This window comes from Chenopodium album, chromosome 13 (assembly GCF_948465745.1).
Source record: "Chenopodium album chromosome 13, dcCheAlbu1.1, whole genome shotgun sequence".
In the NCBI taxonomy this organism is placed as follows: domain Eukaryota; kingdom Viridiplantae; phylum Streptophyta; class Magnoliopsida; order Caryophyllales; family Amaranthaceae; genus Chenopodium; species Chenopodium album.
This window is the reverse complement of record NC_137846.1, coordinates 48,196,927-48,269,015: the sequence shown is the minus strand read 5'-3', so window position 1 is coordinate 48,269,015 and position 72,089 is coordinate 48,196,927. Positions and strand designations below refer to the sequence as shown.

General features: G+C 33.3%; 3 protein-coding genes across 18 annotated transcripts; 1 reads left to right on the top strand and 2 right to left on the bottom strand.

The window, feature by feature from the left end:
• Window positions 1-36,950: 36,950 nt before the first annotated feature.
• Window positions 36,951-45,777, bottom strand: LOC145574860 (3-deoxy-manno-octulosonate cytidylyltransferase, mitochondrial-like). The gene is made up of 8 exons (XM_081632724.1): window positions 45,349-45,777; window positions 39,990-40,035; window positions 39,779-39,865; window positions 39,528-39,652; window positions 37,998-38,137; window positions 37,858-37,909; window positions 37,632-37,742; window positions 36,951-37,225 (listed from the first exon to the last, which is right to left on the bottom strand). The coding sequence occupies exons 1-8, from the start codon at window positions 45,577-45,579 to the stop codon at window positions 37,133-37,135; spliced, it is 885 nt and encodes a 294-aa protein (XP_081488850.1). The 5' UTR covers window positions 45,580-45,777; the 3' UTR covers window positions 36,951-37,132.
• An 11,847-nt stretch (window positions 45,778-57,624) lies between these two features.
• On the bottom strand, window positions 57,625-66,833 carry LOC145574857 (uncharacterized). Its single transcript, XM_081632717.1, has 9 exons — window positions 66,252-66,833; window positions 63,523-63,709; window positions 63,215-63,348; window positions 62,886-62,998; window positions 59,153-59,408; window positions 58,900-59,052; window positions 58,129-58,208; window positions 57,994-58,043; window positions 57,625-57,894 (listed from the first exon to the last, which is right to left on the bottom strand). The coding sequence occupies exons 1-9, from the start codon at window positions 66,507-66,509 to the stop codon at window positions 57,689-57,691; spliced, it is 1,437 nt and encodes a 478-aa protein (XP_081488843.1). The 5' UTR covers window positions 66,510-66,833; the 3' UTR covers window positions 57,625-57,688.
• On the top strand, window positions 60,121-71,797 carry LOC145574858 (uncharacterized). Of its 16 annotated transcripts, none has more exons than XR_014098205.1 (10): window positions 60,121-60,173; window positions 64,624-64,667; window positions 64,998-65,089; window positions 67,023-68,397; window positions 68,679-68,807; window positions 68,890-69,183; window positions 69,842-69,918; window positions 70,785-70,855; window positions 70,991-71,197; window positions 71,324-71,797. XR_014098205.1 is itself a non-coding variant. In XM_081632718.1 (10 exons), the coding sequence occupies exons 7-9, from the start codon at window positions 69,074-69,076 to the stop codon at window positions 71,154-71,156; spliced, it is 348 nt and encodes a 115-aa protein (XP_081488844.1). In that variant the 5' UTR covers window positions 60,121-60,173; window positions 64,624-64,667; window positions 64,998-65,089; window positions 67,023-67,173; window positions 67,317-68,397; window positions 68,679-68,807; window positions 68,890-69,073; the 3' UTR covers window positions 71,157-71,197; window positions 71,324-71,797. The 16 variants fall into 16 exon arrangements, 6 of the variants coding, with proteins under 6 accessions (XP_081488844.1, XP_081488848.1, XP_081488849.1 ...); XM_081632718.1 differs by lacking the exon at window positions 70,785-70,855 and having other exon boundaries at window positions 67,023-67,173; window positions 67,317-68,397; window positions 69,847-69,918; XM_081632722.1 differs by having other exon boundaries at window positions 69,847-69,918; window positions 70,795-70,855.
• The last annotated feature ends 292 nt before the right edge of the window (window positions 71,798-72,089 follow it).

Below are 72,089 nucleotides of genomic sequence, written 5' to 3'. Positions count from 1 at the left end.
TTCGGTCATCCTAACTTCGCTTATTGTGTCATTTCCTCTTTTCCTTCCAATTTTCAACATCTACATATTCTTTGTTTTCCTTGCTACAACTACGAGTAAAATTTTACGCTACAATACAAATAATTTACAACGTTAATTTTTACTAAAAAGACAACTTATTTTTTAAAATAAAAGGCACCAATGATTAAAAAAAAAAAACTAATTTGTCTTTTCCTTCAAAAAAAAAAATAATTTGTCTTCTATAAATACAAATGACGCTCAATATTGCAATATTTTACACAATTTCAAATTTTCCTAAACAAACTTTTATATAAAGGTGGTATACAGTGAATTTTGTACGTCAAATGAAAATATACCACAAAATAAACACAAGTTAACCTGATAAAAAATAAAATTTACCTATTTTTCTAATAAAGTTGCCCTACGAAGTTCCTCTTAAAATATAAAAGTAATTATATTACACTATGTAATACTTATTTATTAAAAATCACTTCTTAATAATGATGTCCAACAAATGGGTTAGGCTTGGCCAGGTCGGGTTGAGGACTAGGTTAGGTCAACTAACCCCAATTCGTATTCGACCAACAAGTGATCTAGCTGGGGCGGGTTCTATTGGATCTATCGGATAAAATTTGGCCGAAATCGCACCCGAAATGCTTGGGTTGAGGACTGATTGTGCGTTTCTCTCGTACCGTGATGGGCTCGTGTAGGGTCTGACTATTTTTGTGCCGACCCAATCCATGCCCATCTCTAATACTTCCATTTTTACAAGTAAAGGACGATTATCTTCTTTTTTTTTTAAGAAAGAAAGGTAAATTAGTTTGTATAGTAAATCGGAATATTTTTACATGCAATCTCTATAAATGACAGCTGGTACAACAACACACTTCATTTTAAACCAATTAGAAAAAATTAAAATGAATTTATTCTTTTAATAAATTCCCAAAACCACCTATTTCCTCCCTTTTATGAGAGGGTTGTGCACTTGCGCTTGTGTCGCAAGCTGGTACAATGTGACACTTGACAAGGATTACATTATACTCCGTATTTTACTTGACAACTTGTAAATCAAAAATTATAAATATAAATAATAATAAATTTATCAATATACTTTCTCTGTTTTTAAATTAAAAAATCCAACATTAGAGTTTTATGCTTTTCAATGTATTATTTTAAACTTTAATTCATTCAATTAATAATATCTCACTTGACTTATATATTTTTTCTTGTATAAAAATTATAGGAGATTGTTACATGATAGTGTATGAATAATGTAAACCCCCAATTATTACGATTATTAGAGAAGGGTTGAAGTACATAGTATTTCTTCTTTTCGAGGTGTATAAATTATATACAATCGAGGCATCTCTATTTTGCATTTGAAAAATGATATACAAAGTCCTAAGGGCTACATATAAGAACCTAACATTAATTACACCGATCCACACATATTTTTGCCATAAATTTCCAAATTTATACCATTTTAGGAAATTCATTTAATATTTATACGTAACCCTTATGAATACATATATCATTACCCTTTGTATTTGATATGTCCATTTTATATAGTATTTTACCCCCGTCCCTTGGTCATAATTAGTAGTGTTTTTGGCTTCTTAGAGCCACTTTTGTTACTAATATGCATTTTCTAGTGTTTTCGTAGTTTTGGTTGAGTTTTGTAGGGAACTGCACCTTTGGAGCATTTTCCCGGGATTTTGCGAAGCAACTACGAGCATTGGAGGAACATGACCGTCGTTGAAGCCCAAGGCCGGCTAGATCCATCGAGCCGGTGATTAAGGGCTCGGTATTTGGAATACCGAGGTTTGGATCGAGTATTAAAGACCCGAAGAGGAGATCCGGATTGGGCCGAGGAGTCGAGCCCAATCGGAAGTCCAAAACCTTGAGGAGCCACAAGGGCCCGATCGGGCAAGCATAGCCCCGATCGGGCAAGGCAAGGCATCATAGGGCCAACGTACTAGGCACGCCCGATGGTGCGATGCTTAGCACGATCGGGCGAGGTGCGCAGCAAAGGGCTACGAGCAAAAGGCGCGCCCGATCGGGCGGCCCTTAGCCCGATCGGGCGCGTGTTTCTGGAGAAGCTTGTTAGACGAGCACTTAGTTTCTATTTAGGAGTTTTGATTAGAAGTTGTTTAAGTACGTTTTTAGGATAATTATTTTGATTACTCTTTCTTTTCACTTTCTCTCTTTACTTAATATTTTCTCTCTCTAGACTTTTCTCTCTACCTTACTCTTGATCTTGACTACTTTGTAATTTCGCCGTCTTGGTACGATTTCTATTTCAATTAATTTCAGTAATTTCTTCCTTTTAATTCCTTATGGCTTACTTTATTATTATGCATGTTTTAGATTTAACTATGTGTGAGTAGTTTAATTCTAGGGTTTATGGGGATCCATAATTAATATGAAGGAATAATTTGTTATTATTGATTATTAATATTGCATGATAATTTCTTATTGAATTGTTTTGATTCTTTGCAATTAGATTATGAATCGAGCAGATGTAATTTGATTGTGAATGTTTAGCAATATTGAATTGATGAATCGAGCAGATGTTAATTTAATATTAAAGGCTATTTTCAATAGGAACTTAGATCTAGTAAATTGCGAGAGCCTGTTAGATCTATGTTGGTTAATAAATTGCGAGAGCCTGTTAATCATGTTATTTGTGCAATGTTAATTATTAATTGTTATGTTTTATCCCGGATTATTAATTATTGGTGAACCTGTGACCCTAGGCCTTTTTATTATTGATTTTCTCCCTAAACTTAATCTCCGTAGTATAGTTTCACATTACAAACAACAAATTGGTTACTTTAATAATTTAGATTATATTAATTAACTAGGAGTAGAAAGACCAGTTTCCCTGTGGATTCGACCCTACTTCCCTATCTACTTTAGTTAGAGGATTTAGGTAATACTTTTGATTAGGTGATACGACTTTAGCCTGTCAAATTTTGGCGCCGTTGCCGGGGAAACGGTTTTATTTTTATTTCTAATTGTTTTTGTAGTCTAGATTATTTTTCTTTTGCCTCAAAGGACATTAGTTCTTTGAGGTAGTTCTACTATCTGTCTTTTTAGTTCTTTGTTTATGCCCAGGTGTTCCAGATCAGGTTACATTCCATTCGATCCTGAGATCGAGCGCTCGTATCATAGACAGAAGAATTTTTATAGGCAGATCTTGGCAGGTTCTAGGAGTAACGATATTCCTAGAAATCCATTACCTAATTCTAGTGATTCGGAGCACTCTTCTGATTCAGAACTAGAGATGGGTACACCACCACCACTTCCACCTCGCAAGCTTAGCGATTATTCGTAGCCATCCCTGACGGATTTTCCACACCTTTCTCCTACACCTGATCTCGAGGGAGTCCAATTTGAGATCAAGCCCCAATTTATAACGATGATAGAAAGAAAGCAGTTCAGTGGAGCTAAGGGTGAAGATCCTAATCTTCACATTGCGGATTTCTGTCAATATTGCAACACTATTAGGCAGAATGGGGTAACGCAGGATCAAATCAGGGAGATTCTTTTTCCCTTTTCTTTATGTGGAAAAGCTAAATTATGGTTTAATGGTTTGAATAGAGCTGTACTTGGTATTACTAACTGGGAGACACTTGCTTTAAATTTTTATAATAAATATTACCCTGCAGAGAAAACAACTTTATTGAGGAGTGCCATTCAGAATTTTGCCCAGGAGCAAGATGAAGCATTATATGAGGCTTGGGAAGGATTCAAGGATCTGCAGAGGGAGTGTCCCCACCACAACTTGGCAAAGTGGCAGCTAATTCAAGCTTTTTACAATGGATTAGGAAATGCATCTAGGACAATTTTAGACTCCGCAGCTAGCGGTAGATTTATGAATTTAAATGTTCATGATGCAGGTCAGGTTATTGAAGATATGGCGATCCATAATTCCCAATATGGGAATACTAGAGGTTATGCTAATAAGGGCAAGCATCATGTTGATTCAGTAATCCTTATGCAAGCTCAGCTTACTTCTATTTGCCAGAAATTAGATAGCCTTACTACTAACAATCCTAATTCTATTGCTAATGTTTCTGCTGTTTCTAATAACGCTAATGATGCTTTCTGTGAAAATTGTGGAAGTGTAGGTCATTATGAGCAAGATTGCAGGAGTTCGATGGAGCAAGTTAATGCTTTCCAAACTTATAAACAAAATAACCCATACTCCAATTCCTACAATCCTGGCTACCGGAACCATCCCTACCTATCTTACTGTAGCACTAATGTTCAAAATCCTCCACCTCCACAACAACCACAACAAGCACCCCCTCCACAGCAAAAATATTACCACCCTCATGCTAACCAGAAACCCCCATCACAAGTCCCTACTACATCTTCTGACCCTACTTTATCAGAAATTAGGGCAATGCTGACTAGTATGCAAAAACATATGGAGAGTAGAGACCAACAGATTGACTCTATTATACCCATAATAAAGTCATGGACACCCAAATTGCCCAATTGTCCTCTACCCTTCAATCTCGTCAGCAGGGAGCTCTACCAGCGCAGGGAATTCAACCTACGGATCATGCAAATGCAATTACCCTAAGGAGTGGTTCACACTACGATGGGCCCCAAATGCCCAAAGAGGATGAACCTGATTTAATTAATATTGCTAATCCTGATTCCGTTGTACCAAATGCCCCTGCAGGGCTCCAGGGTAAAATTATTGATACTAATATTTCTGATGATTCATTGCAGGGTACAACCTCAGGGAAGGATGCAGCCCAGGAGAAGAGTAGGGAAGCACCACCAGTTATCAAGCTACCTTTCCCCAACCGTCACTTGAAGACTAAGTTGGATAAGCAGTTTGGTAAGTTTTTGGAGGTAGTAAAAAATTTGCAGGTAACAGTTCCTTTCACAGAACTTATTACTCAGGTTCCTGCATATGCTAAATTCATGAAAGACATATTGACTAGGAAAAGGGCCTTTAATGAAGTAGAAACTGTAGCATTCACTGAGGAATGTAGTGCACTATTACAAAATAAATCCCCTCCTAAATTAAAGGATCCCGGTAGTTTTTCTATCCCTTGTCATATTGGAAATGTTTTCATTGATAAAGCATTATGTGATCTAGGTGCTTCTGTTAGTGTGATTCCATCGTCTGTATGTGCTAAATTAAATATGGCCTATATGGGTGATTTAAAAGTTACTAATATAACTTTGCAAATGGCAGATCGTTTTGTTAAATACCCCTTAGGTACTTTAGAGGATGTACCTGTTAGAGTTGGTAAATTTTTTATCCCTGTTGATTTTTTTGTTTTAGACATGGCTGAGGACACGCAAATTCCCATTATATTAGGTAGACCTTTTCTCCATACTGCAGGAGCCATTATTGATGTCAAAAATGGTAAACTAACCCTTTCTGTTGGCGATGATAATATCACTTTTAACTTAGGGAAAGTTTTAAAAGGTCCTATGCTTGAAGAAAATTGTTATCTAATTGATGTGCTTGATGTAATGGATGATATTTGTGAGGAGAGCTTACCACATGTTCTTGCAAGGGACCCCTTGGAGGAAATTCTTTGTGGAAATTTGTCTGCAGGTGACATGAGCATATGGAGCAAGGAGGTGGATGACATAGAAAGAGCTCTTGCCACCGAGAAATTTGATGCTAATGATTGTATGAAGGTAGTAAATTTGGTTCAGGTCTCAAAACCTACAGAGGTGAAGAAACCTGAACTAAAACCCCTCCCTTCTCATTTAAAATATGTTTTCCTTGATGAGCAGGAATTGTACCCTGTAATCATTAGTACTGCACTGGATGAGCCACAAACTTCCCAACTTCTAGAGGTTCTAAGAACCCACAAAAGGGCAATAGGGTACAGTATTGATGATCTCAAGGGTATAAGCCCTGATTTTTTTATGCACAGGATACACTTAGAGGACAACTACAAACCCTGTATTCAACCCCAGAGGAGGTTGAATCCTAATATGCAAGAGGTAGTTAAGAAAGAGGTTATGAAATTACTTGATGCAGGTATTATATATCCTATTTCTGACTCCAAATGGGTAAGTCCTGTACAGGTGGTTCCTAAGAAGGGTGGGATGACTGTTGTTAAAAATGATAAAAACGAATTAATTCCCACTAGAACTGTTACAGGGTGGCGTATGTGCATTGATTATCGTAGATTAAATATCGCCACTAAAAAGGACCACTTCCCTCTCCCCTTTATTGATCAAATGCTTGAGAGGTTAGCAAATCATAAGTTCTTTTGCTATTTGGATGGGTATTCGGGATTTTTCCAAATCCCGATCCACCCTGACGATTAGGAAAAGACTACATTTACATGCCCTTATGGCACTTTTGCATATCGTAGAATGCCTTTTGGTTTATGTAATGCACCTGCTACCTTCCAACGTTGCATGATGAGTATCTTTTCTGAGTTCATAGAGTCTATCATGGAAGTCTTTATGGATGATTTTAGTGTTTATGGTTCTTCATTTGATGCATGCTTAACTAACCTTGCTAAAATCTTGAAAAGATGTGAAGAATGCAATTTGGTTTTAAATTGGGAGAAGTGTCACTATATGGTGACAGAGGGAGTAGTCCTTGGTCACATTGTATCTGATAAGGGCATACAGGTAGACAAAGCTAAGATTTCAGTGATTGAGCAATTACCTCCCCCAGTTACTGTTAAGGGAGTTAGGAGTTTCTTGGGTCATGCGAGGTTTTATCGCCGTTTTATCAAAGATTTTTCTAAAATTGCTAAACCACTAACTCAACTTTTGCTTAAGGATGCCCCTTTTGTTTTTACTGACGAGTGTCTTGAGGCTTTTGACAGGATTAAGCAGGCTTTGATATCGGCACCCATCATATGTGCACCCGATTGGAACCTTCCATTCGAGATTATGTGTGATGCAAGTGACTTTGCTCTAGGAGCCGTGCTTGGACAAAGGAAGGATAAAGTTTTGCATGCTATTTATTATGCAAGCAAAACTTTAGATGAGACCCAAGTCAACTATGCCACCACGGAAAAGGAGTTTCTTGCTGTTATATATGCTTTAGAAAAATTTAGATCATATCTTGTTGGTTCTAAAGTCATTGTTTTTACTGACCATGCAGCTTTGAAATATCTAATAGCTAAGGCGGAATCCAAGCCAAGGCTACTCCGGTGGGTTCTTTTGCTCCAAGATTTCAATATCGAGATAAAGGATAAAAAGGGAGCAGAGAACGTAGTGGCAGACCACTTGTCACGTATCAGGTATGATGAGGGTAAGGATTCTCTTCCTATAGATGATTCGTTCCCTGATGACAACCTGTATGCAGTAGTAGAGAATCACCCTTGGTATGCGGATTTTGCTAATTATTTAGTGGGTGGTACTCTACCTCCTGACTTGTCCTACCAACAGAAAAAGAAATTCCTTGCTGATAATAAACATTATTTTTGGGATGATCCTTTTTTGTTTCGTGAGTGTACAGATGGATTATTTCGCAGGTGTGTTCCCGAATGGGAGGTTCACGGCGTTCTTACAAGTTGCCACACTTCACCCTATGGTGGACATCATGGCCCCACTAAAACGGTGGCTAAGATTAACGAGTCAGGCTTCTTTTGGCCTACCATGTTTAAACATGCTAACACTTTTGTGCAGGCTTGTGACTCTTGCCAGAGGACTGGCAAAATTTCGCGGAGGCATGAGATGCCCCAAACTGGGATTCTTGAAGTTAAAATATTTGATGTTTGGGGTATCGATTATATGGGGCCGTTCCCACCTTCCAATGGGAATTGCTACATACTTGTAGCCGTAGATTATGTGTCCAAGTGGGTAGAAGCCATAGCCTCACCAACCAATGATTCTAAGGTAGTCATCAAGTTATTTAAGAAGATCATATTTCCCAGGTTTGGTGTTCCACGAGCTATTATTAGTGATGGGGGTACCCACTTCCACGAGAGACAATTGGACAACTTACTTAGGAAGTATGGTGTGTATCATAGAACCGGGCTTAGTTTCCATCCCCAAACTAGTGGTCAAGTTAAGGTCTCTAATAGGGAAATCAAGGCGATCTTAGAGAAGGTAGTAGCCAAGTCTAGGAAGGATTGGAGTATGAAGCTTGATGACACACTTTGGGCATACCGAACAGCATTTAAGACACCGATTGGTACTTCACCTTATAGACTAGTTTATGGTAAGGCATGTCATCTTCCCGTAGAGTTGGAGTACAAAGCTTTTTGGGTAATCAAAGAGCTTAATATGGATTCTAAGGCCGCGGGTAAGAAGAGACTTCTCCAACTCAATGAGTTGGATGAGTTTAGATTGTCAGCATATGACAGTGCACGCATCTACAAGGAGAAGACCAAGAAGTGGCATGACAAGAGGATCCTACCAAAAGAGTTTGCACCGGGTAATAAGGTTCTTCTCTTTAACTCTAGATTAAAGACTTTTCCAGGAAAGTTGAAGTCTAGATGGTCCGGTCCCTTCACTGTCACAAAGGTGAACAAGTTTGGTTCGGTAGAGTTGGCGAATGATAAAGGCGAAGAGTTCAAGGTCAACGGCTAAAGGTTGAAAGTGTATCATGAAGGTACTACTATTAGAGATGTGGAGGAGACTCTCCTAACTCCACTCCCAAAATGAGCTCAAAGGTGGTAAGAGGGTCGTGCGGGACCTAGATAAACCAGCGCTTTGCGGGAGGCAACCCGTATTTCTTGCTTTCTAGACTAGTTTCCTTTTCTCTTATTTTTATTTTTATTTTAGAGAGGTGAGAAGAGTGGTAATTTTACCATTTACAAGTGTTGTTGTACAGGTATGAATTTAACAGGTAAAAGAGTTAGAAAAATTTGAAGAAGAATAGAATTCGGAGAACTCAGGGCTAGGTACGGGCCCGATCGGGCGAGGCTCGCCCGATCGGGCGCGCAAGTGAGGAAAAAATCGGGGAAAAATTCGCCCGAACGGGCGAATCAACCCGATCGGGCGCGCAAGCAGAGCTGATTTCGGGGATAATTTCGCCCGATCGGGCGACGCTTGCCCGATCGGGTGTATTTTTATGGAAAATCGAGTGAAGGAAAAGAAATGTCGGGCGAGAATTTTGGCGAAAATAAAGTTCGCGTTCGCGCCCGATCGGGCGCGCAACTGCTATTTTAAAACAACTGAAGATTCGCCCGATCGGGCGCGCCTGTAGCCGTCCCCCCCTTATTTTCCTTTCCTCTTCTTTCTTTCCTCACTTTCTCCTTATTTCATCTTCTTCATCTTACTTTCTCTCTCTAAAACCTCCATTTTCAAACCTTCAACTCCTACTTTAATCTTAGATCTTCTCCAATTCTTCCATCCAAACTCAAAAATTCTTACATTTTCCAACTCATCTCATCTTCCTCTACAATCTACACTAAATTTTCAACACTTTCTCTCAATTTTCACTCAAACCCTAAGAGAGAGAAAGCTTCAATTCCTACTAATTTTCAAAGAAAATGGCATCAAAGAGGTCTAGAATGCAAAGGGGTGAAGGATCGAGGCAACAAGCATCAAGTATTGACCCGGAGCTTCAAATTCCGGGGTGGGAGAGGGTGGTCATCACCACCCAAGAGCAAAAGCTAAGGATGCTCAACCTCATCGCGCGGCAGGTAATTCCTACCCGTTTTATTCATCATCCCACACTATCTAGACTAGGAATTGACAAGCATGTTGAAAAATTGTTTAAGGGAATAGGCATGAGTGGTTTGTTCAAATTACATTATGATACATATGATTATTTGACCTTAGAATTTATTTCTAGTTTTAATGTCATAAAATCAAATGCTTTAATCTCTCATGTTCAATTTCGTTTGCTTAATAATGATATTAGATTGTCTTTGAAAGAATTTGGGAAATTGTTTGATTTGAAATCGGATAGACCGATTGAACTGCCCCAAGACAACATCACCTTTGTCTATCATGCTTTAACGGGGAACCCCAATTTAAACCTCCAACATGCCAAGGGCACTTGGATTCAACATCCCGTGCCAAAACTTTGGTAACGGTTTGTTGGCCTCACCATCTTTGGGAGGCATGAACCCGCGAATGTGAGGAGGGATGAGCTAGAATTATTAGGGTCTTACATGATCCCTAGGAGTGACAAGTTGAACATAGTTCATAGGATGACCCAACATTTCCAACGGGTGGCCAATGCGGCCGAGTCGGGTAGGTCTAGGGTCCCAATTTACTTTGGTGGGTTAGTAACCCACATAGCGGTCAAACACCTAGGTTGGACCCCTAGCGGCGATGGTAAGGTGGCCGGCCCAACCCTTATGGATGGACCCTATTTAAGAGGGCTAAATTGGATAAATGTGATAGGGGGCGAGACTTGGTGGGTTATTCATAGGGAGTCGGGTAGACGGGAGAATGCTTTCACTTTGCCTAACCCGGCCATAACCAAATTTGAGAAGGGTCTTCCCTCCTACACCTTCGAGACAGGAGACCAAGGAGAGGCCCAACCACACCACCAAGCACCTCCTTCACCACCACAACATTTCCACCAACCATCACCCCAACACTACACACATAACATTCCCACTTCCTCAACCAACTACAATATCGACCCTAACGCCCCATATGACTTTTCGGCTTTTAGAAGCCAATTGGACCGGATAGAGAGTGGGCAAGGGAGGATAGAGGGTATGGTTAGGAACTTGGACACTAGGGTAGGATCCCTAGATACTAGAGTTGGGGTTGTGGAGAGGAACCTAGGGTGGGGTTTATAACCCATGTATGATGATTATGCCCGTCGGGGGGCTATTCCCCCCGAATCACTAGTTCCCGATTGGTTCCAACCTCCCCAAGGGGGGTACACGGACCCAAGTGCCTACGGTACCTATGTGGAATATTCATCGGTCCATGGATATGGGACCGATGCTCCTTTTGGTGGGCTTGGGGGGAATGTGGACCCTAACTATTTTGCAGGTGGTTCGGGTTATGCTGGTGGTTCGAGCCATGGAGGGGCCGGCCCTAGCCATGGTGGGAGCGGCTATTCGAGGATGGATGAGGATGAGGAGTAGGTTACACTCCCAAGTCAATGAGGGCATTGCTTGATTTGGCTTGGGGGGGTAATCTTTCGCTTGGTAACTCTCTTTCCCTTCTCTCTTTTCACTTGCTTTCTAGTGTAGTTTTTATTTGCTTTTTAGATTAGTTTTATTGCTTTCCTCATATGAAAAACACAAAAAAATTAAAAAAACAAAAAAAATAAAAAAAAAATACGAACCAATGAATTGTAAATCATGCTTCCCTGTGCCCCATACTTGAGAAAAATTGTTTTGATTCTTGGTTTTTGATTTTGAGCATTGTGGATTAGTTGATCATGATTTGAAGTTTAATTACTTGGATTCCTAAACATGCGTCAATTTTGTCCAACTACATGTGAATATAGTGCTTGACTAGTTGATTTGGTTAGGAATGTGTGATTAGTTCCTGGTATGTCAATGAATTTGAGTATTGGTTTGCAACTATGAGTAGTGTTTCATGACTCAATATTATGCACATGTGGAGGACGAAGGCATTTATTCTTTAGGTAGCCTTCACATGATTTTAGATACATTTGTTCCCTTCTTGCTACCCATGTTGTTGCTTGTGCCCTTTTTATTGTTTATTAGCCACATTACAAGCCATATTTGCCCCATTGGTTACTAGTCCCAAGCTTGGCTTGGGGGAGCTATTAGTGAGTGAGGTGAGAGAGTTTGTAGTGTGCACATTATTTGCACAATTTGGGTGGGTTTGAGAAGTTATTTGTTCTTGATCATATTTTTGTTTTGATGAGTTTTATTGTGTATATATTCGAGAAAAAAAAAAGTGTGATGAAAAAAAAAAAAAGAAGTTCAAAAAAAAAAGTGAGAAATATGTTGAAAAAAAAAGAAAGTGAACTTCTAATAAAAAAAAATGGAAAAAAGAGCAAAAAGAAAAAAAATGTTTAATGTTCAAATTTCTAAGTGAAGGTTGATCAAAAGAAAGAAAATAAAGTTGAGTTTCAATGAAAATATTTCAAGTATAATAGTAAAGTTTGTTTATTCACTCAAGTTCTACATTGTTATATTTTTATGAGTGAATTAGTAAATGTTGGGATTGTTTTTATTATTTGGAGTTATATTTGGTGGATTTGTGTTGGAGTTAGTCTTGTTGGAGATGTTTATGATCATTATATTTGATCATGGGTTTATTAGGATTTGGCTCCCTTTTTGCAAAGCTTTTCTCTCACATATTCCCAAATTTATCCTACCCTTTCACCCTAGCCTTACATTACAAGCTTAAAAGACCTTTTGACCTTGTGCATAGAGTTGTGTAAATGTGAAAGTGTTGTTTATCAATGCAAGTTATGACTTGACATATTCCGAGTCGACTATTACGTTGAGTGTATGTCTTTTTAAACACACGAGTGTGTGAGTTTGGGAGGGCATTGTTCACATTAAAGGGGTTGGGACGGAGAGCGATCGAGTACATCTTTTACTCGCCACATATATGAGAGTTGAGTGTGTGAGCACTAGTCTTGAATTCTATATGCTCTTGTGGTTTGCTCTACTTGACAATTGTTGGGGAGGAAGGGTGATTAGATGAATAAGATTGGTTGATTTTGAAGCATGTTCACTTGATTTGCCTTGAATCGTTTGTGCTTGATTTTTATATTGGGGTGAGGCATGTTTTATTGTTCATTGAGGAGCTCTTTGCTTAGGGACAAGCAAAGGTTTGGCTTGGGGGAGTTTGATATGTCCAGGCCATTTTATATAGTATTTTACCCCCGTCCCTTGGTCATAATTAGTAGTGTTTTTGGCTCCTTAGAGCCACTTTTGTTACTAATATGCATTTTCTAGTGTTTTCGTAGTTTTGGTTGAGTTTTGTAGGGAATTGCACCTTTGGAGCATTTTCCCGGGATTTTGCGAAGCAACTACGAGCATTGGAGGAACATGACCGTCGTTGAAGCCCAAGGCCGGCTAGATCCATCGAGTCGGTGATTAAGGGCTCGGTATTTGGAATACCGAGGTTTGGACCGAGTATTCAAGACCCGAAGAGGAGATCCGGATTGGGCCGAGGAGTCGAGCCCAATTGGAAGTCCAAAACCTTGAGGAGCCACAAGGGCCCGATCGGGCAAGCATAGCCCCGATCGAGCAAGGCAAGGCATCATAGGGCCAACGTACTAGGCGCGCCCGATCGTGCGATGCTTAGCACGATCGGGCGAGGTGCGCAGCAAAGGGCTACGAGCAAAAGGCGCGCCCGATCGGGCGGCCCTTAGCCCGATCGGGCGCGTGTTTCTGGAGAAGCTTGTTAGACGAGCACTTAGTTTCTATTTAGGAGTTTTGATTAGAAGTTGTTTAAGTACGTTTTTAGAATAATTATTTTGATTACTCTTTCTTTTCACTTTCTCTCTCTACTTAATATTTTCTCTCTCTAGACTTTTCTCTCTACCTTACTCTTGATCTTGACTACTTTGTAATTTCGCCGTCTTGGTACGATTTCTATTTCAATTAATTTCAGTAATTTCTTCCTTTTAATTCCTTATGGCTTACTTTATTATTATGCATGTTTTAGATTTAACTATGTGTGAGTAGTTTAATTCTAGGGTTTATGGGGATCCATAATTAATATGAAGGAATAATTTGTTATTATTGATTATTAATATTGCATGATAATTTCTTATTGAATTGTTTTAATTCTTTGCAATTAGATTATGAATCAAGCAGATGTAATTTGATTGTGAATGTTTAGCAATATTGAATTGATGAATCGAGCAGATGTTAATTTAATATTAAAGGCTATTTTCAATAGGAACTTAGATCTAGTAAATTGCGAGAGCCTGTTAGATCTATGTTGGTTAATAAATTGCGAGAGCCTGTTAATCATGTTATTTGTGCAATGTTAATTATTAATTGTTATGTTTTATCCCGGATTATTAATTATTGGTGAACCTGTGACCCTAGGCCTTTTTATTATTGATTTTCTCCCTAAACTTAATCTCCGTAGTATAGTTTCACATTACAAACAACAAATTGGTTACTTTAATAATTTAGATTATATTAATTAACTAGGAGTAGAAAGACCAGTTTTCCGGTGGATTCGACCCTACTTCCCTATCTACTTTAGTTAGAGGATTTAGGTAATACTTTTGATTAGGTGATACGACTTTAGCCTGTCAGTATTTATGTTTAATTAGTCTGATTTGATGGATAAAGGGAGAAAAATTGATGGAAAATATTAAAACAAATCAAAATATTAATTGGTTTAAAACTTTTTATGACACCACATGTCATCTTGGTTACAATAAATTGTGGGTCCGGGGTAGAATTTACCTATTTTCATACTCTAAAAAAATCTTTATTTTCAAACAAAATAAAAAGTTTTCAATGGAGAACTGAAAAACATTAATGGAAAAGTTAAAAAACTTAAATGGGTAAATCGAACACAGTGAAGGTTTTCAATGGAGAAATACATAACCTTCCCTATAAGGGTTAAGCATACCCTTCTTTCCCCCTTTTCTATTAGGGTTTTAGTTTAATTCAGCGGCAAAGTCGTTAAAATATAGTGGTGATAGCATGAAGAAGATGGAAGATGGAGATGGAGGAAAGCATGAAGAAGGTGAAGATGGAGGATGGAGGTAAGCGTGAAGAAGATAGAGGATGGAAATGGAGGATAAAGGTAAGCGTGAAGATGGAGGATGATAAAAAAATCTGGAAAAAGAAAAAAAGGACAAAAACATAGAACAAAAAAATATTAAAAAATTCATACTTTCTTCCTATTTACAATAATGCCATTTTAAAAAACAAAAAACGTATTCTCTATTTGAGATAATGGGGCTCCCTCGTTTATTCTATAGGTTAGAGTTGAGATTTTCCACTATTCATAAGTCATCATTGACTTAATTTTTTTACCAATATATAATAAATAAAGAGAAATTCACAATGGTAGCCATGTACTATTGCTTATTTTCAACGGTAGCCAATTTTATTTTATTTTTTTCGATTCTCAAGGTAGCCTTCAAATTTTTAGAATTTTCAACCGTAACCTTATTTATGTTTTTCCGTTAAATTTTTGTTAAATCTAACCTTATTTAAAACCAAGGTGAACTTTTTTTAAAAAAAATAAATAAAAAATAAATAAAATATAAAAACAAAATAAATAAAAAATAAAACAACCCTCCACACCAACCCTCTCCCACCTCCTCCATCGTTGGCGCACGGCTAACCTCCACCGGCGACTCTACCCGAGACTTGACTCATCCTCTTCCCCCACCCTGATACATACCCACCTTTTCCTCACCCCCTTTGATTTCAAGCTCAAGCTAAGGCAACAATGGCGATATTCATGACCGAAGTAACCACCGAAATCGTCTCACGCTTACCCGTTAAATCACTTCTATGCTTCCAATGCGTGTGCAAATTGTAGAATTCCTTAATCAATTCCCCCCGATTTCATCAAACTTCAACTCAATCAAGCCCTAATTTCCAACTCCGAATCGATCGCTAAAGACGAAGATGCCCTTATTTGGGTTGCTATCCAACGACTTCCATTGTTTAGAAGATCAACTTTTGCTGATTATTCATCAAGACGATGACTGTGGTCGTGTGCGAGCTTCTACCATTAATGTCACCAAGTTTGATCGAAATCATCGCGAGTGCATTTGGGGGTAGGTGAAGGGAGATGGGTTTGAAAGGAGGAAGGGGATAGATGTCGGGGAGAATTGTTAGTGGGTGGGGGTTGGTTGGTGCCGGTGGGATAGAACGGAGGAAAGAGTTAGGGATGGCAGCCATGAAAGGAGGAAGAAGATGAAAAAGAATGTGGATGGGTGGCAGCCATGAAGATGAAGGGAAGGAAAGAGAAAATGTTTAACCGTAGTTAAATTTAACAATTATTTTTCTTAACTGTAATTAATGTTGGATTAAAAAGAGTAAAACCAAGTTTTTTTGAGGTTGATTAGTTTGCTCCAAAAGGAGGTTGTGGCCTACAATGTTTGTCCACAAGTAGGTTGTGGAGTAGACTTTTATATCTACTTTATAAGGTAAAATCAGCCACTCCACAAGTAGGTTGTGGCCAACAACGATTGCCCACAAATGGGTTGTGGAGTAGACTTTTCATGTCTACATACATTCAACTTTTGGCATTCTTCCTTTATCTCTTAGATTCTCTTGAAAACCCCCATTCGGTTGGATGTTTATTGTGATTTAATCATCCTTTGATGTCTAGATTCATCCTCTTGCTCTTCATCTTTTATTATACATTTTCATGATTGAAAAAAAAAACCCAATTATCAAACACTTTAAGCTACACACATTCCTCTTTTTGGGCATAAGTTTATACGACTCCAACCTCTCATCCAAAAGTGCCTTTGTATGAGAGTGGTGTATTAACCATACGGAACGTGCCGATGAATACAATTGAGCACCACGATGGCGCCGGAATTTCGTTTTCAAGTCAGTGATTTGCATCACGACACACCATATTTGTTCCATTGTTTACAAGATCAACTTTTCGATCTTATTGTTCTCTTATTTTTTGTAGCCTTGAAAATACTTCTTATATTACAACGGTTAACTTAGGGTTCGTCTGGCATTTTTTTTTTGGTTTTTTATTTTTTAAAAGTATATAATATATGTCCCATAATGAATAAAAAAATTGTTTAAACTTGTTATAATCATGATATTTTTGAAAACTGACATCAGAAAAGTGGAAATACCTTTTTCTTGTTTCATGTTTTTGGTTTTTGCTTTTCAAAAAGACAGGAAACTGAAAACCAAAAATGATGCCAAACAAGCCCTTAACAATTATTTAACGATTTTTTTAGTAAATGAGGCTACGATTGAAACTTTTACAAAGTTAAAGGCTACCATTGAGAATCGAAAAAAAAAATAGCTACCATTAGAAATAAGCAATAGTACGTGGCTACCATTGAGAATTTCTCATATATAATGTTGTTGGATTTGTCATAATGTCTATTTTTAAAAATTAAATTTTTCATAATTTTTACCAACCTCTAATTAAAGATATAGATGGTTAAAGTTGTGTCTCGACAAATGTGCAAATTCAACTATAATTTTAAAAAAAAAAAGGAGTAACTTTTTGTATTCATTGTTTAAATGGATAACCATTTTGGGCCTCATTTCTCAATTGGGTCACCATGCCCAATATGCAGGCAGATCAGTCCAAAAGCATTAGTTAAGTCTTAAGTCCATCAAAGGAGCCCATGCGCTCAAGGCTTGACACGTGTCCTAATTAAGGAGCCCATGCGCTCAGGGCTTACCTGAATTGTGATCAATTGCATCCAAACTAAGAGAACTAGCTGCCAAGTACAACATTGTTGTACTATTGGCCTATTGGTCAATGAGATAAGTGGTATAGTGGCTTCATGTAGCACAATCATAAGCGATTTACCCCTAATTAATTCTTGTCCTCATATGAAGTCTTCATGCGGGGAGGGAAGGAATACATACAAGGACGCCTGTGGGATATATTGGTCGTTGTTGAAATACAATAAACAAACAAATACGTACCTATCAAAAAATTTACTTAGAAAATATCAAAAAACATTTACGTAGAGGGATGATTACGTATAGACTTGGTAAAAATTGGTGATAAACTAGCTCAATACATATTAAAAAAAAAAAAAAAATCCAAATTACAATATTCTAAAATGCTAGTACTGCTGGTTAAACAACTAACAATACTTTTTATATTGAGTGGGAAAAAATCCAAAGCAGTTCATTGACAAATATATTCTTCTCTTCAATTGTTTTAAAACTCTTAAGCAAAAGGACAGCAAGCAAAGCAAACCACACCAATCACACCGAGTCAATCTGAAATTCTGTGATGATACTTGTAAAACTATGATAAATTCTTTTCACGCATGAATCTTTCTATCTTTTCTACATCTTCAGGAACATCGACTCCATTAGCTTCATGCTCAACCTTTATAACCTGATGATTAGAGATAGCAAAGAATTAATAGGTTTAAAAAGCAGCATGCAGCAATAGAAAGGGTGATAACACGATGACCCATCAAACACTGTCATATATTTTTATTAATCTTGACTGTACATGTTTGAGAGATGCACACCAGAAAATATTTAAAATGAAACACAACTCCTTTGAACAAATAGAATTATGGTTCATGTTCACGGTAACATGTTTGAATTAAAAGCTAAATCAGTTATTACTTTGTATTTTCATGATGCGGAGCCACGTGCCCACGCCAGCTTATGAATAAATATGCATTAGAAACTGACAGTAGGAATGGATTTTGAACATGATCCCCCTCCCTCAACAAACCTCCCACCCACCCACCAACACACACACACACACACACACAAACCTTCAGTTTATAGCCACACGCACAATAAGCAGTGTTATAAGGGTTACTTGATCATTGTTTTTGGAGTTACTCAAACAGTATTATAGGGGGTTACATTGTTCTTTTTAAGCGGTCATATGGTGTGACCAGCTCACACGCACAAGATGCAATGTTTTCTTATATGGCGATTGAATATATTAACTTTAAACCAATTGTAATTTTAATTTAAGATTTTTTACATTTTTTATGAAGCACATTCGTTGGACATTTTGATGGAGTTTCTAATATTTTTAATTTAAACCAAACACTATAGTTATCTTTCGTTGTTACATTTATATATTACATGTCACTTGAAGTTAAAATCTCAATTCTTATTCGTTAATTTTGCTTATTAATAATAATAATTATTATTATTATAATTATTACTATTATTATTATTATTATAGCAATATTATGATATTAATAATATTATATAATAATATGACTAATGTAACAATTACAAAATAATCCAAAAACAATAAATATGATATTAAAAATATATATAATAATATTAATATTTAAAAAATAATAGTTATAAACAATAAATAAGTATAATAATAAATTAATAATAAAATCATAAGAAAAATAAACAAAAGTAATATAATTTTATTAAAAATATAAAGTAATATACTAATAACATTATTATTAATAGTAAAATAAATATTAATAATATTAATTAAAAATAATAATATAATATTAATATTAATATTATAATTATAATTATAATTTTTAAATAATAACAATAATAAATTACAATAATCATTAAGTTAATATTAAAAATACTAATAAAATAAAATAATAATAATAATAATAGTAAAATAATAATAATAATAATAATAATAATATTAATAATAATATTAATATTAATAATATAAAATATTAAAGAATGATGATAATATAGTAATGATAAATAATGTAATAAATTTCATATCATCATAGTGCTATATATAACAATAATAATTATCAAAATAAATAATACCAATAAAATAAATATTAATAATATAATATCAATAAATAAATCACAATAATCATAAATTAATTATAGAGATAAGCTAGACTGAAATGAAATGGATTGAATGTATCTAAATTGGTTTGAATTGAATTGAACTAAACTAATCTGAAAGGAACTGAACTAAATCGAACTAACTAAATTCCAAAAGAACAAAGGCAATAATATGGGAAAAATTAAGAAATTATGATTATAAGACACATTCTTTCTCTTTTTTTCTATCTATATAGTAGGGACCAATTTATCAAGTAGTTTGTACCAAAAAGACTTTCTGCTTGATATTATGGCTATAAGAGAGCACATGAAAAGAACAAGGATGGCTGCCCATAATGACTTTTTGGTGTATCACAGTGTAGATTCCGGTCAAAAACGCCATCAAGGTTCCATAAAAAGACTGCACGAGTACTAGCACACTGCGGTCAATTAGTACCTGTGACTCAGGTTGATCCGAGACAATAGACCATACAAGGCAGAATAAGGCTAACATTGCACAGCACATAGCATATGTGTCTGCCAGTATGAACACTATAAAGTAAGCCTTTGTTGCTAGAATAGCTTCTCCGGTATCTTAGTTAAAGCCTCCAGGGATTGTAAATTTCCAATTCTCGAATGCACTGAGTATTCAGCGGTACGAAATTTCAGAGAGCCTCAGCAACACGGCTGCATATCTGTTGCACTACTCGATCCATTCCAGCTTCAATAGCAAAGAAGAGTCGCGATTGCCAGACTGTCATGCTCTATGTAAGTCCAAGAGTCTTTAGAAATGAACAGAATTGCTAGATATTCATCTCTATTACGAAATGACATGTCAAGGGGTGTGATTCCATCTTTGTTCTAACATCGCCAAAGCGGGGGATCATTTGGTGTACATTTATTCACAAGATAAGATGCAAACTCTTGGTAACCATGGTTTACAGCAACATGTAGAGGCATGTCACCTTCTTTGTTTACTGAACGACTTAAATTCTCCAAGGCATTTATGTCAACCTCTTCTAGTAATAGAAGTATCCATGACTTGCCTATGCGTACCCAGTTATCGAGAAACGAGAATCTGTATTGATCAGTTTTGTGCATAAGTTCTGAGTGCTTCTTGTACATCGTTCCCCAAACTTCTTCTGTGATAACAAATTATAAGCAAGTTCTGAGTGCTTCTTGTACATCATTCCATAAACTTCTTTTATAGCAATAGATTATAAGTATTCATCAAATACTATAAAATTCTATATATATAACCTCCATAATAAGTGTTTGCTAATACCAAACTATAATCTGGAAAAGATAAAACAGTGAGCAGACAATTCCTTACTACCTCTTCAAACAGAACACCGTCGACATTATAAGAACAATCGGATTTCAAGATCTTTGAAACAAAGTCATTCAATCCATTGCGCACAACTATGTAGAGAGGATCCCATCCATGCTTGTCAACCATGGTACAAAGCGATTCCATATCCATTGACAAAATTTCCAAAGCAAATTCCTCTTTATTATACGCGAGGGCTATGTGCAAGGGAGTTGCACCAAGCAATTGACAAGCTAACCATGGTTTTCCGCCTGGAGGATCTTCAGTAATAAGATCATCACTGTCAGATTTATAAACACTGAGCATCAGCTGGATGATTTCAAGGCAGCCACAACAAGCTGCTAAATGAAGAGGGTTGCTACTTTCACTCGTCTCTTGTTGGGAGAGGAGAAGTTGAACATCGCGTTTGGGTAACCTCATAATTGCTTCTCTTATGAAAGGAAGAGGGTAGGATGATCCAGATCGATTTAACACAAGGTGGAATATGTTACCACCTTGGTAACATAGATCGGGAGGCACCCAGGACAGGAAGTATTCAGTTGGTTTAGAGTCAAAAGTCTTTCGTAAGAAGTCTACGTTTCCTAATTTTGCTGCTTCTTTTAACTCTGGGTCCATTTTTACGGAGTAGTAGACTACAAATTTTTGCCTACACCCCCTATGTAGGTAGCATTACCTGCACCCCTTTTCATCATAATGACATTATCTTATAATTTTTCGATTTTGAATCATATGTAAAATGTTCATTTTGATATATATAAATGTTCATTTTTGTAGATATAAATGTTCAGTTTTATATCATTAAATGTTCTGTTAATACGGCGATACTATATATTTATTGTTTCTTAAGCATAACTTTTTTATCTTTTCAAATGTATATATGTACACAAGCTCAATTTATTAATTAAAAGTAGAAACTTTTATAAAAAAAATCAAAAGTGAAAATCTTAAACTTCAAAAATGTACATATCATATACTTAGTATATATGTGTCTTACAAAATAAATTGAACATCGCTTGTTTTACTCCAAGTCAAATTCTGACTCTTTTCTGATCTTTTTCGGACGTTTTTTTTCTCTATAAATAAGGACGATTTTCCCCGTTTTCAATTCACTCAGAATAATCTCTCTCTTTCTCTAAGCTAAAGCATATTCTCTCTATTCTTTCTCTAAGCCTAGCATTTACAAATACACATTTTTGTAATTATTTATTTGATTCAGTAACAAATACTCATTCACAATATTTGAATACACCTAGTCAAACTCGAAGTTTTCTTAGACCTCGACGTGAAAGGTTGATAGTTTTAAGGGTTTGATCCCAAATCCATATTTCAATTCTTTGATTAGATTTATTGTTTGATTTAATATTATATTGAAGTTACTAACGTGTGTATTCTTTTAATAGAAAGAGGTGCGAGGCATCAAAGTAAGTAATTTGATTACTTAATTATTCTTTTAGTAGAGAAATCATGCTTAGAATATTTTATTAATTCCTAGTATCATGTTAAGATGGTTTTATTGTTTCCTAGTATCATGTTAGGATGTCTTATTGATTTCAAGTATCATTATAGGGATAAAGCATTGATTTTTATTATTTAGTGACATGCTAGGATTTGTTATTAATCATGTTAGTATCATGCCTAGAATCTTGCTAATATTATTTTGCTTTGATGAGAATATTATGATGATGATTGTGTGTCAATAATTATGTTGCTTGATATTATTATTGTTATTGCTTGATCACGCCCTTTCTTACAGGATTAAGGGAATTTGTACTTGAAATCACGCTTAATAAGATAATTAATAATTTGAATTAGGCTAATATGATTTTAATTCAAGTGATCGCCAATAATAGATTTATTTGTGCATTAATAATCAACCAACATAGATTAAACAAGTTTAGGATTAATATATTGATTGAATGTTAATTGGAAAGCGCACATGAATATGAGAAGATCAAAGTAAAGGCCTATTTAGGGCAGGTTGAATCTCTTTTAGATTGGATTTATACCATCATCCCCGAATATCCAGTCATGGTTCAGGACCACTATGGAGTTAGCAATCTCTGTGATCGTGAATGGGGTGTAACCTTCACCTCCTGAACGGTTTACAAGTTCCTAAAACTTTTTGGCGACTCTTTTGCTCTAGCTTCCTTCCCTTTGGACGCCACCATGCATAAGTGTATGATCACAGTGGGGCTCAAGTTTAGGTGACTTGAAATATTCCCTACAGCCACCGTGGTGTGGCCAGCCAAAGTCAGCCACGATGGCCGTACACCGTGACAGTTTACGCTGCAAAGAAGCAACGCAAGCTAGTAGTAGTAGTGTCGCGAAAAACCCTTACACAGTGTTGTTGTTGCTACTACTACTGCCCGAGCCTCCTGCCCCTCCCTCCTTGACCACCAGCTGCAGCAGCCGCCATGGATGTGCCACCCAGTCGCGGCTGTCGCACAAAATTCCTTTTTTAAAAAAATTTAAATTAAAATAAAACCTTTTTGTTAAAATTAAATTAACTTAATGTGGTCCAATTAATTTTAAAATTAAATCATATTCAATCTTAAAATTAGGGTTCTTCATGAAATTAATCCCCAATTCAATTTAACTCTTAAATTAAATAATTTGATCATGAAAATTCACAATTTAACATGAAATCAAATAGAATAATTCATGAATCACATAGCAATCAAATTAAATAAAAACCAAAACATAAAAATCAAAATGTAGGGGTATAGGGTTTCGAAATTTTCAAAATTATGGTTATGGGGTTCGAAATTTTCAAAACATTTTAGGGTAAAAATTCGTAGCTTTCAATGGCTAATTTGAGCAAATTAAACAACTTTTTAATCATTTCATATGTTAAATCACATTTAAAATAATAATTGACCCATGATTAAATTATTCTCTCTCCTAATTGAATTAAAATTGTGGACATTCAAAGAATTAATATTCAATATGCGTACATGCAAAGGCTATTTGATACCACTGTAGGACTTTAGATACTATAAGCGGAATTGCATGAATCATATTCATAAGCTTCTAAACACCAAGATCAATGCATAACACATAAAGAACAAATAATAACTTTGAAGCGTGAATCCACGTGCAATCAAGCAAGAACTAAGAGAGATAAAGAACCTCAAGCGTGATTCCTCTATTTGGTCCACAGGCACAGATTAAACCTCCACTAATGCTAGCTAGTCGTAATTGAACCTTTCAATTAACCTTCTACGGAGAAGAGAGGAGCGAATCGACCAAGTCCACCACCACGAGCACCACACACCACCTAGAGGTGGCCGGCCGTACCAAGGGGTGAGAGGGGAGGGCGTTCGTGAGAGAGAGCTTAGGGTTTTAGGAATTGGTTGCTTGTTTCACAATTTATTGACTTGTGAATTGTGACTTAATTCAACTGATTGTCATGGACTTTATTTATAAATCATATCTAAAATAAGAGTCCATGTCAAACCCAAATTCCTAACTCTAATCTAACTACTCTAGCCTAACACCAATCATGATCTGTTGCATCCTCATAAGGCCCATTAATGGGCCTCTAACTTGTTTAACACAATCAAGTAGTATTATGTGCACCATGGTGCACCTAGAAATAGGTGCACCACTCCTATACTTTTGAACATTTTACAAAAATATGAACATCTAGTAAAAAAAATATGAACACGTCACAAAAACTGAACATAAACATGCAATTTTTATGTTCATATTTTATAAAGAAATGTTCATTTTGTATACAGTAAATATTCGGTTTATATTACAAAACTATTGAATTATTACGAGTTAGACAAACTTCTTTCAAAATTTGTTTGACTTGCAATAATTCAAAATTTGTGATTGTTCATATTTTTTTACTAAATGTTCAAAATTTGTTATTGTTCATATTTTTTTACATATTTTTTTACAAAATGTTCAAAAGTATAGGTGTGGTGCATTGCGATTGTTCAGATTTTTTTTACTAAATGTTCAAAATTTGCGATGTTCAGATTTTTTTACTAAATGTTCAAAATTCGCGATTGTTCAGATTTTTTTACTAACTGTTCACAAGTATAGGTGTGATGCATTGCGATTGTTCAGATTTTTTAACTAAATGTTCAAAATTTGCGATGTTCAGATATTTTTACTACATGTTCAAAATTTGCAATTGTTCAGATTTTTTTACTATATGTTCAAAAGTATAGGCGTGGTGCACCTATTTCTAGGTGCACCATGGTGCATCTTAAAATTTGCGTAACACAATACCCTTGTTGTGTGACCTTATAAGATCCATTCTATTGGGCTTTGGTCTATTTGACTAACTGTAGGGAATATTTCAAGCATCCCAAACTTGAACCCCACTGTGATCATACACTTAAGCACGATGGCATCCAAAGGGAAGGAAACTAGAGTAAAAGAGTCGCCAACAAGTTTTAGGAACTTGTAAACCGTTCACAGGGTGAAGGTTACACCCCTTCACGATCCTAGAAATCGCTAACTCCATAATGATCTGGAACCATGACTGGATCTTCGGGGATGAAGGTACGAACCAAACCTAAAAGAGATTGAACCCGCTCTAAAATAGGCCTTTACTTTATTCTTCTCATATTCATGTTCGCTTTCTGACTAACCTGTTTAATCTATGTTGGTTGAATATTAATGCACAAATAAAACTATTATTGGTAATCACTTGAATAAAAATCATATTAGCCTAAAATAAATTATTAATTATCTTATTAAGCGTGATTTCAAGTACAAATTCCCTTTAAACCTGCATAAAAGGCGTGATCAAGCAGTAACAATATATATATCAACACAACAAATCATGATCATAATCATAATAAAGCATAATATTAATAGCAAGGTCCTGGCGTGATACTAACATGATTAATAACAAATCGTAGCATGTCACTAAATATTAAAGATCAAAGATTTATCTCTAAAATGAAACTAACATGATAGAAAGAATAGGAAGTAATCTAATCATGATACTAGAAAGCAATAAAAACATCCTAACATGATACTAGGAATTAAGAACATCTTAACATGATACTATGAATTAATAAAATCTAAGCATGCTTTCTAAAAGAATAGGAAGTAATTAAGCTAATTACTTACTTTGATGCCTCGTACCTCTTTCTAATAACAAAATACACACATTAGTAAACTTCAATAAAATAATTATTCAAACAATTAAATTAAATAATTGAAATAGAGATTTGGGATCAAACCCTCAGAAAGTATCAATTATTCACGTCGAGGGCGAAGGAAACTTCGAGCTTGGTTAGGTGTGTCTAGAACTTGTGAATGCGGAATTGTGTTTGTAAAAAAGGCTAGGCTAGAAAGCATGAGGGAGAAAGAATAAGCTATTGCTTAGGAGAGAGAAGAGAAAGAATTGGTGATTGTTGATGATTGAAAACAGGGAATAAAGATCCTATTTATAGAGAAAATAGTCCGGAAACGATCAGAAAAAGATCGAATTCAATTCGGAGTAAAACAACTTCTATCGCGACGCGACAGCTTTGTCACGGTGCGACATAGCTGTTGTTTCGCGATGGTATTAAAAGATAAAACACGTTGTACGAAGTCCTTTTCCTAATATAATTAAGCAATTAGACTCCGTAATTATCATAATTAAAATCAAATTTATTATTTAAAAATACTTGTTTTATTCCAAATAAAATTCTTTATTATCTAAAAATATAATTATTAATCCTAATTCCACTAGAACTTAAGAGAACCTTCTAGATTATTTTAGAAAAATAAATTCAATCTTAACGATTCTAGGAATGATAATTAATGGGCCCTCCACTTGATCATTGGGTCGTATATAAAACTCATTTCAGGCCCAACTTAGTATTTTGGCCATAACTTCCTCATAATTCATCGGAATTGGGCTTATAATATATCGTTGGAAAGCTCTTTTCAAGCCCAATCCAACTACACTATTATTGGACCCTTAAATTGGACCAAACTAAATTGGACTGGACATTTCATAAATAAATTACATTTTTTAAAACAAAAAGAAAGATATTTTATTAAAACAACCGCATCATAAGACTTTTCACACTTTCACTTTGTTCGATAATCAATGATGTGAAAGGTATTCATCACTGGGTTTGGATTTTGGGGAGACACAATTAGGTGTCTACACTAGCCCAAAGATCATTTATCATATCTAGCAACAGACAATGACGACCCAAAAGAATGAATTTATTATCTCCATAATAGTGATCCTTAATATATCTAGTATTTGCACTTGTCGAAGACATAATTCTTTCAGAAACCTGTTTTATTCTTATTCGGATTCTGACTCTTTTAAGATCCTTCGACCCTCTTTTTTTCCCTATAAATAATTAAATAGAGGTCGTTTCACCTCATTTTCAATCATCAACAAGCTTGATCACCAACAATCATCATCTAATCCCCTCTCTAATTCTTTCTCTCTCTCTTGATTCTTTTCTTAGCCTAGCCTAAACACATCCCACGCATTCAAACACACCAACCTTGATACTTTTTCCCAATCAAACACCATACCTCCTTCAAGAGCCTTGAATACTCCAAGTCCTTCTCAAAGTTGTCTTCGACCTCGAAGTGAAAGGTTGATAATTCTGAGAGTTTGGTCCCAAATCTATATTTCAATTCGTATTTGATTTATTTATTTGATTTAATCTTTCTTGAAGTTTGTAACGTGTGTATTGTTTTGATAGATTTAGATACGAGTCATCAAAGTGAGTAATTCGATTACTTCTTGTAGACACCTGTAGACACCCATTTGTGTCTCCCCAAAACCAAACCCAGTGATGAATACCTTTCGCGTCGAATCGTAATCGAATGAAGTGAAAGTGTGGAAAGTCTAGTGTTGTGGTTAGTTTTTATAAAAAAATCTCTCTTTCTGTTTTCGAAAACCTGCTCTATTTTATGAAAATAGTCAATCTAGTTTATTTTGGTCCATAACAAGGGTCCAATAATAGTGTAGTTGGATAGGGCTCAAAAAGAGCTTTCCAACGATATATTATAAGCCCAATTCCGATGAATAATGAGGAATTTATGGCCAAATTACTAAACTGGGCCCGGTTTGATTTTCATATGCGGCCCAATGATGTCTAGAAGGGCCTATTATGAATTGATTATAGTCTTCTAGAATCTTTTAGAAGGTTCTTTTGAATCCTAATGGGATTAGGATTGATAATTATGTTTTATGAGTTTTATTTGGAATAAAAGAAGTGTTTTGAATGAAATTACGATTTTACCCCTAGTACGGACTTTTACGACTTGATTTTATCAAAAAGTAGAAAACGCGTGGAAAACCTTCTGCGTCGCCAAAGGTCAGGCTGTCGCGCGGCGACAGATCCTGTTGTTGGCGACAGAGGCGTGTTTTATTCCTTTTCGAACTCTGATTCTTTTTATCAATTCCGGACTATTTCATTATAAATAGCGTTCCTGGACCTCCGTTTTCAATCATCAACTCTCATCAAGAATTTCTTGATTTTCTCTCTCTCTTTCTAAACCAACCCTTTTTAAACAAAATTCCGCATTCACAAGATCTAGACACACCTAGCCGCCAAGTTCGAAGTTTCCTTCGCCCTAGACGTGAAAGGTTTGATATTTCTGAGGGTTTGGTCCCAAATCTCTATTTCAATTATTTAATTTAATCGTTTTGATTTATTATTTTCCTTGAAGTTACTAACGTGTGTATTTTGTTATTAGAAAGAGGTACGAGGCATCCAAGTAAGTGCTTTAATTGTTTTATTGATATTATGATGTATAAATCATGTTTAGGTTGTTATTTTGATTCCTAGTATCATGTTAGGATGTTTTCCCTACTATCATGTTAGGATGTTTTTCTTAGTATGATATTTAGGGTAAAGAATAAGTTCCTTATGTCAATTATGATTTCTGTTAGGCTTCCTATTTTTTTGTTAATATCATGTTAGTATCATGTTAGGGTTAAAGCTTTAATTTTTATATATTAAGTGACATGCTAGGGTTTGTTATTAATCTTGTTAGTATCATGTCTAGGATCTTGCTATTATTATGCTTCATTTTTAACATGAACATGATTATTTTAATAATGATTATGATTATTTTGAATATTATTATTATGTTTCTTGATATATGTTTATTGTTATTGCTCGATCACACCTTTTATGCATGTTTAAAGGGAATTTGGTACTTGTAATCACGCTTAATAAGATAATTAATAATCTTGTTTACGGTTAATATGATTATAATTCAAGTAATCGCCAATAATACTTTTGTCTGTGCATTAATATTCAACCAACATAGATTAAACAGGTTTAGGGTAAACCTATTGATTTTATGTTAGTCAGAAAGCGCACATGAATACAAGAAGAATAAAGTAGAGGCCTATTATTAGGGTAGGTTCTTTCTCTTTTAGATTGGATTTGTACCTTCATCCCCGAACTTCCAGATTTGGTTCCAGACCTATTGGAGTTGACAATCTCATGGATCGTTAAGGGGTGTAACCTTCACCCTGTGAACGGTTTACAAGTTCCTAAAACTTGTTGGCGACTCTTTTGCTCTAGCTTCCTTCCCTTTAGACGCCACCATGCTTAAGTGTATGATCACAGTGGGGTTCAAGTTTGGGGTAATGCTTGAAATATTCCCTACAACACCCAAATGTGTCTCCCTAAAACCAAACCCAGTGATGAATACCTTTTACGTCATTTGATTATCAAACGAAGTGAAAGTGTGAAAAGTCTAGTGAGGTGGATGTTTTTATTAAAATATCTCTCTTTCTGTTTTTACTCTATTCATGAAAATAGCCAGTCTAATTTGGTTTGGTCCATGATAAGGATCCAATAATAGTGTAGTTGGATTGAGCTCAAAAAAAAACTTTCCAACGATATATTATAAGCCCAATTCCGATGAATAATGAGGAAGTTATGGCCAAAATACTAAACTGGGCCCAAACCGGATTTTACCTACGACCCAATGATCATGTGGAGGGTCCAAAGGTTTAATCCCATTCCTAAATTAATTAAGATTAATTAGAAGCTTCTATGAGTTTCTAAAAGATCTTAATTATTCTTTTTGAAAAGATAAAATCAAAGAGTTTGAAATTGAATAAAACTTTCCTTTTTTAAAATCCTAATTCTATTCGAATTCAAAGATGTTCAAAGACAGTCAGATATGATTTTCGTGCCTCATAATTTTTATCCAAATTTTACATGGTTGGATAGATCTTGAAATTATCTTTCCAATGATATATTATAATATTAATTCCGAGCTATAACGAAAAAGATATGAAAGAAATACGAAACTTTATCCAAAACTGACATCCTTCCACTATTTCGGCCATATATTTTTATATACAAAATATTTTAATCTGATTTTAATTGGGTTGAAAATTAGACTTCAAGACCTTTCCAACGACATATTATATGACTTATTTAGACTTTTGGATCAAAAGATATGATAAAAACAAAATTTGCAAAAAACTGTCCCAGCGCCAAACGACAGGTCTGTCGCTTGGCGCTACTACCTGTCGCCTGGCGCTGATCCTGTTGTGTGGCACTAACTCCTGTCGTTGGAGACAGGAGGTATTTTATTCCGAATGGGACTCGAACTCTTTTTTATCGTTTCCGAGCTATCTATAAATAGGGGTCGTATCTCCCCGTTTTTCATCAACAATCAACAATCATCTAATTCTATTCTATTCTCTCTCTAAAAGCTAGAAGCTTTCTCTCTCTCTATTCTTTTTCTAAACCTTCCCTCTCCCAAAATTCATCATACATTAGTTCTAGACACACCTAGTCAAGTTCGAAGTTGTCTTCGCCCTAGACGTGAAAGGTTTAATATTTCTGAGAGTTTGGTCCCAAATCTCTATTTCAATTATTTAATTTAATTGTTGGATTTATTATTTTCCTTGAATTTACTAACGTGTGTATTTTGTTATTAGAAAGAGGTACAAGGCATCGAAGTAAGTAATTTAATTGTTTTATTAATCTTTTGATATAGAAATCATGCTTAGATTATTTTGTTGATTCCTAGTATCATGTTAGGATGTTTTATTGCTTCCTAGTATCATGTTTAGGATTCACTAATATTTCTGATATTATTATGATGCTTCCTATTTCTTTTCTAATATCATGTTAGTATGATGTTAGGGTTAAAGCTTCGATTTTTATTGCTTAGTGACATGCTAGGGTTTGTTATTAATCTTGTTAGTATCATGCCTAGAATCTTGCTATTATTATTATGCTTTGAGGTTGAGAATATTATTATGATGATGATGATTGTGATTATTATGTTGCTTGATTTATATTTTTATTATTATTGCTTGATCACGCCTTTTATAAATGTTTAAAGGGAATTTGTACTTGTACTCACGCTTAATAAGATAATTAATAATCTTGTTTAGGGTAATGTGATTATAATTCAAGTGGTCGCCAATAATAGATTTGTTTGTGCATTAATATTCAACCAACATAGATTAAACAGGTTTAGGGTTAACCTAATGATTGCATGTTAGTCAGAAAGCGCACATGAATACGAGAAGAATAAAGTAGATGCCTATTTTTAGGGCAGATTCAATCTCTTTTAGGTTGGATTTGTACCTTCATCCCCGAACTTCCATTCATGGTTCCAGACCTATTGGAGTTAACGATCTCCTGGATCGTTAAGGGGTGTAACCTTCACCCTGTGAACGGTTTACAAGTTCCTAAAACTTGTTGGCGACTCTTTTACTCTAGCTTCCTTTCCTTTGGACGCCACCATGCTTAAGTGTATGATCACAGTGGGGCTCAAGTGTGGGATGCTTGAAAAATTCCCTACACTTCTTTATTCTTTTGACATAGAAATCATGCTTAGAATTTTATATTAATTCCTAGTATCATGTTAGGATGTTGATTTCGATTTCTAGTATCATGTAAAGATGTTGATTTTGATTCATAGTATCCTATTTAGGATGTTAACTAATATTTTTAATATCATGTTCCTAGTATCATGTTTAGGCTAAAGTTTTGATTTATTAGGGACATGTTAGGATTTGTTATTAATCTGTTTCGTATCTTGCCTCTAGAATCTTGCTAATCATGTTTTGATGATGATGATTGTTGTATTAATTATACATTGCTTGATTAATCATGATTGATTGTTATTGGTTGATCACGCCCTTTTAGCAGGTTTAAAGAGAATTTGTACTTGAAATCACGCCTTATAAGATAATTAATAATTTGATTTAGGTTCAATATGATTTTAATTCAAGTGATCGCCAATAATAGATTTATATGTGCATTAATAATCAACCAACATAGATTAAATATGCTTAAGATTAATTTGATGTATGTATTTTGATCGAAAAGCGCATATGAATATCATAAGAATTAAGTAGAGACCGATTTAGGGCGGGTTCAATCTCTTTTAGGTTGGATTCGTACCATCATCCTTGAATATCCATTCATGGTTCCCGACCACTATGGAGTTAGTGATCTCCGTAATCGTGAATGGGGTTTAACCTTCACATCCGTGAACAGTTTACAAGTTGCTAAGACTTGTTGCAGACTCTTTTATCTCCAACTTCCTTTCCTTTGGACGCCACCATGCTTAAATGCATGATTACAGCGGGGCTCAAAGTTGAGTTTGAAAAATTCCCTACAGTCGCCCACCCGAGTGGAAGGAAGAAGATCACCGTCTTAACCGGTTGATCATCAAATGATATCCCTACCACTACCTCTCTCTCATGCCCATCAAAAACATTGTGAAATACTCGCTATAAGGCGGAAAATGCATAATGGTACAACAACGACATTCTTGAAGGTTAGGTGAGTGATGATTGAAAGACCTCCAATCATATCTAAAAACAACTATACTTCCCAATTCCCACGATAGATGATAATCATGGTCAAAAACAGCAACGGAAACATCGATACCGATCAACAATGTGTCACTCAATTTATTAATCCTACTCCAAGTATTATTAGGTTCTTCCAACATAAATACAAATACAGTTTATATATATTGGTTATAAATATCGTTAAAATCCTCCTTAATAACGACAAGCAACCTACTCCCAATCTTTACCAAAAAAACATTGCATAAAGTGAAAGGTTTATAATCCACAAAAATGACAAGAGAATTTGAATCATTTCTGGACACTGGAGGTCCGTCGAATGCTTCAACAGACATAATGACGTTATTTGACACTAAACTCCATATCTTCTAGTTAATAATATCAAAGCTTAAACCTTGTCATTATTGGAAAAAAAAAATCAGTTATATATCTCCCAAATCTTAAACCCCAACAATCATGAGAAACAGTAGAAACACCCGATCATTCTCCCTCCACACAAGTAAAAGTTTTCAAGACCAAAATAAAACCTACTGGGTATCGCAACAAAAATATTATCCCCACTGATGTTACCCCATATCGGTTTATCGGAAACCTTTTTAAAAAGCTTATTATTGACATTAATATCATTTTCCATATAAAACACCTTACTTAACCTCTTACCCTCACAATCTAAAGGGATGTGGTAGATAAGATGTTTAGGTTGTGAAGACAAGTAGGGATAGATCCCAGTAGCCGGATCCACCACATACCAACCCTCAAAATTGTAAGACAACCTTATAATTACTCCGTTTAAATTTTCATCAAAGGTTGGAGGAGGAGAAAATAAGTATAAAGAATAGTGATATAAATTTATTATTAATTTGTCAATATTAGTAATTTTTTGTGTCAATAATGTCCATTTTTTTAAGACTGGTCCAACATAATATATACGTAGTTTCATGTAATTTGTTAATTTATAAATAAGTATAATATTTATTTTTTATTTCATTTGAACCCACTTGTATAAAATGTTATATTCGCCCTACAAGCAGTAATTTTACTATGATTTACAGCTGTCAAATTTAACTATGGTTATAGTACAAGTACCAATAATCAATATTTTTATTGTAGTTCACAAATGTCCTCCCAAGTTATTTTTAAAAATAAAAAGCGCCAATAATCAATATTTTTATTAATTTAGTATTATTAGTTTTCTGATATTAGTACTCAGTAGTACGCTACGCTAGCCTAATAGAAGAGCTCCACGTACCCAAATTACTTTTACCATTGTTTTTGGATGATTAAATTGTGCTCCACGTATATAATGTAAAATGCCAGTCATCCAAACTTCGCTTATTGTTTCATTTCCTCTTTTCCTTTCAAGTTTCAACGTCTACATATTCTTTGTTTTTCTTGCTACAACTACGAGTAAAATTTTACGCTACAATACAAATAAATTATAGTGTTAATTTTTACTAAAAAAAAACACCTTATTTTTAATATAAGAAAACCAATAATTGTAAAACTAATTTATCTTCTACAAATACAAATGACAGTCAAAATAAAATTTACCTATTTTCTAATAAAGTTGCCTTACGAAATTCCTCTTAAAATATAAAAGTAATTAAATTACACTATGTGATACTTATTTTTTAAAAATCACTTCTTAATAATAATGTCCAACAAATGGATTGGGCTTGGCCAAGCTGGGTTGAGAACTAGGTTAGGTCAGCCAACCTCAATTCGTATTCGACCAACTAGTGATCTGGGTTGGGGCGGGTTCAGTTGGATTGGATAAAATTTGGTCTAAATCGAACTCGGCATGCCTGGGTTGAGGACGGACCGTGCATGCCTCTCGTACCATGACGGGCTCGTGCTGGGTCTGACTATGTTTGTGGCCCATGCCCATCTCTAATTACTTCCATTTTTAGAAGTAAAGGACGATTATCTTCTTGTTTTTAACGAAAGAAAGGTAAATTAGTTTGTATAGTAAATCGGAATATTTTCACATGGAATTGCTATAAATGCAGCTGGTACAACATGCACTTCATTCTCAACCAATTAGAAAAAATTTAAACCAATTTGCTTTCAATAAATTCCCAAAACCCACCTATTTTCCCCTTTTTGTGAGAGGGTTGTGCACTTGTGCTTATGCTGCATGATGGTACAATGTACCAGAAAAATCATGTTGTAAATCATAGAGAAGGGCAATTTTCTGGTGTGAAAAAATCATAGAGTAAGGCGGGTTATGACACTTGGCAAGGTTTGCATTATACTCCGTATTGTATTTGACGGCTTGTGAATCAAATATTATAAATAAAAATAATAATAAATTTATCAATATACTTTCTCCGTTTTTAAATTAAAAAATCCAACAATTGGAGTTTTATGCTTTTCAATGTATTATTTTAAACTTTGATTCATTCAATTAATCATAAATAAAATTATAAAAATTAATATTATAATATTATATTTTAAAGATTACAGCGAAATGAATTTAATAATATCTCACTTGACTAGTATATTTTTTCTTGTATAAAATTTATTGTAGATTGTTACATGATAGTGTATGAATAATGTAAACCCCCAATTATTATAATTATTAGAGAAAGGTTGAAGTACATAGTATTTCTTCTTTTCGAGGTGTACAAATTATATACAACTGAATAGTATATATCATCTCTATTTTGCATTTGAAAAATTATAAACAAAACCCTAAGGGCTACATATAAGAACCTAACATTAATTACACTGATCCGCACATATTTTTGCCATAAATTCCCAAATTTATATTGTAAGTCATTTAATGCTTATATGTAACCCTTATGAATAAATATATCATTATCCTTTGTATTTATGTTTAACTAGTCTAATTTGATGGATAAAAGAAGAAAATTTGATGGAAAATATTGAAACAAATCAAAATATTAATTGATTAAAAACTTTTTATGACACTACATGTCATCTTGATTACAATAAATTGTGGGCCCGGGGTAAAATTTACCTACTTCCATACCCCCTTACTCTAAAAAAATCTCAGGTTTTCAATGGAGAACCGAAAAACATTAATGGAGAAGTTAAGAAAGTTAAATGGGTAACTCGAACATGGTGAAGGTCTTTAATGGAGAAACACATAAACTTCCCTATAAGGGTTACGCATACCCTTCTTTTCCCCCTTTTCTATTAGGGTTTTAGTTTAATTCGCCACTAAAATATGGTGGTGAAAGCAGGAAGAAGATGGAAGATGGAGATGGAGGAAAGCATGAAGAAGATGAAAAGATGGAGGTAAGCGTAAAGAAGATAAAGGATGAAAATGGAGGATAGAGGTAAGCGTGAAGATGGAGGATGAAAAAAAAAAAAAAAAAAAAAAAAAAAAAAAAAAAAAAAAAAAACTGGAAGAAGAAAAGGACAAAAGAATAGAACAAAAAAAAATACTACCTCCAGACCGTATTATATGCAACTTTGGAATTTTTCATATCTCACAAATAATACCCCAAAGTTGCATATAATACGATCCGGAGGTAGTATTAAAGCATTCATATTTTCTTCTTAATTACAATAATGCCATTTTAAGATACAAAAAATGTATCTCTATTTGAGATACTGGAGGCTCTCTTGTTTTTTTAAAGGTTACAGTTGGATTTTCCACTATTCACAAGTCATAATTGAATTAATTTTTTTTTTACCAATATATAAATATGATTATATAATATGTTGTTGAATTTGTCATAATGTCTATTTTTATATATTAATTTTTTTTCATAATTTTTATTAATCTCTAATTAAAAATATAGATGGTCAAATTTGTGTCTCGACAAATGTGCAAATTCAACTCTAGCTTAAAATAAAAAAATAAATAAAAAAAATAAAAGGGAGTAACTTTTTGTACTCATTGTTAAATGGTTAACCATTTTGGGCCTCATTTTTCAATTGGGTCACCATGCCCAATATGTGTAAGTCATGGCTAATGCAAGCTAATTTGCAGGTAGATCAGTCCTAATATGTGTAAGTCATGCCTAATGCAAGCTAATTTGCAGATAGATCAGTCCTAAGGCATAAGTTAAGTCCATCAAAGGAGAGCCAATGTGCTCAAGGCTTGACACGTGTCCTAATTAAGGAGCCCATGCGCTCAGGGCTTACCTGAATTGTGATCAATTGCATCCAAGCTAAGAGAACTAGCTGCCAAGTACAACATTGTTGTACTACTGCCCTATTGGTCAATGAGATAAGTGATATAGTGGCTTCATGTAGCACATCCATAAGCGATTTACCCCTAATCACTTCTTGTCGTCAAATGAAGTCTTCATGGGGGAGGGGGGGAATACATTCAAGGACACCTGTGGGATATATTGGTCGTTGAAATACAATATATAAACAAATACCAAACTATCAAAAAATTACCAAGAGGATTATCAAAAAAAATTTCCGTAGAGGGATGATTACGTATAGGCTTGGTAAAAATTGGTGATAAACTAGCTCAATACGTATAAAATAAATAAATTAAATAAATAAATAAACAAAACCAAATAACAATACTGTAAAATGCTAGTACTGGTTAAACAACTAACAATACTTTTTATATTGAGTGGGAAAAAAATCCAAAGCAATTCATGGACAAATATATTCTTCTCTTCAATTGTTTTAAAACTCTAAAGCAAAAGGACAGCAAGCAAAGCAAACCTCACTAATCACACCAAGTCAATCTGAAATTCTGTGATGATACTTGTAAAACTATGATAAATTCTTTTCACGCATGAATCTTTCTATCTTTTCTACATCTTCAGGAACATCGACTCCATGAGCTTCATGCTCAACCTTTATAACCTGATGATTACAGATAGCAAAGAATGAATAGGGTTCAAAAATCAGCATGCAGCAATAGAAAGGGTGATAACACGATGACCCATCAAACACTGTCATATATTTTTATTAATCTTGACTGTACATGTTTGAGAGATGCACACCAGAAAATATTTAAAATGAAACACCTCCTTTGAACAAATTGAATTACGGTCCATGTTCACGGTAACATGTTTGAATTAGAAGCTAAATCAGTTATTACTTTGTATTTTCATGATGCGGAGCCACGCCAGCTTATGAATAAATATGCATTAGAAACAGACAATAGGAATGGATTTTGAACATGACCCCCCCCCCCCCTCCCCCAACAAACCTCCCACACACACACACACACACACACACACACACACACACACACACACACACAAACCTTCAGTTTATAGCCGTTCTCAAGGACTTTGAGTTGTTCAAGATCTTCTTCTAGTTGCAACGGTGTAGGTGGCAGATCTGGATATATTTTGAGAAATTCGGCATCATAGCTCTGCAATACCCGAAAAAAGAAGTGTCACAGACACAAAATAGAAGGATCTAAATTACTCGGTACTCCTCTAGTAGTATAATATCTGAACGACATATTCAACGTGTCATTGTCATACCTGAATACCAAGATGGAGCAAATATGGGAAATCCGGATTGACCTGCCCAGATCTGGAGGAATAGACAAAAAAAAAAGTGCATTAATAGAGCAGAACAGAAAATACGAAATACAGGAAAAGAAATAAATTAGAAACGGTACTTGTTATATGGGATGAGTCCTCTGGAGAAGTAGATAGCATAGCCAAGATTATCAACAACACATTTCACACGGTTTGTGTCAAAAGCGTCCCCAGGCTTTAATGGTGTGACAGCAGTGCTGAAGACAGCATCTGGAGCAGACTGCAAGGATCGGGAAAATACATATAAGACAAACCATGCAAACATGAGCCTGCTCATTACCAATTGGCCAAGAAAGCATATGGATTCGATTTTTTAATGTGCCAGCAAATACAGGGAATCTTACTAGCAAGAATGTGCTAAATTTACATAATAATAGGATGATAGGGATTGGATTTGGCACACATGAATAACAAAATTCAAATATCTACATCTCTCATATACTCATCAGTCCAGAAACCATTATCTCAGTTCTGAGTTCTATGTCCATGCAGCAAATGCTTTTGACACAGGGTAGCAAACAAAATAAAGGTGGGTTTGACAGTCAGTATACCAGCACGGTGGAGATCAGTTCAGCTCACCCCAAGAGACTAATTTTAGATGTAATAAGAACTACTTACATGTCCAAGAGTATAAATACAATAGCAAGCTTTTTTTATTTTATTATTATAATTTTTTTGTAAGAACATGCAACTACAAGCTACGAGATTCAAATCTCAAAACTACACGCAAAAAGCTTAAAATGAGTGAACAGACTATGAGAACACAAAATAAAAAAAAAGGAAAAGTACAGTTCAGAAGAAAGACTTATTACTTCGCTCCACTCCCTTTTGTTTGCCCCAATTTACTTTTTAATTTTACCTTTTATTTCTCCATCACCTCCGCCCAACCAAAAAAAAAAAAAATACATAAAAGAGTAGTCAAACCCCAATGGTAAGAACAGAAAGGGGCCAGATTGAGAATAGCAAACACATTAGAGGGTAACACAAGCAAGCAAAGACAGACTGAAGGAACTGTAGAGGCAGATACACATTATTAAATCCAGTAGGAAGAAGTGAAGCATTTTAAAGAAGCAGAGTGATTATGAATACTGAAGTCAAAGTAATATAACAGTACTGAATAGCTATTATTCATTCACTTTCGTTTTCTACTTGGCATTACAACAGATTTGAATGCACCAACAAACCTTTGATCTGCACACTGCATTTCATAAAACGAATGGTTCATGCAAATGACAGTAGATGAAGCAAAATGCCGATTCCTGATCGACTATATATAAATAAAGAGACTAGAAAAATCAAAAATGACATTAAGAAATGGAAAACCGTCGAAGGATCATGGATCAATAACAGGTGAATAATTTGATTTCTTGTTCATTTCGCCTTTATTGTCATAGTTGATGACACATGCACATTGAGTAGTACTTTCAATAGTCAGGGTAGTATATTTAGGTAAAGTTAAGAATTGAATGCATAGTGTAACATTAAGCATATAAGATAATACACTTGTAAAATATCTGTAATAAAAAAAAAATAGGGACAATCATCAACAAATAGAGGGATACAATAGAAGCAACACAGAGAACACTGGGGTTAGAATAACAGAAACAAACCTGTAGAGCTTTAACTATCCCATCTATTATCTCAGGTTCAATCAAAGGCTCATCCCCCTGAATATTGACAACAATGTCGTACTTCTTGTTGAGCTTCTGAAGTGCTTCACTGCAACGCTCAGCACCTGCAATAGATTTACATGATCCTTAGCAAATCACAATGAAACTATAACCTTATTAAAATTGGTTATGTTAATAATCCATTTTTTTTACAACCAAAAAAGAAATGAGAGACAACACCCGAATGATACCGTTACGACAAGATTCTGCGGTCATTATTACATCTGCACCAAATCCTCGGCAGCATTCTGCAATCTTATTATCATCTGTTGCCACAACTGCACAGAGATAAATTCTAATCATATTCAACATCAACATCAACATCAGATGACCAACATTCAGCACCCATTATATGATCACAACACAAGATAACCTGTTAATTGACCAAGTCAGGAAAATTACCAACTTGATCCAACATAGAAGCCAGCTTCGCTCTTTCATATGTCCTCTGTGAGAATTAAATAGTTGGTAGATGTAAAACAAAAAACAACCAATGTACAAGAAAGTCTCAATTCGTAAATATTTGTGAATAAAATAAACAACAAAGAAGAAATATCCAAGACTAACATCTTAGGATCTCTTTCCTCAAGTTTATAAACATTTCAATTCAGAAGTTGTGTTATTAGTCTACCGTTGCTGATACACAAATATGGGTCTTGAGTGAAATTTGATAAAGGACTGCTCGACAAGTTCAAACAGAATCCCACATCACTCTGCAATGAACTGATATAAGGAGAGGGGAATTTTAGGGAGTAGAGTTATAATGTTGGGGAAAAGCTCTGTAAATAGGGCTAATTATATAATGTTGAATATTGTTGAATGTTTTGGGTTAGCTTTAGAAAGCTAAATTAGGAGAGAATCCTCCTCTCAAAATTGGAATTATCATACAAAACTCTGTAATCAAGTTTATTGATCAAAAAAACATCATCTTCTTCCTATTTTCTACCATATATGACGCTAACGTTATGTCAAATCATAGCACACTTAACCAAAGAACTTAGGAAAGGAATATAAAAAAAAAATGGAGAATAATTCAACATAAAATTTCTCATAGTAAAAAAAAGTTAGTGGAAAAAATTGGTATACTAATCCCCTAACTAAATGGGAAATGGAAAATCGACAATAACCACCAACTATTGTTCTAATTTTAGAATTACCACCTACAATGTTTATATATTTATTTTTCTTTATTTTAACACCAATTATTTTTAAAAACATCAAATTTTCCCACCAAATTGCCTAAACCTTCCCGTAAGACGTCATTGTGGACCCACCGACATTTTTTTTTCCCCTTTTTCCGCTGAATGTTTTTCAATTTCTTAATTACAAATCTAAAGTAAACAAACAAAACCCAATTTAGGTACCTAATCTACGAAACTGGGGCTAATTTATTAGATGGTGTTCATCATTTAGGTTTTAAATTAAAATTGGGGGTTTGTTATTTAGCGATTAATTTGAAAAATTGGAGCTATTTTGCATCACTTTCATGTATTACGTCTTCGATTAGTACCAAAATTGATATTATTGTTATGAAAATCTTACTAATTATTGTTATGAAGAATTAGGGTTCAAATGTCATTTATGGTTTTCTTAAATTCAAACGTTTTTCTAAATGAGTTATAATCATAAAATGAGCATATATGTATTATATTAATTCAATATAAAGTTAATCAATGTAAATCACGCTTAAATTTAGAAAATTATCCCAGTTTGAAATATTCCCCAAATTTAGGATGAATCCTAGAACAAGTAGTACAACAAATTATGACTAATACATGTTTAGTGACTTACTTATCTTTGCGCAAGATTGAATTATGTCATATTTACTACCAATACTTTTCCCTAACCCAATTTTAATTTTTATTATAAAACAATGCAATTGAACATGAGACCAAGGAAGAGAAGGCACAATAACTTGGGCAATTTGGTGGGAATAATTGATGTTTTTCAAAATAGTTGAGGGTAGATTCTTATAAAAAAAAAAAAAGAAAATAAAATGGAGGTGGTAATTCCTCAAACAAGAACAATAATAGGTAATTGTAGCCAAAATTTCCTTGGGAAATAGTTGTAGGATTACAACTAATCTGAGTGTTGTATATATATGGATTTTATTCCCTTTTTCTAATATTTAGATGTTAATAAAAATAATAATCAGTTAGATTAGTCTTCCTGAGCTTCTCTCTCTGATTCTGAAATTCTCAGATGATTCTACAAGGTATCAGAGTGCCAAATTTCCGATCCTTTTCTGAATTTCGCTGAGATTTTTATGTTCTCTTATTTAGATTGAAATCATCTAAAACATATCTCAGTTTTTTTTTTCGGAATTTTGTTAAGGTTTCAACAAATCTGTTGATTTGTCTTGGATTCTTTTGTTGATTGTACTCTGAATGTTGCATCAATAAATTTGATTATAAATTTTTATTAATTTGTATCTAAGATTTTTGAGGTTGTTTGGTTTATGTGAAAACCTAATTTCTGTGAAATTACAATTGATTCTTGGATTTGTTAATGATCTTGAGTTGCTATTCGAGATCGTGTGGTGTTTGAAGTGAATTGAAGTGTGTCTAGTCTTGTTGAAGAATTTGAAGAGTTTTGAAGCTTTTCTAAGTCAGAAATCATGCTGGAAATTCAAGAAGAAAGCAGCACAACTCATCAGACATAGGATGTGAGTAATTGCTTTAATGATCTTCTGACTATGCCTGTTATTTCTGTGCTATTTGATGACAAAAAATTCTTGGTCTTGATCTAGAAATGCTAAGACTTTAAGAGTGCTTTAGGAGCCAAAAATAAATTAGGATTCATAGAAGGATTCACAAATAAACCTGGAGAAAGTGATCTTTAGACAATGGCTAATATCATCAATGGCTAAGGTGTGATTATCTGATGATTAAAAGGCTGTTGAACTCAATGAAACCAGAAATTTCGTGTGATTTCTCTGATTGAATCTGTTGAGAGTTTATGGACGGATGTGGAGACTGGAGGAGAGATTGGGTCAAACTAATCGACCACAAATCTATTATTTGTAAAAGGAACTTGATAATCTGAGACAACGGAACATGACTGTGATTGCTTATAACAGTAAGGTGAAGAATCTAAGGGAATCTTTGAAGAGTTTGAGACAATTTCCTCCAATTTCAACAAAAGGTTGCAGAATTTGAAAATGAGAAGGCGTAGCAGTTTTTGTTAGGGTTGAATAATGGTTATCACATGGGCATATAAATGTAAATCACTCCACTCTCTCTCATTCTTATTGGTTTGTCATTTCTCTATGATGCATATTTTCATAAGCATAAATTTCCTTATAAAATTTCAAAAGAATCTGAATCAGATAATACATCAGTTGTGACTGCAACTACAGATAATCCTATATTGGAATTGACCTACAATAATAAATATTCCTACTACCCAACAGCATTCTTTTGTGCATATAGAAAACAAAACTCACAAATGTCAATTCTCCTCAAATTATCACAGCTGATGATGTTGTTAATCCTTCTGATAAGTATATCCCTTCCCATACTTTTCAGTCAAATGTCCTGAATTTTGATAAACAATTTTGTAAGACAGCCAACAAGAACGTCGAATTTCCAGAAAAAATCAAAGACTTTGTTTGTAAATTCCTAGCAAAGAAGTGTCGCAATGCTGTTATTCAGATGAAATTCCAGTAAGTTTTCATTGGAGATATGAATAAAATCAAGGGTCCCATTACTAATGAAGAGGCAGAGGGACGTCCAGTGGGAAGAGGCTATGAAAAAAGTACATGATGCATTAGAAGCCAATGGGGCTTGGGATATTACTGATTTTCCTAAAAGAAAGAAGCCTAATGAGTTTAGATTATAAAGTACTAAATCTCATCTTTATGGTCGTGTGGATACATTATAGGGCAGGTTTGTTGCTATTGGTTACCTAACAGGTGAAAGGAAAAGTTTTCAAAGAGACTTTATCACCTGTTACAAAATGGCAATGGTTAGGAATAACTTAGGATTCTAGTTGCTTTAACAACAGTTACGAGATGGCCTTAGATGGGTTTATCGAGAAGAATCATAAATGAAACCACTTCCAGGATATACTTTGGAAAAGTATGTAAACTAAAGAGAGCAATTTATGGGTTGAAGCAGGCTTCAAGACAAATCAGACAATACAATAAGGAGTTATGTAAGGAGATATTTCACGCGAAATTACCTTCATATCCCTAATTTTTGGCTTTTCTTAAACTAAAATTCCCTAACTACCCTTCAAAGTTAGTGCCCACATGTAATAATTGCACAAAACAACAAAATGCATTTTCATTATTATTGGAATTATTCTCAGTGTATTCCACACATGATTTTACACTTCATCCACTTTTCTTAATTTTTGTGGAAAAAAGAGAAACGGACACGTAATAAAGGGACGCAGGGAGTAGCAGCTTTGCATGTTGTGAAATATTTGAAGTCTACAACTGAATTGGGATTGTTCTACTATGTTGATTCTGATCTTCTTTAAGTGGTTAGTCTACTGTAGATTGGAGTTCTTGTCAATTTAGTAGCAGATCTTTAAGCGCATGCTGTGTCAACAAAAACTATTCTCTAGAATATATTCGGGGAGAGCGTATTCAAAGATTCATTCTTGGGCTCAAACTTAGTTTCTTGGAAAACTGAATATAGGAGTATGTCAGCTCCCACAAGTGAGTTAGTGTAGATGCCAGGTTTGTTACAAGATTTGAGAGTTAAAGTTCCACTTCCAGTATGAATATTGATAACAGATCAGCAGAATATATTGCACATAATCCCACGTTTCATGAGTGCACCAAACATAAAATAAGGGATTACCATTATATGAGAGAACAAGCAGCAGAAGATTTTACTGAGACAAATGATGTTCCCAGTTCCATGCAAAAGGCAGCTTTGTTAACAAAAGCTCTTTTATCTGTTCAGCACAACAACTTGACTTCCAAGCTTAGTCTTGTATACAAAGTCCAGCTTGAAGGAGGTGTAAATATTATAATATTACTGTATTTTTGTATATTACTTGTTCAGCTGTAATACACTGATTTAGTGGAAAATAGAAAAATTAGGACAGCTTATCTTCAAGTTGTACATATAAGGGTTTTCTAATTGCTTAGTCTTCCTGAGCGTTCTTCGATTTTCTCTCCCTAATTCTGAAATCCTCAGAAAAATTTTGCATTTAGAAACTTCTAGAACTGGCAAAAATTATTCACAAAAGGCCCATTTTTAATTCTCTATTGCTCAGTATATGCCCCTTGTAAAATAACTCATAAAATACCCATCTAAGCCTTCTGATCACTACCATAACCCTCCAACTAACCATCATCAGATATATGTTACAATTCATCAGATACACAGTGGTTTCTGGATCACACATTCTACAGTCCATGTTGTATACAACGAGTGTACCATAACATATATACAGTAGTCTCTAAATCAGCTAAACTTCAACCATTTGCAAAATTGGCATTTATAAAATTAAGTGTTTCGGGGGCAATTTAGGATGCTGTATACAGTACCATTGTAGTATAAGTTTTGCCAATATTCCAAAAACCAAAAATTTATGAAGATAATAAGAACAATGCACTAAAACAATACTGTTAAAACTTAATCCTAATGCTTTTCAATTTCATCATCCCAAAATAACAGGATTATCAAACAATAATCAAAACACACAACTAAAAACAGCAGTAACATAAACAATAATCATAACCCAGATCCAATTATCAATCAAAAACCAAAATTAATTAAAAAAAATGGGCAATCAAAATTACCTGGATCATAGGTTTGCCAAGAATATCAACAAGAGGTTTCCCTTCAAATCGAGAAGAAGCAAATCGAGCAGGAATAATTCCAATGACCCGGGACCTAAATCTCCGAGATCGACGGAAGTAGAAGTATGAGTGAGCACCAATGGCAGCCGCAACCGCTGCTCCAACCACCAATCCATGAACAACCCACGATTTTGTGGAGCTCGAAGAAGATAAAGATGAAGAATTTGACATGGGGTTCGTTGGATTTGATTGAATTCTTCGTTTTTCTCTCTTTGATGAAGGATTTATGATGATACAGTTATGGTTGTCGGTGCATATTTGATTATTTGGGGATTGTGGGAGAAAAGTGAGAAAAGATAGTTGATGATAAAAAGCTTGCAATATTGAGTACCTGGGTTCGAATCATGTCGATTTATTATTTACAGTATCTATTTCTAATTTCTCCATTTTCAACTATTTCAAGTGTGTGTGATTTTGATTTTCTGAACCTTCGTAAAAAAAAAAAAAAAAAAAAAAAAAAATTGCATTATTCGAGTCATTTTGTAGGTACTCTTTTTATTTTACGTATTTTTTTTGGGTTAATCAATTGACTTGAATGTTAAAAAAAAAACCTACCTCAATTAATGGTTACTAGATGAATCTCTCAAAAAAAAAAAAAATGGTTACTAGATGAAAGCCCGTGCGATGCACGGTTTTTAATATATAAATCTCACAAAAAGATATATTTGTATTTTATTATTTTACTATTTAATAATGTCAGACAAAAAAAAAAACACATAATAATCTAATTAAAGTGTTATTGCCTATCACAAAAGTATAATTTGTATTTTATTTGTGGTTATCATTTATATGACAATTGAATTTAAAAATATGAATAAATTGCAAATATAATATCTTCAAAACAAAAAAAAAAATTGTAAATATGATAATTTATTGGTTACATATTAGGATAAAATCTTTGATGTGAAAAGATTTTTTTTTTTTTTGTTTACATATTTTAATCCTTAATCCTTAATCATTATTCATTGGTTTTTTAAAAAATATAAATATTAAAAAATAATAAAAACATGTATACTGCTTATCTTCTATTTCTTCATTCACACTCATATCTCATCCATCTAATAAAACTGGATAAATAAAACATGTTAGCAAACATAAAATTTATATAAAATTAATCTTTATAGTCTTATAAAATAAATCAATATATTTATATATCATGAAGTGAATTTTTTTTTTTTTTTTTGTGAAATTGATCCAAAAATTGCAATTGTACAAAATCAAATTTATGCAATGGAGCTTAATCGCCCCAATCGCCGCTCGTTTCTTTGTTGTGACGATTGAAAAGTATATAATGGAGTAAACTTTTCTTTCAATTAATTTTGGACGAAATTATACAAAGTTGGCTTTAATTGATGCATGAACATAATCACTTTGTAATTAAAAATAAAAATTAAGTTAAATTTGATGACTTGATTAAGCTACCTAAATCACAAAAAATTATTTTAATCATAAAATAAGTAAAAATATTTATAAAAAATTAATAAATGTAAACGATTTATACAAATATAATACGTCATCGTACTTTGATTTTCCAATCATTTTTGCTAAAATTTAATTCCCTGATTAAATTAGATCTGCATGTAAAAACAAATTTCAGTAAACAAAACATAAACATATAATCATTAAGCATTCCAAATAAACACAATATAAGCAATAATCACAAATTAAAATAAGATTTAAATTAAGAATGACGCAGCCATTGATGACCTAAAACTAACAAAAAATTATGACACAAAATTCTCTTGATTTGGTTTTGTATTGATATGAAATTTTATTGGTGTGGTAGGATGTGTCAATTTATAGTGGTAGGCATAAAAAAATTTAATTTAATTATTATTAAGGAATTATTTTTATTTCTTATCATAAACACTATCAAGATTATGTTAGATATAGTTCTATATCTATAGATGATTTTTTTAAAAAAAGATTATTTTTTAGTTTTTTAAATAAATTAAATCCTTATAATTCACTATTCGTTTTTTTAAAAAGATAATTTTAATAATTTTAGTTTTTTATTAAATAATTTCGATCTAATAAATCATTATTCGTTTTTTTAATTAATATGGCAAAATTCTTAAATCTCATTCGTCAGTTTTATCTAGGTGGCAAGTTAATATTTTAATTATAAAATAAAATAGAAATCTAATTTTTAATTGGTCGAAAATATACCTTTGCTTATGTGGCACGCCGAATGCTATTCAAAAATGCCTACTTTATTTATATACTAGATATATGCTCGTGCGATGTACGGTTCTAGAATATCATTTTATTTAATATAAGATTTTGTATATTTAATAAGATCATTCATCAGATGTTTGGATAAAATTCCTAATATTATAATTAAGATGATTTTTTAAATTTTACACTAAAGTTATCATTCGTTGTTTTATTTATTTTATGTGGTGCTTGAATTTAAAATCCCAAACCATATTCATTAATTTTCTTAGGTGACAATTTAAAATTTTAATTCAAAAATAAATGACAATATTTTTTATTGGTTAAAATAAGTCCTTTGCATATGCGTTTTTTTATGTACTTTTCTGTTTCAAACCATTTAGAATTTTTTAACTATTAAAAATTAGGGAAAATCTTCTAAATTTCTTTCTAATTTTAATAATATTATTAGGGAAGGATTAAGGTATTTGTATCCATATATGTAAAAAGAGATAATTATTAGTTTTTTAAATAATTCAAATTTTAATTATTCACCGTTCGTTGTTTTTACATATGTAGCAAAATTCTTAAATCTTATTCGTTACTTTTTCTTAGGTGGCGAGTGAATTTTTTAATTCTAAAGTAAATTGTTAATCTATTTTTTCATTGGTCAAAATAATACCTTTTCTTAAGTGGCGCGCCGAATGCTCTCGAAAAATGCCTACTTTATTTATATATATTAGATTTGAAACTTTAAAATACTCCGTATTTTATATCTTACAAATAATACCCAAAATTGCAGATAATTATTGACGGAGGTAGTACTTAACTCGTATACGAAATATAATTTTAGGTTAATGATTGACTTGAATATTAAAAGAAAAAATGTAAGTAGAATATTTGGTGTATTATAAAATTATAAGAAATATAATGGGATTAATATTTTATTATTATATAAAATATGTTAATCGGAATGAATTATTTTTAAAAAAATAAATAAATAAAAAAAAAACAATAGTGTGTTTAAGTGTGAGTGTGTGACCATGAGATTGTTTCAAAAAAAAAAAACTCCCTATTTTTAGTACTCCTACTACACTTGGGGTTTCAAGTTTGTATAGTGGCATAACTTAAATCATCAATAATTTTACTTAGATACGGACATACGGAGTATTGATAAAAATTAATTTATAAAAATAGCAAGAAATTTAGTGTCCTTTAGGTAGGGGTGTTCAAAATTACCCGACCCGTTTGACCCGACCCATTGACCCGCTGACCCCGCCAAAGTATCCGACGGATTTTTTTGATTTTTTTCCAATTTAGCGGGTCGGGTACCCGACCCGCTAAAATTTTATATTGGCAGGTCGGGTAATGGGCCGCGTTCTGAGTGTCGCGGGTACCCGTTAAATACCCGTTTTTTTTTTAACTTTTTTTTGCTGGAAGCCTTTTACTCCTCTAGGGTTACTAGTTGTTGACTTATTGGGCTTTGGTGAGTAGCAGTAGCCACGAGGCATGATGGACCACTACCTGGTCCATACCTAGGGGCAAAAATGTACTTTCAAGTAGATATTTAGACAGTAATTATTTTGTTACCAACTGTAAAAAAATACTCTCTCTCCTCTTTCCCCTTCTCTCTCCTCTTTCCCCCTCTTTCTCCTCTTTCTCCACCGGAATTCTCACCGGAAACCTTTTTTAAAAAAAAAAAAAAATTCTCTCCTCTTTTCCTTTGTAATTCGAAGACCTCAATGCTAGTTTGTATTTCGACCAGAATTTTCACCGGAAAATCAATTTGAAAACCTTTAAGTGAGAGGAGAGAGAAATCACCATCACCATCATCATCTTTGCTTCATCAACAACAATGCCGGTGGGTTACTACATCGTCCTCACCACCACCACTATCGAATATGTAATAATAATATCCAGAGCTACAATAACAGTATAAAATCATATGATAACAGTATATAAATCAACCATAGTAGTATAAAAATCAATAACAACAATATAGTCAAACCCACAATAATCATATACCCAAAAAGTATACATAACAATTCAACAATAACGGTATACAAATAAAAATTAATAGTATACAAAATAAAATAACAGTATACACATTAATGATAACGGAGCACCGACAAACAATTAATGTCGTCATCTTCAACTCCTTCACATCCAAATTGTTTCGAACTTCGACAACACCAAACAAAGAACTCACCGTTTTTCATGGAGAAAGTCGTAAATTTGCACACCGATGGTGAATTCATCGTCTCTCGTGACCAAAGTAACAAGATGTTTAAAGACCGGTGGTGAATTCGTTGTCTCTCGTGACCACAAAATTTGCTGCTCCGGTCTGGCGCCGGTCGTTTTTTCACGGGAAACAATAGCAAAGAAGGGAAAGTAACTTCTCTCTCCTCCTTTTTCTTTTTTACCCACCCTTCGTTCTCATTTTACCCCCTATTTTATTTTGCCTTTTTTTAATTCGCAAATATTATTTTTTTATTCAGGTATTGGACAGGGGGTCCAATACCGGGTAATGGGCTATAGTTTCTCCAGTAGCCGCTACTTTACTCTACTCACCCCTTTTCTCTCTTCTATCTCCTCTCTCCTCTCTCAAACACTCACTCTCCTCAGTCCACACGCACCGCACCTCACTCCAAGTCTCCAGGCGACCACCGCCCTCACTCTTAAGCGACCACCGCGCGCACTGCACCTCACTCACCGTCATCCGCGTCATCAGGTTAGTTTTGTTTGATTTTTTTGGGTTAATTTATTTGCTGATGTTTGTTACTTTGTTTATATTTAATTTATTTTCAATTACATATATAGGGTAAGTGATGATAGCTTTTGTTAATTTTTTTGAATTATTTATCTTTTGTACGGATTAAAGACTTGGTTTCGGAGCAATCAACAATTATCATTGATGAGAATCATGAGACAATTGAAGCTTCGGCTCCCCGATTTAGTTAGATTTGTGGCTCTAAGATATTGTTTAGACTTTGTAATTTATTTGGTTGTTTTGTTGTTTTAATTTGATGTAAATAAACTCTCTGATTTGAAACACACAGCAAAACAAACACATCTTTTTATTATTATTATTATTATTATTATTAATTATTTATAATTAAATCAATAGGTTTTTTTTAATAAATAAGTACATCAGTTTGTCTTTTCAATAAAGAAAGGTTTTTTTTTTATAAAAAACGGCAGTTTTTAAAGTTATGTACAGCAGGTTTTATTTTATTTTTTTTTTAAAAAATAATCATATATATTATAATAACGGGTACCCAGTAAAAATGGGTACCCGATAAGCGGATACCCGCTTTTACCGGGTCGGGTAATGGGCCGCCTTAATCACTACCCGCACTTCCGGGTACCCGGTTATGAGCACCCCTACCTTTAGGACTTCTTTCAAAAAAAAAAAAAAAACTATCTATACAGGCCCGTCTTTAGACATGTTTTTTCTAACAGGGCCCCTAAAAATCAGGGGCCCATAATTTTTTAAAAAAGAATCATAACCTTACATATTCACCTTCTTCACCGTAAAATACCACCTTTTTCAAACTAAAACCTAAAAATTCATCCTAAATCTTCGACTTTGCCTTTTAATTTCCAAACAAAATTAAATTGATTATGAAGATATAATTGAGGATTTTGCTTCGAAAAATATTAGAAGGGTGACACTTTTTAGATAAAAGGTTTTTTGTTTGTTGTTTTATTGAATTACAATTAAACTTAGTAATATGAATATTTTAGCTTTATAATAATTGTAGTACTGTACTAAAAAAAAAGTCATTTTATAATTATAATATTTATTGAAGGGTCCAATTTTAATAGTTAGAACATGGCCACAAATTGTCGGAGATGGCCTTGTCTACAATTATCTATGATATACAAGTAGTAAATAAAAAAAATCATTATGTTATCTAATAATTTTAATAAAATATCATATATAAAAAAAATAAAAAGTAAACAACCAGTGTGGAACTTTGTAGCTTGAAACCTTTGCAGTTTAAAAATACGATGTGGCAATACAAGCTACAATATATTGTAGCTTGCCATTGGAGATGCTCTAAGGTTTATTATAAACTTATATGCACAAAACCAACCCACCAAATCAAAGTGTGCACTCTTTGTGTTAAAATGAAAGATACCACTTATGCAAAGACCTGGTCTTTTAAATATTGTAGTACTAGATTAGGCCTTGTGCTATGCACGGTAATTTCACTACATTTTTCATATAGCATGACAACATGACATGAAATGGACATGAAAAAAGCGAGTTTGTATCAAGGGTTTCCGACTTGTTAATTAAACGAGTCAACATGACACAACATGTTCATTATATGGATTGGGTTAGTGTTGAAGCTTCCCAACCCGTTTAACTTCAAACCGAAACACAACACGATATGGCAGTAATGGCACGACACAATTGTCATCTAATTTAAAAATTAAAATATACAAAGTAAAAGATATGGAGAATATTGTAATATAAATATGGAAAATATATGAATCTAATTATTAAAGTTATATGATATGGTGAATATTTTGTGCAAATTTTATAGTAAGTAGTTGATGGTATATATTGACAAAAAAATAAAATAATAATAAATAATAAAATAAAAGAGGGTAAGGGATTTTGGAGGGAAAAAACATCACTAGGAATTGACATGTGTCATTTTTGGTGTCTGTTTTAGTATTATATCATATCACTAATATATAAAGCCGGTCTCGCAGGGAGGCCACGAGACAGCGACACTTGACAATTTAGGGTTGTTCATCGGTCCGAGACCAGATTGGATCGACCCGAATTAGACCGAAGACCGAAAATTAGAATTTTAAGAACCGAAGACCGGATCGATTAAGCTAGGACCGAGCCCTGACCGGACCGAAAGAATCGGTCCAAAACCTGGACCGGACCTCTTTGGACCGATTTAAGAATTTTCTTAAAAAGAATACTAAATTTTTTATAAAGTTATGGAAAACACAAAAAAAAAAAAAAGTAAAGGAAAAACTATATTTTAACGTCATTTTTACGTTTTTTTTTTGTATGTTTAGACAAAAAAAACTTATAAAGTTGAACATTTCTAAGCTTATTAAGGATAATTTTAACTATTATGTAAGGTTTCATGCATATTTTTAATAAAAAAATTTAGTCCGTTCCAAGATCGATTTTTATAGGGTTTTGGACCGGACCAGACTGAAGACCGGAAAAATGAATTTCAAGACCCAAAGATCGGACCAAATTTATTCGGTTCGGTCCGAACTGGGGTAGTCCTGTCCATTTTTTCGGTCCGGACCGATTTATGAACACCCCTACTTGACATTATAGTTTTTCACCAAGTGTCACACCACGTAGGCGACAAATAGGTATTATTATGACACATATGAGGCTAATTAAGTAAGCGATTTTTTAATAGATTTTTTAAGATAAAATTGTTGTACTGTATAGAGTTTTATTATCGATATACTTCTAATATTTGATATATACAAAATTAATCATTACTTTTAATAAATATTCTATAACTCGGTTTTATTTCCATCATAAAATTCGTTTCAAAAAGTTCTTTAAATTAAGAACCGTTTATAATAAATTTAATTTAGTTAAAAAATAATAGAGAATTAGTAAAAATAAAGTTTAATAGCAATAATTTAAGTTTAATAACAATAATTTTAAGTGAATAATAGCATAGACATCTATTTAAAAACAAAACTACAAAAAATACATCTATTCAAAAAGTTTATCCTAATTAAAATTTTATGAGCAATACGGGCATTGTCCGGGCACAAAACATGCCATACCAAAAACATTGACACTTGGCATTCCAACTTTTCGTCAACAAGTGTCACGCCACGTTGGCAATATTATTTTTACACATAGGATGATTTGAATATACTGGTATTTTTTTTAATAAAAAAGTCAAATAGGTTTAGATAGAGTTTGTAGGATGAAAAAGTTAGTTTAAAATTTTATTTAAAATAAAATTTGGATAGATTTTAGGATAAAATTATTGGTTTATAATTTTATTTTTGATAAAATACTAATATTTCATATGTACAAGTTAAATTATAAGCTTATTAGAAAAAATTAGATTATAAGTTTATAACTATAAAAAATATAATATAAAATTATTATTTTGTATCATAATTTTTTTTTGAAGCGAAGAAAATAGTTCAAAACGTACAACATCCATTTATAACATATATTAATTGATTGAAATAAAATACTTCACAATCTTAACGATTTTATTAAAGTATGTAGACCTTTCATTTGGGTCGGGTATGGGTCATTTCGGGTGTCACGGGTCAAGAAATGTTCTACCATAGCCTAAAGTTTTGGGTTCAGTCAACTCAACGTGCTTAGAACAATTTTTATTTAATTTAAAGACTAATGTTTAGAATTTTTCGAATATTTCAATCTTACTTCGCTATTTTTTTTTTTTAAAAAAAATGATCAAACATCTTCACCAATATTATTATTATTTATTACATGTCTACTGCATAACTTAAATCGTCACAAAGGTACATTAATAACTAATTTTGTATCAATGATATATTATAAAACACAAAGTCTTATATGTGGCTGGTCACACTGTGTGGCCAGCCATCATAGGGGTTACTTTGTTAGTGTAATAAGGGTTAATTGGTCAGTGTTATATGGTTACTCGATTAGTATCACAGAGGTTACTTGATCAGTGTTAATTATAGGGGTTACTTTGTTATTTTATAAGTGGTCACACGATGTGGTCAGCCACACATAAGACAAACTAATTTTGAAATTTAGCGTAAAAATAAAAATTTATCTTAAAATTCAATAAACAACCCGAACATCGCACGGGCACAAAACTAGATTTTTTTCAATATTGATATTGATATTGATTGATTCATAAGTTATGTCTTGTTTTCATTAGCTTTTTTCGACCAAAGAGACATGTGTTTCACAAATTACTGGTATCTTAGGATAATTGTTTTTTCACATTAATATATTTTTTTTAGGGAATTTTTTCACATTAATATAATGACCTTATTTATACACCTTGTCGGAGAATTCATACATTGTATACACAAAGAGTAATAAAATAGCGAAATAAATTAATAACTCATCATAATATAGTTTCCAAAAAATGATAGTAATACTCCATATATTACTTTAAGCTTAATTTCATACCCTCATACATAAATTCCTAGATTCATCACTATCTTTCCTAATAAACTAAAATCTCAAATATTTAAATTTTATGTAAGCATACTAATTTTATTTTTTTATTCAAATTATGTAAGCATATTTTAGCAAGCATATTAAACGACAAAAATGTGCATGTACTTCAGAATATAGAAATTTCAAGATTCTAAAAATATTGCACATTTAATTATATATATATCAGGAAATATAATTATTTTATATTGACCACATTAGTAATAAGTGCGTTAAACTTTCAAAATTAGAAAGAAGTATTTGTCGTTAAGAAAGGAATTTTGGAGAATATATATTAATCAAAACCTACGGAGTAATTTGCTTGATAGAAGGCTTAATCAACATACAATATCTTTTGCACACAGCAAATTGTAAGGAAATATTACTCCATATCATATATCATCTTAAAGCAGAAAATATAATTTAATATTTTGTCATAAAATCTGATTTGGTCTTAAAATATATGATATGATTGATTAATATATACCACTGTCATTTTCTTAACAATCTTAAGATCTTTATTATAAACAGAAAAAAAAAACATTACAAATATGAATTGCTCGCTCAATTATATAAGCACCTAAAGTCTTAAACAATTCTATCACAAAGCAAAAAGTTTCTTCATTTTTTCCCATATTGTGACTACATTTTGCTTAATTCACGAGCTTATTTTTTCAATATGGCCGGAAAGTCAGCTTTTGTTACCTTGTTTTTGGTGATAGTTTTGGTGTGTGTGCCTTACGGTGAGTTCAATTGTCTACTCTTTAGATAGGCATTGTATTATTTACTACTATGGTTTCAATATAATTGTAATGCTATATGAATCACTTTGATAAATTTTTTATTTTATTTTATTTTTTATTTGACAAGAAATTTATATGTTTCTTACATAAAGATAACTAGACCATCTTTTGTGTCATTAGAAATATTGCCGCAAATTAATTTTGTACATTGTTAATACTTAATATATATATATATATATGTGCTTTCAAAATATATATATATATATATATATATATATATATATATATATATATATATATATACACAACCATTGAGCTACATATAAGCGCTAAATTCATTTTCTAAATGGATACTCTTTATATATTTGGTATTAATGTATTTATAATAAAATCACACGTTATTAATAAGTCTTAAGTCATTTCTCTAAACTAGCTTTTTATGTCATTTTTTTAATTTTTTTTATTTTTTTGTTAATTGTGACTAACAAATTATTATATTTATATATAACAGGTGGCACTAGCAGAGAAGTTTCTCCATTGATCAATACAATAACGAGCGGGGTGGAACAAACGTGCCCAAAAACATGCATACCCATGGGTGCTACTTGTGACCAGGGAGATTGCGATAGTAAATGTAGTGCCTGCCCTAAAGGCGGACACTGTATTAGTAGAGACTGTTGTTGCTTTCAACATTAAACTTCGACTAAAAACATTGAAATTTAACTTATAAATCAAATAAAGATCAGATCATCATGTTATGATTTACAATTTCTCTCTGTTTTTCCTTAGCAACTCTCTTTCATATTGTCTTTATTCTACTCCATTTTCCTATTTACCATTATGGTAATAATGTACTCCGTATTTTGCACGTGAATTAACCACTCCCTCCGTCCCCTTTTGATAGTCTCTTATGGGCATTTTTCACGGGAATTAATAAACACAAATAAGAATAGTTTAAGTACATTGAAAAAGTAAATTGACATTAAGTATGCAAAAAAGTAGAGAGAGAAAGTAATAAAAGTACGGGAAAACAAAATTTATATGGGTAATTTAAATTTGCACAAGTATTGTTGCAAATTGAAGGGAATTTTGGTAAAAAATTAATATTATTGGTTATTGGAAAAAGCAAATGGGATGAACATTTTGAGACTAAAATTTGCCCATAAGAAACTATCAAAAGGGGACGGAGGGAGTACTAAATAGAGTAATTTTTTTTGAAGCAATTAATTACTAAATAATTAAAGCCAGTCAAATTTTCATTAAGTTGAAATACTTGTAAATATATTGAGTCTTGAAAGATGCAACAAAATCATTGGATAATTTGGCAGACATATGGAAAGATAGAAATAATTTGGAATATTTATTTATTTAATTTTTTTTTTTTTTTTTTTTTGAGGGGAAAAGCAAGAAATTTTATTAAGCCAAAGTAAAGTCAGCTGCAAGAGCAGATTTACATCAGAAGTTGCTTCTTCAAGACACACACGCAAATCATCATACTTGTTACTTAATTGAGCTAAAATATGAGCAGCCTGATTCCCTTTCCTACCAACATGTGAGAATGCAATGTAAATGACACTTCCCAGCAAGATGCAGAATATCATTCACAATAAGACCAAAGTAAGAATTGTGCCCTTTCCTGCTACCAAGGTGTTGGATCAGCTTCAAATTATCAGATTCAAGGGTGAGTCTGGTGAGACCAGCTTCAATTGACACCCCTAGTCCCTAGACAGTGTCTAGCGGCCAAGGCTTCAGCGATATCCACATCAGTTTATGGCAGGTCGAGAGCATGACATCTCCAACACAATCACGAACAATACCACCAAGGCCAATTGCTTCATTCTTGAAAATCGCAGCATCAGTGTTCAGCTTGTAAGAGCCATTTTTAGGGGCAGTCCATCGTTGAGGAGCTTTTGATCTGCAGGTTAACTCAGTAGCCAAGGAAGTGTTTGCCTTCTCAAAGTTACCAACCATGTTAACAGCTCTTCTAATCACTTCTTCATATCATATTTACATAACTTAAATGTAAAGAGTGTTTTTCATTACAAAGTAATGGTTATATGTCCATTATACAAAGTTAAAGTGTAAATTATGGAATAAAACGAGTTTAAATTATAGAAAAAGTTAGAGTGTAAATTAGACTAATAAATATTTACCGTGTATTAAACGTTCTTACATACCCGACTATTACAAATTAAAACTAATCTAGGTTGATAAATAGAAAAACTAAGATTTGTAGCCAAGTAATAATAATCAAACTACAACCTGTAGTGTATGATCCACTAATATGATGGAAGTGGTCGATCCATTGTCGGAAAATCTTGATTTCTTTTTCCCTTTGCTCCATCAACCATTTTGTATCAACATAGTTGATGTTTGGGGTGGTCATATCAAGACAACGAGTACCTAAAAAAATTCGGGAAAATGTTAAAACACAATTGTTTAATTAAAAAAAAATCAATCAAATTAAAAAATTAAGTAATGCTATACACATTTTGTACATACCTTTTGTCGTTGTAAGTGCGACAATGGTATCAGATAGATCATCCAAAATTCTGTACAAAGTAAAGATTAGATGTTATTATTATGCTAATTATAAATTTAAATAAAAATCATGATCAATAGGTGATGTTTTCTTACCCTCCAATAGAAAAAGGATCTCTCAACCCATTGGAGAAGATGATGTTTCCTCCAAATCCCGTGAGAGATTCAACAAGATTCTGTACAAAAATTTAAAAGTTAATATAAATCAAATAACACTATATTGGAATAGAAAAGGTTTTGAAATTAAGTAATTGTGATATTAAATCATGATTAAGTACCAAATTACTCCCTCCGTCCCCTTTTAAAAGTCCCCGATGGACATTTTTTACGGGAATTAATAAACATAAATAAGAATAGTTAAATTACATTGAAAAGGTAAATTGACATTGGGTATGTAAAAAAGTAGAGAGAAAGTAATAAAAGTATATGAGAAAACAAAATTTACATGGGAAATTTAAATTTGTACAAATATTGTTGCAAATTGGAAAGAATTCAATCACATTTGCATACACCCGGTTTTCAGTAATTTACTGTACATCGAGTTCACTTTTGTCAAATTTAGTGTCACTTTTGTTAAATTTAGTATCACTTTTGTCAAATTTATCAATGAAGCATAAATAACTCTTATATATGTCAGAGTAACTTTTGTGCGTTTTAGTGTAACTTTTGCGCATTTTATTGTCACTTTATAACGGATGTTCAGTAATTTACTGAACATCCGTTTTATTTAAAAGTTTGTGGAAAGAATTTTGGTAAAAATTTAATATTAATGATTGTTGGAAAAAACAAAGGGGTAAACATTTTGGGACTAAAATTTATCCATAAAAGATTATCAAAAGGGGACGGAGGAAGTACAAAAAAATATACCTTACTCTTGAAAAAACTAATGGATGTACGTGGATTCGGCGAAATTCCAAACCTTGATCGACATGATTCTTTGAACTTGACAAGATCGAACGGGCGGGCCGGAAGCATAGTATCATTTTCACATCCGATGGGAAAAATTAGCTCGGAACAACGCTATGTCAAAGCATTATATTATTAGTTAACATAATTAAAGATATCTTTTAAAATTTAGCCTAATAATTAACAAAAAAAAAATTACAATTTAATAAAGGACCTGCCATTCCCAAGCAACGGTCCAATTGGTAACAGGTTCAAAGGGGGATTCAACCCCAATCAACACATTTTGAAAGCAATCTCCCGTTTTCAGTTTTCCAAGAAGACCGTACGCTATATCTTGAATGGATGGTTCATAACCATCAATGCTACGGCACAGGGACTTAATCCCTAGATCACCGGGCTCATCAAACTGCGCAGTTGAGGCATACATTTGCGCAAGCGTCCGTTTAAGCTCCTCAGATGATTGTAACGGCCTACATTTTATTTATTTTTTTTTTTAAAAAAACAAGTGAATCATAGACATTCCTAGTAGTTTATTTCTATTCCTTCCGTAAAAAAAAAAAAAGAATAAAATTGACGTTAAATACACTAAACATTCAATTATAGTCTACATATACATTGAGAGCTTTTGAAGCAAATGATTGTTGAGAAGGAATTTTATACTTGTATAAGGGTTGAAAGTTACGTAAACTTAGTTGTTCAATGTCATTTATGTCAATTTTGTAATTTTTGTAGCAAATTGGTATCAATTCAACAAGTTATATAAGTTGGTGTTAATAATTACAAAATTTTATAAAGTTTGTGTTAATGATTGTAATTTTGCCTATTTCTATTCCTATTTTGTAGCCTGATTTATGGTTCTAAATGTTCCCATGTCTGCCCAATAAACTCATTTCAGCCCAACAACTACAACCATCGAGGCCCAAAATTATGGACCATAAATTGAGCCCACTAACTACCCAACCCATTCACCACATTACTCAACCTGCCCAATAAAAAAAGCTCTTTAAAATTCAAGTGTTTTTTTTAATGAACAATAGCCGTAGCCCGTAGGTGGGAATGGCACGTGAGCACGAGCATGGCACTTGAGCACGAGCTTGGCACGTGAGAACAAGCTTGGCACGTGTAATTTGCCAAACCTTTTTACAAGGCAGAATCTAAGATTTTCACAAAAGTTGAAGAGGAGAGAAGATAATGAAGATTTGGAGGAAGGGAAGAACTGTTGAAGAATTCTGGAGGTTTCTCTTTCTCCGCTTCTTGGATTTTTTTATTTTGATTGGTAAAATTTTATGAATTTGTTTTATTTGATTCTTTTATTTTGATTTGTAAAGTAGGTGACTGTATTAGGTTTTTGATTTTTTTTTTCTTGGAGATATTTGATGTTGGTGATTAAATGTTTTTTTTATTTTTTAAAATTGATTATTTTGTGGTGGCTTCTTGATTAGAATATCAATTTTAATAAAATTGATTTGTAAAGTATTGAATTTGTGAAGTAGGGTTAATGGTTTATATGAACAACTTGATTGGCTTGTATAATGTTGATGATAATATTTAGAAAAGGAAAGTTTTTAATTATTTTATCAAATTGGCTAGACTAGGTAGTGTAGGATGTCAATACTTGAATATTTTAATTTCCATTGAATACCCAATTCATTATTTGTTGATTGTTGATTTTATTAATGTGAAACGGTGATATGAAATTGATTTTTTTAATATAAAAAAAAAAAAAAAAAAAAAAAATATGCAGCGAGCCTGCTGTAGATTTCAACCAGCTTTGTAAGAAGATGTGTATAACTTATAGTATCTCATTTGTCCTAAACACTATAAAATCAACCTATGCCTTCAAATTATTCAGAGTACCAGCCCAAGTTTCTGCTTTTAGCTTCACTTAAAATGCAATTCAGCCCGAGTTAAAAGAAAACCCGGAATTTGTCCTGGAACAGCTTACAGCATAGCAAAAAGAAGCTAAAACTGTACTGAAATAAATTCCAGGCATATTAGACCTTGAATTCCTAATGCTGGTACCCTAGAATTAAGTGTTGGGGCATGATGAAGTAGATGATTTCTTTTTAAGGATTAGAAGGTAGTCCTTATTCTAACTGGATCTCGTACCATCGCGGTCTTATTTATTTCAGGCTGTTGTACTGTTGTTAGAGTTACACTTAAGGGATTTTAAGTCTTTGTCATTGTCCTGCATCCTACACAAGACTAGGAAGCAGGGAGTTGAGCGTCCTACATTGGAACCATTTATTAATATATATTACAACCTTTGGAAAATAATTACGGCATCTTCCTGTTTTTCTCCTTTGGGATGGGGAGGGTTCCATCATTTAGTATTAGTGGCAGAATGAGGTGCTATGATTTACTTCTTGTACAGGTCATTTGGCTGACATTGTTGGGCTCAGGTTGAAAGAGTATTTTTGTAATGGTGATTGGTGGCTTATTGATTATTGGAATATATAGTTATGACATTTGTTATCAGCAAAGGAACTCCAAACCTCTTAGATAGCTGGTATTAGGTCTTTCTGAGGATATGTGCAAGCCCGTGCAATATTAGGTTCTTCCAAGGGGAATTGGGAGTCGATTGATGCTATAAAGGAGGTTATAATATACGTGTATGGAATATGGGTTATTATCATCAAACACTATTTATCTTACAAGCCATGCCATTTGCTTGTATTTTACTTATTCCATTTCCATATCAAGTTGGCAAGCAGGTGAACATGTATGAGTTGCTTAAGGGATCTGTGGTCTATTTATGTTCATGTGCCCATTGGACTTATGGCATGTGGATTGTGTTCATTTAGAGGACTGATTGTGTTGCCTTTTTATATCTATCTAGCCTTTGGTTTATAGAGAGCAGTTCTTGAAAAATCTTTCCAAAGTGAAGAAAGGTTTGATGTTTGGTAAAGAAGGAAAGTTTTAATGGTGGTACAAATAGAATAATGCTCCTTTTAAATTTATATGGGTAGGCTATGAGGTACCTAAGCTGACTTTTCTTTTTCTGTTTTTGAATAGGTATTTATATCATGTGGGAAAAAAAGTACAATAAAGAGTTGTTGTCATACAGTTTTGTTCTTAAGGAACCAATCCTCAGAACCAGCCCACCAAAGCATCTCCCACTCATCCTAATCTTGAATCAGAATCTTATTTCCCAACAACTACGACCAATGATGCCCAAACTTTTTAGCCTAAAAATTGAGCAGCCCAACTCAGTAAATTAATGTTTCATCATGCCAAAAATTCAACCGCAACTCCCTATCCAATAAATAAATCAGCTCACTAACTACTCATGCCATTGAGAGAATTGCTCACCTACTTTAATTGTTGCTAGATCTCCTAAACTCCAAGTGAGTTTTATTTTTTTAAATAACAAAAGAATGGCTCGATCGACGATCAAACGGCAAAAAAACTTGATTGGTTGCAAAAGGTTTGACCTAGGATTAACTGCTATCTTTTTTAATTGATTTCCTCTTTACTTTTGGTAATATATCCCTGAACCTAGCTACATAGTATCTTTTGTTAGGATATTATCTCATTTCTGTTGGTTAACTTTATTAACTACTCGCTAAATATATATAGCCATGTTCTCTGATTAAGGAATACATTTGATCTTTCAACCCTTCATTGACTACATAGATATATTCAAGTCTCTTTACTCTCATAAAGGATTACAATTAATCTTTAAACCCTTACTACGTCATATATAAGTCTCTTTGCACAGCCTACTACTAGAGTGTTATATGTTTTAGAGAAACTCCAAAGAGGAAAAATTATTTTTATATTGTTATAATATGTAGCTATCCTATCATTGGTGCTGTAATTTCAACATAGAGACATGATTTGGAAGAATGTCATGAACTAAGAATTTGAAGAACAAGCTCATTTTTAGTCAAACTTTATTTTAGCATAAACATGTATATGAGTATTTAATACTTGTGTAAACTTACTTGCATGTGTTAAAAGTGCGACTTAGATGCGCTAGACCGTCATATTGTACTGCTATCTCGTCGATTTGTTTCCAGGATCGACGAATCTTTTCATAACATCTTGAGTCAATGTCCTAAACAATAAGAATCACAAAATTTATGGTTAGATAATTAATCATATTATAGGAGCAGTTAATCATATATACACTTTAGCTATCAAGATTCAACTTAAGAATAATATTTAGCTATACAAGTAATCTTTAATTAATCATATAATTCTTGTACTATACAAAGTAGTAAATTCTTTGTTAAAACTTTTAATAATATTGTGTATTATGACAAGAAAATACCTGAAAATCTTTACTGACGATCGAGCAATATCTAGATGTGGGTGTGCTATTACCATAAAATAGCAATGGTGTTGATGAGGCAAGGGCCCCAATTGCAATTTCCGGGTATTTCAACCGAAACCATGTAGCTAAAGCTGCATTAATTAAAAAAAAAAAAGTAAACTAATATTTAATATGTAGCCATAAAATTGATTTATTTTCAAACATATCCATATGAACAATCCTTTAGTTAGGAAAATAAAAAATTACCAAACTGTTGTATGTATTAAAAAAATTGAATAAATGTTGAGTTCATATATATTTCATACCTCCGGCATAGCCGATACCAACAACAATCACCGGTGAGTTCCGAGCCGAATAATTCATCTTCAAGCTTTGAATTATCTCGGCAAAGTCCTGTAAGGCTTGATCAGTGGATAGGCAGCCCCTAACCTTCTGATCAGCCATAGCAGACTCGATCGATCCCAATGGGATCGAATCTCCATAAAACCGATGCTTGATGAAGAAAAAGGAAAAATAAAAGTTAGAAATAGCTACCATTCGTTGGGGCTTGAAATAAATTAAATTTCATTAAATATAGCAAAATGTGACAATAACTAACTTAACATAAAACCTACTTTACCTAACAAACAAACATTACTATAACATTTGTCGTATTTTGTTGATGTTGCACTAATTACACTTCCCCTCCCCAAAGCCTCTCCTCCTTTCCCTGTGGCCTAACTAAAAAGTTCACAAGTCACAACTTGTAACTGTAAAGGTTTGTCATATCTAACGAGTTAAATATAATTTGTCTGTATTATGGAGTTTTAATACTTTGTTTTCCTAGGATTTTATAGGTTATGGGTTTAGGTTTTGCTTATATCTTGATATGAGTGAGTGTTTTTCATGTTATGAGTAATGACTCATACAAGTAGCTGGATACAAATGGGCTTGTCTTGATCTGGTTTTTGAGATGAATATTTTTTAATATAAACCAAGTCATATGACATTCATCTTGTTCAATTCTAACACAAAAAGGCTTCTTTTCATTGTAAAAAATTATGTAGAGTGATGAGACTATCAATAGCTATGCATACATGCATGAATATTTGCTTTCATGATATAGTCTGAATATATGAATAAGTCTTCATATGTTTTCTTCTGCGATTCTAGGCTATCAAAAAAGCAATTAAATACTTAAGTTAGCATTTTTGAATGTTAGCATTGTAGTTTCTAAATCATCAAAATTGATTATGCTTTTTGGGTCCTATACTCCTATTATGAAGTCCCCTTTGTAAAACAGTTATAATAAAACAAACATGGAAGCTATGCATTACCTCTTACATGCCTATTTTCAGACCATCATTATGATGAAAAAGCAAGAATTGATATAAAGTGTTTGATTTTGGGATTTTTTTAATTTGCAGGCATTTTCAGGAAGTTGAAGGTGAAAGTTCTTTTGGTTTATGAGGTAGCTTATGCTAAATTCTATTTAATTTTTTTATAACTTGATTTTACTATACTCCGGTAATCTAATTGATCTGAGTATTGTGAAAGTTTGGTGATAATATGTGTTACATTATGCTTTTTTTTATTTTTATAATTAAATATTATCAGTAAAGGAACATGAAATTTTTTTTTACTCGTACTTTTTTCTTCACATTAATGTCTATCATTGCCCTGAATGATTGCCAGTTGGTTCATCTGTGCATAATTGTTGTTGCATTTTACGTGACAATATATCTATACTGTGCTGTGGGTTTTTAGTTTTATTAAATTTTGGCATATTTATTGTTCACAGGGAAACTGAGAAGAAATCGAGTTAACATTGGGAATGAAGATGGCGTTGGTTGTTAGCTGGTTGACATGAAATTATACAACACTAAAGCAACAGTTAAGGCTCTGGATCATTATCATGTTTCTTCAATTTAGTTCAGTTTCAGTAGTATATTTGTTTGTTCTGAAACATTTGAAGAATAATACACATCATAGATCTGATTTTAAATTTAATTATACCATTCAGTATGTTTTTAATTTTAGTCATTGGTTTACTTAATGGTTTGAAATTTAAGAAATCTATTTTTGTTATAGTTGTTAGTAAGATTTGCTGGTGAAAGGAATTTTATAAATGGAATCTCCATCCTGCAATTATATACTAGTATATACAAAAAAACATCTTTAACTGAGCTTCCCCCACCGTTGAAATGTTTGAAACCCTAAAATCTTAACTAATGAAATTTAAATTTCCTCTCCAAGTTATTTCTCTATTTTGGTGTTTTTGGATTATTTTCCAATTCTCTGATTTATTTGTGAAATTCAATATTTTAGCTATGTTTATAGCTTGAATCTTATAATATTAGTGAGTGTTGGAATTTTCAGTTTTATGCAATTCCTCTGTGGGTATGAGAATAACCTGTTTCCATGATGATTTTGTTTTTCCTATATTAAGGAAGTATCAAACAGGGATAGTATTGATGAAGGGATAAATTGTAATGTCCATCTGACTAAACGTTATTGTTATTCATCTTACTTAATGACTACAGAGTACATGTATGTCACTCAGATTCACAAATCTGTTAGACTGCTAATTAGAAAATGATTTTATGTTTACTTGTTCATTATCCTATTGTTTGATTTCGTTCCCCTTATATGATTTGATTTGAAATCAATTGATTCTCAATCAGCGCTGCTGGGTAAAGAAATTAACTAGAACTCTTCTTCTCCTATTAGTTCCTTTTTATTGTGTATGTACAACTCATAAAAGTGTAAATCAAGTAGAGGTAGCATGCACCTTTAAGAATTACAGAAATTTTAAAACTGTTAATGAAGAGAGAGAGAGAGAGAGAGAGAGAGAGAGGGAGAGAGGAGAGAGTGTCGGGAGGAAGGAGAAGGAAAAGGGTTAAAGTTAGTGAGTGGGGAGTGATGGACCAAGCAAACAAGAAATATTACTAGTTAACATAACAGTTTGTTTTATAGCTTGACAAGGAGTATAAAATTAGTTAAAAAAAGTTTGGTAATTCCATGAAACAATTTATGATACGAGATTTATAATTACCTCAATGTGAACTAGCATAGCGCCAAACTCATTCGCGCTTTGGTTCAACACTCCATATTGCTCGGGAGAGAACGTTTGACCATCCTCACCCCCAAACAGTACGAAAATGGGGGCCCTCTTTTTTGCTCCTTCCCAACGGGTATCATCTACGAGTAATCTCTGCGTAAAGGTGAGATCACTCGTATTGGTAGGCACTGTATGGTCTACCCTTTGGGTAAAGTTCAGCAGTTGGCTATCACCTACACATTTAACAAACATATAACCAAATTATTGCAATTTGACAAAGAATGGATTAGAAGAAAAATATATGAATTTAGATTCAAAATCTTACTGGAGACTAATGTCAACCAAGATAGGAGTAGCATCACACCACCTAAACCAATGATACCAGGCTTACTAGCCATTTGATCGGATCCTGCAAAATATATTACAAATAAAAATCAAATATAAAAAAACCCTCGAGCAGTATACTTATTCATATCAATTGATAAAATAATGCGAGTTGCTAATTATTTTGAAAAACTGACATGATTAATTGCAAGTATTGATAATCCACTCAAAATAATCCCAATTATCTCTACCCTTTAAGGCTTTAATAAGTTTGAGTCCTCCTCCCACCCCCCCCCCCCCTTCTTATGAACAATAACTTTTTCATGTGAGTTGCACGTGACTTGCTTTGCTTAGTTCTTTGGTTAAATTAAATCCAGAAATTCATAAGTTTTTTTTTTTTTTTTTTTTTTTAATTTTTAATTTTTTATTAAATGATTGCAGGTGAGAAATAATTTGTGGATGTTTTATGGGGATGAATTTGGTATTCTTTTACGAGTATCATCTTCAGCTTCTTCTTCTTTGTTGTTGATCCCTTAATTCTTGGAAGGATTGGGCTTTTGGATTTTATTTTCTGGATTTTTCTGGGATTAAGGTGAGAACTATTGTCTGGGTTTTTCTAAGAAAAGATGAGAAGTAACCATCTTTATTTGATTTTATTTTCTGGGTTTTTGGGATTAAGCTGAAATGAACTGGGTTTGAATTTTTTTTTTTTTAATTTTTCTTTTTCTGTGATAGGGTTGGCTTTGTTGAAGTTTGAAGAAAAGGTGGTGAGAGATCCCTTTAATGCCCTTTTTAATTGGCTTTCTGTGTAATAAACTTAAGGGGGTCCTTTCACCTATAGTGTACTAAGGTCATGCCATTGTCAGTTAAAAGGTTGTCTTGTGCTCCTGTTCCTAGCCAATTCCATAGCTTTCAGTGAATCCCGTAGGCCCTGTACTCAATAATTGTATGATTCTTAGCCATTGCTAATGTACACTTTAGTTGTCCATTGCTGTCTGGTGAATGCATTGTTTTCTTTATTATTTAAGTGCTGGCAACATACTGTACGTGATATCAGTATTGCATTGGTGTCTAGACAGTCTCATCATTTTGCAGGGACTAGGTATGCTCTAACTGCATTCTGCTTAATATAATGATTTTGTACACTATCTGATTCCTATTATTATATATATAAACCAAAAATCCATCTTTTGGGCAGTGTTATGCTGTCTGGTTCCCTTTTTGTTTTGATTGGATATGCTGCTGTGTGTAAATCCACGTGGACTCTGTCCTGTGTTAGTGATTGAAGCTGAAATTTGATCTACTTAAGCTTTATGCTTTGTTTTACTTATGGGAATGGTGTGCAAGGAAGTTGCTAAGATAGTGTTTGTCTGTATGTGTTTTTGTTTGGGCAGGGCTTCATGGGGAGGGTAATGCATGTGCAAATGTGAGCATGTCTATTTCAAGTTGCTGCTATTTAATTGCAGGGCTCATGCATTTGTGGATACCTACTGCTTTTTCTCTTTTCAATTAAAAAAAAAAAAAAAGGAATAGCAGCAGATAGGCACACAATTTGCCGCCGTTATATCGATAACTTCTCCGACATTTGACGAAGAATTTTTGGGTGGAAGTAGTGTTTCGATGAGAAGTGTTTGAGGGAGAGTTGACGCCGTTGTTGATGAATTGAGTTTGATTATGCATTATTTAATTGAATTGCAGTTCTATCTTGGTAGTAAAGTGAGAATTATTGATCCAACGACTGTCACTCCTAGCCATGGGTCCTTGTTAACTAAGAATGTCCACCTTTATTATCGCCATTGTTCTATCCATCACTCTGGTAAATCTTTTGATTTTTTTTTTTTTTTTTTTTTTTTTGGTGTGTGGGTTTGTGTTGCTTAGTTGTTCTTATTCCAAGTTCATTTTTTTGATTTCTTCATTTTTTCGTTGATTTTTGTGCTTTTTAAAGTTTTTGTGATTTGTAATTTATTTAATTTGATGTTATTTTAGTGCAGTTTCTTTTAATATTTTTATCGACTGTTAATGTGAAATCTAAATCAATTTTTCAGTTAATCATCGAAGCCGGTTTTTTTTTTTCAATCTCTTTCTCTTTTCTCACAGTACAACAAGTTCATCCGCAAACTGATGAAAAAACAATCAAAAAGACTAGTCACATTTTAACTGCAGTCAAAACTCTATTAGATATCCCATGATATTCTTGAATCAACTTCTTTTGCAATTGTGTTCAAGGTTTGTTAATTTTATCTTTAATTCTTCATATACTTTGATCAATATAGGTAGCAATTTCCAATCCATCTATTTATACTTGTAGTAAAGATGACTCCGAAGAAAATCGTATGCCTTATATCAGGGAAAACAATATCGTGGTATAGAAATGATGACGATGATGATGGAGTGCATAGAATAGGTCAATAGGATTATCAAATCATGAGGAGGATTACATAGTTGAGTGGCCAAGGGAAAGATTAAAAACGTCAAGGGGAAATCAATTCGATATGCTGGTGAATGAGTTGAACCAGGGCTCTGTTGAGTTTGGTCAAGAGGGGTTGTTTGATGGTCTTAAAGATCTTTATCATGGTCTTGATATTCATCCTGAGAAAAAAAGGTAACAAATTCTAACTAGGCTCTCCATTTTTACCTATTTTTGTAGCAATATAGTTGGTGGCATAATTTGCTCTGCTTTTGCTCTGAAAAAAAGGAGATTATTGGGTAGAATTGAACTACTTATAAAAAAAAAATAATGATATGGAGTAGATTATTGGGGTTAGATTTATTGTTTAAACATGAATTTAGATTATATCATTTTTAAACTTGTTTGGAGTCGATTATTTTGGTAAAACCATATTTTTGATCAATTAAGTTGACTTAAATTTGGTAAAACCATATTTTTGATCAATTAAGTTGACTTAAATTTGGTAAAACCATATTTTTGATCAATTAAGTTGACTTAAATTTGGTAAAACCATACCCGAAAAAAGGAGTCATGTAAGGCATATGTAAATTGAGAGACAGGTTTATAATATCACAATGAGTGTCCAAGAAAGTTTCATTCAAAACTTTAATTAAGGCTTTTCAATAAAGTTGTCATTATATTTGGTTTAAAACAGACCCTTAAATATTATAGAAGTGATTGAACCACATTTCTAGTGGGGAAGAAAACATGAAATTAGAGCTTCAAGTGGCAAGCCTGTAGGAGGGTTTCAAATTAGACATAAAGTTTAGGTGAATATCTAAAAGTAAATTGTTTCATGAACTTTTTGAAGATTAGTTCGGATTCTGGAGTAGCAAAGGTGTATTTCAAGGCTAGGAGCTTGGGAATCGAAAACTATAACATATGCAGGTGAATGTGATATAAAAGGTTACTCTATTAGAAAAGAAATCAAATTTGGCTATTTCTTTCATGTTCATTTGGATGTTTTCTTATCTATTTATTAATATCTCAGTATTCTATTCACAATTATTGGGCACTTGATAACTTCTGCTTAGTTTTGGCTCCCAATTCAGTTCTTTAATTAAATCTGTGTCATGGTTTTATTGGGGGGGTCAGTGGACTAATAAGAAGCCCTTGAAATATACTAGCACCATGGAGTGGTTTGCTGCACTTGTTCAGTTGTTCTTTGCTAGGTAGTTAACCGTATTTTGCATGCTTTGAGCATAACAAACATGATAATATGTTCATTTAGCAACTATTTAGTTCAATAACTACTTTGGCTTATGGGCAACCACATAACACTTACTTTTACAGTTTGAACCTGATAAATGGTGATAGAAAAAAGAGAAGGGGATCCTCTATTTTTGAAGGATCACAATTATGTGGGTTTGGTTTCATTGGGATTATGTTTGTGTTAGTATTGTGTTCTTGATGTTGTTTCTATTTCTGGGTTTGTATTTGTTAGGTTGCCTTCTCCCTTTCACATGCTGAAGTCCTTAGTATTTTTTTTTTTTTTTTTTTTTGGGTGTTGGGAGCTGATTATATTTAAAAGCACAATAATATTGGTTAGCTAAGGAACAATCAAAAGGTCCATTGAATCAATTGGGTTTGGTCAGATATATTAGCTAAGAAATAGAGAAGGCTTATTACATGGGTTTTATCTTAGAGCTCAAACTCCTAACCTGCAACTCATGAATAGCTACTAGCTACCGTAAGAATGTAAGCTAATACTAGTATTTTTGAACATTTATACTGAAATGAACTAATCCTTACAGCAAACAATAGGTACCTGACTAGAACTCCTATATGTCTACGTTTGCGGGATGATTGGTCTGATTATAATGAGGTAGGATCTTGTTGACTGAAGTAAAAACACACATTCTTTAATTTCAAGGTGGCCAGCAGGTACCTCACTATCTTTGAATTGGCACTTAAAGCTATTCCATTTGAGTAACATATTTTCTACAATTTATGTCGCTAGGAATCTGATCTGGACTAAGGTCCTTGTGAATGTGGTTCATGTTGGAGTTGGCCCTATATACCAATTTGATCTGGACATAGCTAAAGCTTGTGGAGCTTGTATCATTGGGTCACAATTCGTAGTCCATCTAATGCCATCAATCAAGAAGCCGAAAGAGCCAAGATAAAGTTACATACAGTTCTGTTGTGTTTATAACATGATCTTGAGGTAGTATACTTTTCCAGCTGTACTGATTGTTTTTGTGATATATATTTTGAATTCCTTTTCTATTTTAGATAGTAGTGCATCGTGTGATCTACCACCTTTTGAACGACATTGGTGCTTTGATTGTAGAGAAAGCCTCGGGAACATATGAGATACAGGTAGCTGGGGAAGCACAAGCGCTTGATACATTCGATATCACTGGTAGAAGCAAGGCTAAAGGGGCTGATGTTAAGATTGCTTATTTTTGAGGGCTCATATGCATCTCTCAAGCACAAGAAGCAAGATGTGGAGTCAGTTATCAGCGAAAAAAAGTGTGGTGTCGTGATTCACGATTGATTTGATTTTTCAGATCGGTGATATGGTCCAATGCTTGGAGGAAGTCAGAAAGGAGCCCTAGTTCATATCAGAAGATAAAAGCATTGTTCAAATTGGATGCTGATTTTACAGATAGCTTAATGGAGAAGAAAAAAAAAATTACTTGAATCTGGATACAAATGGGAAGACTAAAAACAGTATTGTTGCTGTCAGAACAGTTATTTTGATCACAATTTGTTCTTATTCTGTGTTTTAAGTCTTATTAAGTGCCTTTTATTACTTATTTCATTATTTTTTATTTTTTTTTATTTTTATTTTATTTTTATTTTTTTTTTACGTTACCTTGATAAAATCATCTGCCATCTCTATGTGCCTAGCTAACTTTTGGCCAAGGTAATTCATTTATAAAGTAAAGAGGCAAATGTCAAACTAAGTTGGGAATGAAGGAACATGTTTATTGATCAGAGTATATTAAAGACAATATCCTAAAAATTAGATTAATAATCAATTACAAATTAGTATTATTTTTCGGTATTAATAATAAATTAGTCGATAATTTCCTAAACAAAAAAAAAAAAAA

What these genes read in the sequence shown, in the direction of transcription:
- LOC145574860 (XM_081632724.1), bottom strand. Translation starts at nt 45,579, where the DNA reads ATGTCAAATTCTTCATCTTTATCTTCTTCGAGCTCCACAAAATCGTGG. An exon ending in GGACTCATCCCATATAACAA is followed by an intron (nt 37,910 to 37,997) that starts GTACCGTTTCTA and finishes CTATTCCTCCAG; the next exon opens with ATCTGGGCAGGTCAATCCGG. An exon ending in TGCTCCATCTTGGTATTCAG is followed by an intron (nt 37,743 to 37,857) that starts GTATGACAATGA and finishes CGGGTATTGCAG; the next exon opens with AGCTATGATGCCGAATTTCT.
- LOC145574858 (XM_081632718.1), top strand. Translation starts at nt 69,074, where the DNA reads ATGCTGGTGAATGAGTTGAACCAGGGCTCTGTTGAGTTTGGTCAAGAG. An exon ending in ATTCATCCTGAGAAAAAAAG is followed by an intron (nt 69,184 to 69,846) that starts GTAACAAATTCT and finishes TTTGAAGATTAG; the next exon opens with TTCGGATTCTGGAGTAGCAA. An exon ending in GAAAACTATAACATATGCAG is followed by an intron (nt 69,919 to 70,990) that starts GTGAATGTGATA and finishes TTATGTCGCTAG; the next exon opens with GAATCTGATCTGGACTAAGG.
- LOC145574857 (XM_081632717.1), bottom strand. Translation starts at nt 66,509, where the DNA reads ATGTTTGTTAAATGTGTAGGTGATAGCCAACTGCTGAACTTTACCCAA. An exon ending in CTATGCTAGTTCACATTGAG is followed by an intron (nt 63,710 to 66,251) that starts GTAATTATAAAT and finishes TTCTTCATCAAG; the next exon opens with CATCGGTTTTATGGAGATTC. An exon ending in TCGTCAGTAAAGATTTTCAG is followed by an intron (nt 62,999 to 63,214) that starts GTATTTTCTTGT and finishes CTTATTGTTTAG; the next exon opens with GACATTGACTCAAGATGTTA.